Genomic DNA, 71,177 nt, shown 5'->3' with positions numbered 1-71,177 from the left:
TGGACGGGAGTTCACATGGAAAGGAGAGGTGGGGTATAGTGATATAGGGAAGGAGTGGGATTGCAGGGGGAGGGAAGAAATGGCGGTTGCAGGGGGAGGAGTACAGGGGAGAGAAGAGGTGGGGTTGCCGGGGGAGGAGGTACAAGGGGAGAGGATGTGGGGGTTGTGAATATAGGGAAGAGGGTATGGCGGAGGAATATGTGGGGGAGGGGGAAGTTGCAGGGGAAGGGAGAGGTGGGGTGGGGTATGGTGTTATGGGGATTGGTGGGAGTTGAGGGGAGAGGGGAGATGTGGGGTTGCTGGGGGAGGGGTACAAGGGGAGGGATGTGGGTGTTGGGGATATAGGGGAGAGGGTATGGAGGAGGGGATAAGGGGGAGGTTGTAGGGGAGGAGAATACACGGGGGGAGAGGTGGGGTATGGTGACATAGGGGAGGGGTGCAATTGCAGGGGGTGGGGAGGAGTGGGGGTTGCAGAGGGAAGGGTACAGGGGAGCGGGTACAAGGGGAGAGGATGTGAGGTTTGGGGATAAAGGGGAGAGAGTATGGGGGAGATGGTACAGGGGTAGGCTGAAAAGAGGTGGGAGAGAGAGTAGAGACAAAGGTACGGGGGAAGGGGGGTTAGAGGAGATAGAGAGGTTGCGGGAGGAGGGATAAGGAGGAGGGGGATGGGGAAGGGGCTAATGGAAATATAAGGAGGCAATGGCAAATCAAGGAGGAGAGATGGGTGGAGAGGGGGGAAATGGGGGAGGAGAAAGAAATCCTGTTCTGGGTCCGAGATGGACGAGCAGGGGGATGTGTTAGGATGGGACAGTCAGGACAGGAGCGCCCCAAAGCTCTCTGCTAAAATTTTGCCTCCAAACTGGAAGGAGAGCCGAGGCACTTTCCCTGCCTCTGATGGAGTCCATGGCTTTCCTCCTGCCCGCCCCCAAGCTCCCCGTAATGCTAAACCCTACCTGCCGGAGAGTATTTTATTCCTTTATTTATTGCCAAAGAGCAAATCCAAATGCTTTGCCTATGGAATGGACCAGATTGTACCAAAGGATGCAAATTTCCGGGTAACATTACCTGAGGGACGGAGATCAGGAGACACCCAGCCCTCCAAACTCCCCACACCTTCATATTGCATATGCTGACCCCTGTGTTATCGTCAGTCCACTCAGTGTATTTTTTCAGGAGCAAAGGATAAGCATTTCCAGCACCTTGCAGCTTAGGAGAAATGCATTTGCCCAGCAGCACTGCCTCCTTCTTCCGCTAAGGAATAATTTATTTGCCAAAAAGTTGCTTGTTTTGGGCAACTGAAACTATAGAATCATAGAATATTAGAGTTGGAAGGCACCTCAGGAGGTCATCTAGTCCAACCCCCTGCTCAAAGCAGGACCACTCCCCAGTTTCTGTCCTAGATCCCTAAATGGCCCCCTCAAGGATTGAGCTCATAACCCAGGGTTTAGCAGGCCAATGCACAAACCACTGAACTATCCTTCCCTGCAAATTCAGGTCAGATCTGGCAGATAAATGCCAGATGATAAAAAATGTGGTAAAAAAATGACATAGAACTTCATAGAATATCAGGGTTGGAAGGGACCTCAGGAGGTCATCTAGTCCAACCCCCTGCTCAAAGCAGGACCAATCCCCAATTTTTGCCCCAGATCCCTAAATGGCCCCCTCAAGAATTGAACTCACAACCCTGGGTTTAGCAGGCCAATGCTCAAACCACTTGTTGTGGCCTTTTATTTCAAAGTAATGTTTTGGTTTGCAGTTGATCTGGATTTCTTTTTAAAGAAAAATTTTAAAGGTTTAAAACCACCAGAAAAATGTAACTAAACAAAACCAACAACCAACCAAAAATAGTTTGGGTCAAACACAGTGTTTTGTTTGACCCAAAGCAAATAATTTTGTTGGTTGGTTGGTTGGTGTGTTTGTTGAGGTGAAAAACAGAAAAATTTCAATTTCAGTGTGACCCAAAAATATTGTTTGTTTATATGTTTGTTTGTTTGTTTGTTTAAATTTTTCAGTTCAGCCAACAATCCCCTCCCCCCAAAAAAAACAACTATTCACTCAGCTCTAATTGTAATTCAGATTCATACTCACAATTATTCGTTTAGAATCTGCACCATCTCATGTTAAAATTAATGGCCGTTGGCTTGAGCCTTGAGAAAAATCTAATGAAATATAGCTCCTCTGAATGCAGACATTGAGAGCAAAGTCTATTCTATGTAAACCACATGGCAACAAATTGTCTTTTTTAGAGATGTGAATCATAGAATGATAACTTATGAGTTTCTCTGATTCATGATGGTGTGGGGAATGGACCTATGCTCATGAAATCAAGAGAAAAACCATAAACTGATGTGTATGGGCCAGATGATTTTTATAATTTTGAAAACAGATTAATAGATTCTAAGGTCAGAAGGCACCACTTTGATCATAGAAACATTGAAATATAGGACTTGAAGTGACCTTGATAGGTCGCCTAGTCCAGTCCCCGGCACTGAGGCAGGACTTAAGTATCATCTAGCCCAGTGGTTCTTAAGCAGGGGTACACATACCCCTGAGGGTATGCAGTGGTCTTCCAGGGGGTACATCAACTTATCTAGATCTTTGCCTCGTTTTACAACAGGCGACATAAAAAGCACAAGCGAAGTCAGTACAAACTAAAATTTCTTACACACAATGACTTGTTTATATTCCTCTATATACTATACACTGAAATGTATGTACAATATTTATATTCCAATTAATTTATTTTATAATTATACGGTAAAAATAAGAAAGGAAGCAATTTTTCAGTAATAGTGTGCTGTGACACTTTTGTATTTGTACGTCTGATTTTGTAAACAAGTAGTTTTTAAGTGAGGTGAAACTTGGGGTCTGCAAAACAAACCAGACTCCTGAAAGGGATACAGTAGTCTACTGATCAAGACCATCCCTGAAAGGTGTTTCTCTAACCTGTTCTTTAAAAAACCTTCAGTGAGGGAGATTGCACAACCTCCCTAGGCAATTTGTTCCAAGTGCTTAATTACCCTGACAGGAAGTTTTTCCTAATGTTTAACCTAAATCTCCCTTGCTGCACTTTAAGCCCATTGCTTCTTGTCCTATCCTCAGTGAAAAAGAACAATTTATCTGTCTCCTCTTTATAGCAACCTTTTTACTTGCTTGAAGACTGTTATCATGTTCCCTTCAGTCTTCTCTTCTCCAGACTAAACAAACCCAATTTTGAGAGTCTTTCCATGTAGGTCATGTTTTCTAGCCATTTAATCATGATTTTTTTCTCTCCACTGGACTTGCTCCAATGTGTCCACACTTTTCCTGAAGTGTGGTGCCCAGAATTGGACACAGTACTCCAGATGAAGCTGTTTCAGTGCTGAGTAGAGTGAAAGAATAACATCTCGTGTCTTGCTTACAACACTCCTGCTAATACATCGCAGAATGATGTTTGCTTTTTTGCAACAGTGTTACACGGTTGACTGTCGCTTAATTGGTGATCCACTGTAACCCCAGATCCTTTTCTGCCCTACTGCTTCCTATGTGTTTAACAAAAAGAAAAGGAGTACTTGTGGCACCTTAGAGACTAACCAATTTATTTGAGCATAAGCTTTAATGAGCTACAGCTCACTTCATCGGATGCATACTGTGGAAAATACAGCAGCTGTTTTTATACACACACACCATGAAAAAATGGGTGTTTCTCACTACAAAAGGTTTTCTCTCTCCCCACCCCACTCTCCTGCTGGTAATAGCTTATCTAAAGTGATCACTCTCCTTACAATGTGTATGATAATCAAGGTGGGCCATTTCCAGCACAAATCCAGGTTTTCTCCCCCACCCCCTGCCCCACCCCCACCCCCACCCCACTCTCCTGTTGGTAATAGCTTATCTAAAGTGATCACTCTCCTTACAATGTGTATGATAATCAAGGTGGGCCATTTCCAGCACAAATCCAGGGTTTAACAAGAGCGTCTGTGGGGGGGGAGAGGAATAAACAAAGGGAAATAGGTTACCTTTTAGAATGAATCAACGTTTCCCAGTCTCTATTCAAGCCTAAGTTAATTGTATCCAATTTGCAAATTAATTCCAATTCAGCAGTCTCTCGTTGGAGTCTGTTTTCGAAGTTTTTTTGTTGAAGGATAGTCACTTTGAGGTCAGAAATCGAGTGACCAGAGAGATTGAAGTGTTCTCCGACTGGTTTATGAATGTTATAATTCTTCACATCTGATTTGTGTCCATTTATTCTTTTACGTAGAGACTGTCCAGTTTGCCCAATGTATGGAGTGGAAATCTATCAACTGCATGAAAAAACTTGTACAGATACAGACAGACATCATATTCCTTTCCAAATGCAAACAGATGGACATCGTACCAAAAGGACTGAAGGTAAAAAATCCATTACAATCTACATACCACACAGACTATGCTGACAGCTTGTGCCACATGCTCTCAAAGAAACTGCGGAACCACCTGATCAACATCCTCTACAGCAAACAGGGAAAGATAAAGAATGAGCTCTCAAAACTGGATATTCTCATAACAAACCAACCTTCCACACAAACTTCCTCGTGGCTGGATTTTACTAAAACTAGACAAGCCATTTACAATACACACTTTGCTTCTCTACAAAAGAAAAAGGACACTAAACTTTCTAAACTACTACATGCCACAAGGGGCCACAGCAATGGTTCCCTCACCCCACCCAGCAATATTGTTAACCTATCCAACTATACTCTTAGCCCAGCAGAAGCAGCTGTCCTATCTCGGGGCCTCTCCTTCTGCCCCTCCACCCCCACGAACATGATACAGTTCTGTGGTGACCTAGAATCCTATTTTCGACGTCTCCGACTCAAGGAATATTTCCAACCTCTGAACAACATACTAATCCACAGAGACCTCCCTACCAACACTACAAAAAGAAGGATTCTAGGTGGACTCCTCCTGAAGGTCGAGACAGCAGACTGGACTTCTACATAGAGTGCTTCTGCCGACGTGCACGGGCTGAAATTGTGGAAAAGCAGCATCACTTGCCCCACAACCTCAGCCGTGCAGAACACAATGCCATCCACAGCCTCAGAAACAACTCTGACATCATAATCAAAAAGGCTGACAAAGGAGGTGCTGTTGTCATCATGAATAGGTCGGAATATGAACAAGAGGCTGCTCGGCAGCTCTCCAACACCCCTTTCTACAAGCCATTACCCTCTGATCCCACTGAGAGTTACCAAAAGAAACTACAGCATTTGCTCAAGAAACTCCCTGAAAAAGCACAAGATCAAATCCGCACAGACACACCTCTGGAATCCTGACCTGGGATATTCTATCTACTACCCAAGATCCATAAACCTGGAAATCCTGGGCGCCCCATCATCTCAGGAACTGGCACCCTGACAGCAGGATTGTCTGGCTATGTAGACTCCCTCCTCTGGCCCTACGCTACCAGCACTCCCAGCTACCTTCGAGACACCACCGACTTCCTGAGGAAACTACAATCCATCGGTGATCTTCCTGATAACACCATCCTGGCCACTATGGATGTAGAAGCCCTCTACACCAACATTCCACACAAAGATGGACTACAAGCCGTCAAGAACACTATTCCCAATAATGTCACGGCTAACCTGGTGGCTGAACTTTGTGACTTTGTCCTTACCCATAACTATTTTACATTTGGGGACAATGTATACCTTCAAATCAGCAGCACTGCTATGGGTACCCGCATGGCCCCACAGTATGCCAACGTTTTTATGGCTGACTTAGAACAACGCTTCCTCAGCTCTCGTCCCGTAACGCTCCTATTCTACTTGCACTATATTGATGACATCTTCATCATCTGGACCCATAGAAAAGAAGCCCTTGAGAAATTCCACCATGATTTCAACAATTTTTAGCCAATGAGAATTCAGAGGCAGTCCGTATCTGATTGTTACTGCAAAATGAGCTTTTGTCTACACAAAACCAAGAGGGGAAATTTCCACTCTCAGTTATGGGCATAACACTCATTGACTGTAATGGATTTACCACAGATTGATACCAGTGTCACTAACAGAGAACAGACTTTGGCCCATATTTGGTCACCATAACTTTATAATGAGTCCCAGTTGCCCTGGTTCAGTTAATTTGTGGCAAAGACTCATGGAATATATTTATCAATTTTCCCCCCTCAGAAACAAAAATAAAATCATAAACCAGTGTTTAAATATGAGTAATATACACCAGCTATTAGGCAGTTACATTAGTACTTAGCCTTTGGCCTCTGAATGCACACAAGGTGTACTATTATGTTTGTGTCATTTAAGGCCTCTCATGTGTTATCCCTAAATTAACAAACTCCCAGCTGATATCAGGAATAGGTCTAAGACAGTGCCGTAATCAGGCATCATGCCTTTTCAGATGGATAGCAACTGTAGCAACCTGAAGGATTCATAGATTCTAAGACCAGACTTCGCCATTGTGATCATCTCTAGTCTGACCTCCTCCTCTATAACACAGGCCATAGATCTTCCCAAAAAGAATTCCTAGAGCATGTATATATAGGATATAATTCAGCCTACTGATTTGTATGAAAGCAGGAAAAAATGTTACTGTCATTAAAGGTTTGATCCTGCACTAGAAATCAATGGGTGGTTCTCCATGGACTTGAATGGGAGTCTAGGATCCACCCCTTAGGGAAGAAACTTAACTCAGATGGAATCTTAACAGATGCGATTATAATAAACAAAAAACAATTCTCCCCAACCCTGAGGGAATCTAGTCCCAGATGGAGCTCTGAGGAGCTACTTATTCTCCTTCTGTCTGCATTCTGCCACCCTCGCAAGCTTGGCAACCATCATTGGATTGAGGGGGACACAATTAAATACGTTTGATGGCCTTGGTCCATAGGACCTGATTTAGCCAAGACCTTAAACACATGTGCTTTGCTGAACAGCGATGGGATTACCCAATCACTTGAGGGCTTGACTGAATCAGGGCCATATTCAGCAAGAGATCCTTGTTCATGTCACCAAAAAACACCAGATGTTTGAGACGTGACTGCAGGAGTGGACTGGCCCAGGATGTTTGAGGTGCTGAAAGCATCCTAACTTATTAGTAAATAGTTACATTATTGTCTGATCCAAGTGACCAGTAGCCATTTCAAGGCACATCTTGTGAACCAACAAGGATATAAACCAGGTTGGTCAAAAATTTTCCTTTGAACTTTTTTTTACCGACAGAAAAATGGGCGTTTTGAGTGAACGAAAATGTTGCATAAAGTGTCTGCGCTCCTTGAACATTTTTGACTTTTTGTTGGCAAGCTGAGAAAACAAACATTTTCAGCCCCCAAAAAAGCCCAACTCTTTTGAGCCTTTTTCAGCTGAATTTTTTTCGTTTCTCATCAGAAAATTGGCAGAAAAATGAAAAACAAATTAAGTTTCACTTTGCTGCAGAAAAGTTGAAATCTTCCACTGCAAATTTCAATGTCAACTTTTTCTGGTTGATATTTTCTCTGTGTGTGTGGGGGGGGGGGAATAGCATTTTCTGGCCAGCTTTAACATAAATTATATGCTCCAGGAAAGCCGAGAATCTCACCTTCCCACTAAGACAAAGACCTGAGAAATGTATCCACAACAACATTCCCAGCTGGGTAGATGATTGCCAGGGAGCGGACATGCTCGTTTCTGAGGGCAACAGTATCCATAATAAATTCCGTAGTAAAAATAAAACCTTACGGGGGCTATTGCACATCCAATGCAGCGTCTGAACTTGCGAACATCAGCCAACACATGCTTATTCAGAAGTGACACCGCATCCATTTCAGTGAGCTCAACACAGCCCACTAGACTGAGATGTCACCTACTCCCTCTGCAGTTCAGACAAACATGCTGAATTGAAGGTTATTTACCGAGCAAAGGAATTGTCATGCCAGTGAAAAGCACTAGATTAAAAAAAAAGTTTTTATGTCAGTGTGGACCATCTGCCTAGTCGGGGTGACTAATGGCTCCTTACAACATGACATTTAAAAATGCAACAAAGCATGATCAAAAAGTAAAGCTAGTTTTTATGGCACTTGGAAGGGGGGTTCGGCTGTGACTCAGTTAGGCAGGTGAGCATATGACTCACTATAAACCTGTGAATAGTGCTGTTTAAGTCAATGAGGCTACTCACATGCTTAAAGTTAGGCACATGCTTAAGTAGCTTGCTGAATCAGAGACCCAGAAAGGAGAGAAATGTCCTGTTAGCACAGGGTCCAAAGATGCACTCAGTGCAATTACCCATGTGGTGCCACCCCTCGCCAGTGCAATGCAGCCCCACACAGACACACACACACAACACAAATGCTCCAAGCATGCCTCACTATTAGAGTATCATATACTATTACTTTATGTAAAAGAGATTGTCGATCAGCAATACACCGAAGACATGTTTAGTTCCTGAGAAAATCCATCTGTACTTCATTATTATTTTTAATAAAATTTGCTACTCTGGCTTTCAAAGCAGAAAAGACCTCGCCTTTTCCTTCTGGCAAACTCTCAGCTTCCCGATGCCAGCTAGAACTTCATGCCAACCCAAGGTATGGCCACTCTCCCTGTGCCGGCTTTCTGACACACGCCTTCCAGTAACTCAGCACTCGGGGAATATTCTCTGGACCCCAAAGGAGCATAGTTAAAAGCTGTCCTCTCGTTATGACCTGGAGTAGCCTAGCTGCAGAGTGAGTGAGTGGGTGTGTGTGTGTGTGCACCCATGCACACTTCAGGGTGGGGGTGTTGAAGCCATTTCTTCTGGTTGCGGTTATGAAGCGAACAGGAAGGGGGAAAATTATAAGACTTTTGTCCGAACGCTTATGAGTGAACACATGAGGCTTAGCAGAGTCCTAGGAACTGGACTATTCCTTGGCCTACAGCAAAATAATCAGTCTGATTCTCCTCTCACACAGCTGCGAAACATTAGTAACTCCACCGAAGTCAGAGGCCTCGCACCTGTATCAAGATGCAATGTTGTGATGTACGTTAAGAAGTTGTTGGTCTCTGCGTGGAGGAAGCTCCTGTGATCAATGGCTCACACCCAAAAAAAACCGAAACTGTCATTAATCTCCCCTAAGAAAAGCCTGTGTATTGTGATACATTATAAACATAACTTGGCATTTGTATAAGTCACAGTGACACTACTGTCACCCATCACCGTATACACCCACCTTCATCCAGAATCTCCGCTGCATTCACATTTGGTGCCAGATGTCAGAGCCTTAATGGCACCTCAGATCAGGAGGAAAGGTTAGACGCTTTATGTCCGACGAATGTTCGATTTAATTAGCGCCCCTTATATTGGTGACTTAGAAGTCCAGCTCAGTATAAGTTCTTCCTTTCTTTTTCTTTTTCTATTTTTTTTCTTTTGAAAGTTACAAGGGTGATTAAGAAGCTGGTTGCCACCAACACATGACAGAACGTGGCTTAGGAAAATTAACAAGCTCAGACATTGCTTTATTGGAGAGGCTACATTTCTGGGAGGAGAAGCAGATATTATTTTCTCTTTGCCAGCACAAAACCACAAAATTTTGCTGGAGAATGAACCCAGGCCTGGAACTATTGCAAGTTTTACCTCTGATTTCAGTAGGCCTAGGATCCAGGCCGATATGTAAATGATGCCAAATAACTTTAACCTGCTATTCTGCATACATATTGTGTCCCGGAACGATAGGGTAGGTGTGGGGTATTGAGGACTGTACTGGAATAGCAAGCTGTCACTTTACGAGTAGGCGAGGAAGGTTTTCCTGGTCTTGCTTTCAGGCTAAGGGCTCTACAGGGAAGTAGAGAGATGATCAGAGACAGTCAGCATCGAAAGAACCAGTCTAGAACAAGGCGGGGTGAGTTGTGCTGCTATGGCTTACTTTTAAGGGGTGTACCTCTTCCGCCCCACATATGTAACCTGACTTGGGAATGAAGCACGTTTCTCTGTGTTACCTCTACAACCATATTTCTGCCATCTATTTAGAACCCTGTCTAAGTTTTGTCAGCGTTCCTTGGAATTCCTCCCCAGGTCTTAATATGGCATCAGAATAACAGACAACACCATTTACCAGGGAACAGCATACTCTTAAAGTGATAGCTTGCAATTCCAACACAGTCCTCAAGACACCACAGTAGGATTTTCAGCAGAGCTCAGGGTTGGCTTAACTCTGCTCCCACTGAAGTCAGGCTGGATCTAACTCAGCGCCCATTAAACCCACCCATGGACTTCAGTAGGGGCAGTGCTGGTTGCTACAAAACTCCCACCCATTTGAGTAGGGGCTTACGATACTGAGCAGTCGCTGGGAATGATACATCATTCCCAGCGACTGCATTTGCCTCCTGTTTTTCTGAGACTCCATTTCCCGGTGCAACTGAGGGGGGGCTCTAGTGTCACTTATATTACAAAGTACCTTCCCCACATACGGAGGTGCAATACAGTCCATGTACTAAACAGGAGCACAAAAGAAGGACAATCTCTCCCTGGCCGGATTTGTGCGCATTGTTGTATTGCCAGCAGGCTGGGTGAACCCCTTGAGTGGATGATAACGTGGGACCATTGATGAAAGGACAAGTTTGGAGGCTGAACTTGAGATTTCTAAAGCTAGGAGGGGTGTTAGCCACATTAAAATTAATTGGAGTAGAGTGGCTAAATTCCGATATCTGAAGGAACCTGTTTTCCAGCTGGCAATATGGCCTAGCACATAATACACTGGACTGGGACTCTGCAGACCCGAGTTTGATTCCTGATTCTACTAATAGCCTGCTTTGGTGACCTTGGGAATGTCATTTACCCCCCTGTGCCTCAGTTTCCCAATCTGTAAAATAGAGATAATGATACTGATCTCCTCTGTAAATTGCTTTCAGACTGACTGATGATACAAGCTAGGTAATATTATTATTAGAGCTAGGGAGTATTATATTTTTAGGGCATCATGAATTACTCCCTTATAGTAGATTAATTGCCACTCTTAGTAAAGGTAGGAGCAAAGTGAAGATTAAAAGCTTGCAAATAGAACTAATCCATTACAAGCTGTGGCTCGGGAGCGTTTGCTCAAAGTTACACAGGAAGTCAGAGCCGAGAATAAAGTCCAGGCCTTCAGAGTCTTAGTCTAGTGCTTCACCCACTTGTTCCCACCGCCTCCCATTGGAAAGCAGCTCTTCCCAAGGGACTAAATAGAAAAACAGAATAATAACATGCCTGTCACATCTTTGAGCAGGAGGTATCTTCTGTTCACATCACCATTTTCTGCTTAACACTTCTCTAAATACACAGAAGGCCCCGGGAAAAGCTTGTGAAGATCAAGACTGTAACAGGGTCCAAAAAAGAACTAGATAAGTTCATGGAGGATAGGTCCATCAATGGCTATTAGCCAAGATGGGCAGGGATGGTGTCCCTAGCCTCTGCGAATGGGCGACAGGGGATGGATCACTTGATGATTCCCTGTTCTGTTCATTCCTTCTGGGGCATCTGGCACTGGCCACTGTTGGAAGACAGGATACTGGGTTAGATGGACCTTTGGTCTGACTCAGTCTGGCTGTTCTTTTATTGTTATCACCACTAGACGGTGCAGAACCTTGCTCATGCTCATTAGGGGATCGATTAAACAGGTGCCGATGAGGTTTTAAGGAAGAGTGAGAACTGGAGTAGCTTTTGCCATTCGTGATAAAGAGACTATTTAACAGGGGCTTATCTGTGTTAACTTTGTTTTTCATCTAAGTTAGAGAGACAGCATGGTCTAGGGAATTGGGAACTAGCATGGGACTCAGGTGATCTCAGCTCTTTCTTAATTCTGCCGTTACCCAGCTCTGGGACCTCAGGCAAATCATACCAACTCTTTGTGCCTCTGTTCTTCCTCCTGCCTTGTCTATTTACGGTACGCTTTTCAAAGCAGAGACCGTCTCCTACTATGGGTTTGTCAAGCACCTGGCACAATTGGACCCTGATCTTGGTTGAGGCCGCTAGTCCTTATATGAGAACAAATAATAATTCTCTACTTCCCTGCCCAGCACTTCCTTCCATCGATGTTCATTCATCGGGTTCTCTATGGCAAGATTTCGAGCTGAGTCAGAGGAAGAGCCGTGATATGAATAACTGTTCAGTGCCATGAGAAGGCACGGATCTTTTCCCCAGCCGTACTGCTGGGATAGTTTCTGCCCGAGTAAAATGCTTGGGATACCCAGCCATGGATAAGTCCACTTACCGCATCTGACCATGTACATATAAAAGCATGTGAGCTAATAAAACCATAACCGCCTCTCTCAGAGCCTACAGAACAGAAGCTGCTTTAATACCCCTGAAACCCACCAATCAAAGGCCACCAAGCTGATGCATTAGCCAATTGGGTCACAGGAACAACATTTCAACGTTCAGTTTAACATCTGAGCCACAACTGCCTGAGCTAAAAGATCCAACTCAAAGCCAACCAAGCTCAACAAACTTTTTTGTGTGACTCATTTCCGCTGCCGCCGCATGAAAAACCTGCAGATTTGGACGGAACAAAACAATTTGGGAGGGGAGGGATAGCTCAGTGGTTTGAGCATTGGTCTGCTAAACCCAGGGGTATGAGTTCAATCCTTGAGGGGGCTATTTGGGATCTGGGGCAAAAATTGGAACTGGGTCTTGCTTTGAGCAGGGGGTTGGATTAGATGACCTCCTGAGGTCCCTTCCAGCCCTGATATTCTATGAATTCACAAATTTGGGTCAATTTTCACAAATGGGTTTGGTCAAATATAAAAAAAATCAGAACTGTTGAAACAGTTCATTTTTATTATTTTTTTTCCATTTTCAAAATGAAACATTTCGTCTTAGAGTGTCACTTCATTTTCACAAATTGCTATTTGAAAAAGATTTAAAAAATAAAAACTCAGAAATTAAATAAAATGTTTCATTCCATTCAAAACAAATTCTTTTTTGACTTTTTGAGCTTTGCTGGAAACATTGAATCTTTTTTATTTCGGGTCAACCCAAACCAAAAATTCTTTTCACAACCTTTCAGTTCAGACACTGAGTCAAGACGTCACTTATTCCAACAACTCTACAGTAGGCTCATAAACAGAAAGCCATCCTTTGTAATCTGGGTTACGAGTACATGATGATACCAATCCTATTCGATATGAGCTATGAGATGCTTGTAATAGTCTCCTTGTGCTGTTTCCCCAGCTGCGAAAATGACTTGGCAAAAGTCACAGGTCTGTGTATGCAGAGTACCCTTGGAGTTCACAATCCCCGCTGTGACCAAGTGGACTGTCTTCTACTGCCCATCCTGGAGTCCAGGAAGTCTAGAAAATTATTAAAGGGAAAGAGTGATAACTGGGTTAACCAAGATAGGGGTATTATTTGTGTTTGGCTTTTAACTATGTTTATTTCCATGGGTCTTTAGTTCCCATGATCAATCTTGGCATCTTGTTTAAAAATAGGCACCGCTTTCAGGAAACTCTGCTTGACCAGTGGCTGGCCTCTGCTGCAGGGGCTATAAAAAGAGATCACGCTGGTCCCCGGGGAATTCCCCTATGCAGGACCACCCTAGAGCTATCCTCTATGCCCCTATGCTGCCCCCATTGTTCCACAGCGTATCAGGTGTGCTGGGGGCCAAGGCAGGAGGAGGGGTGACTGTAGTGCTTAGCAATACAGCTGTCCTTAACACAGAGCAGCCCCAGGACTGCTCTAACTTACTCCACAGCCACGCCAACCCTTGGAGCAGGCAGAAGGTGCAAATGTGGTTTAAAGCCGGCTTTTGCCCCTGCCCCTCCTCTAAGGTTGCACCTCCTGAGAGACCCAGCGCAGAATCTATCCAGCTGTGTCTCGGGCCATAGAGTCTGATATGTTCTTCGCAGCAGCCCCTCCGTTCGCACTTCAATTCCTTCAGAAGCACCTGGGTGATTCTCCCCCCCCCCCATCTTATTTATTTATGGCACTTGAGTGTCTCAAGTTGCCCATCGCTTCCTCCTTGGAGACTCCAATCTCTGCCAAAGCCACAATGTGATCAAAGGGCTTTTGTGAAAGGTCAGTTGGAAAGCTCTGTAATTTCCTTTTTGTTGCTTTATTATTAAGTGCTGATAAGGCACATTTGGATTTTACAAGACACGTCCATTTTTTTCCTTCTTAAAAAAAACAACAACCCTTGATTCAGTGCTGACCATCCTTAGCAGTTACTATTAATAGTGTAATTATAACGAGATCCCCATTTTTGGAAAAGTGAAAAGAAATTATGCAAAAACATAAACTCCCCCCCAACAACAACAACCTGTATATTTCATCTATCTGTTGTGTCTTGCCATTATTATTTATTTGTACTCCCACTGCACCTACGAGCCCGACTCATGTACCAGGATCCTATTGCACGAGCCGCTGTACAAATACAGAACAAGGTGACGGTGCCTGCCTGCAAAGAGTTACAATCTGACAAGAGACATACGGACAGAAGGAGGAGCAAAAGGAAGCAATCAGACGGAGGGATTTAAAGGAGGCTAATGAGGTGCGGTCTTATTTTTCTACTATGGACTTGAACAGTGCCTTGCACAATGGAGCTGCGACAGCACGTGAGTACCCTAAGGTGGACTCCTCGATCTGTGCACCTCTGCCAGCATCCCCACATGGGCCAAAGAAAGGTGATCAGTGGTTAAGGACTGGATGGCTAAACACCTGTCAAAATGATTTAGCTTATCAGCAGGGGACAGTTAAAAAGAGAGACAGAGAGGAGATGGCTGGACCAGAGAGGCCTAGGAGAGATCTTGCCTCGCACACCATTTTTTAATTTTTCTACAAGATCTGCTCTAGGAAGTATTATGGGGAAGTTCTCTGGTCTGCATTATCCAGGAAGTCAGACTAGATGATCACAATGGTCCCTTCTGGCCTCTATGAATCTATGAAGGGGAAAATGTTGCCTCTAACTTATTAGGGGTCTGTAACAGAGCTGCCCCTTTTAGGGCCCAGGGGGACTGGGGAGCAGCCAGCCCTGTTCTTGAGAAGAACACAGAAAGCATGTGCTGGGAATCATCTGACCCAGCTGACAGCATCAAGGGATTGGGTCTGATGAGTCCCAGCTCTGGGATATAAATGATGGTCCCGGCTCCGTGAGGGAGCCTGGGACCAGGAGAGGACTGGGAATTGTATTCTCTTGGGGCTCTAGCAGAGAACCGCGAGAGGGCAAGCCGATCCTGCGGACTACCCTAGACTGGGAAATATATAGGGCATTAAGCTGCTGGAGCCCAGCTTGAGAACAGGGCTAAGGCTATGTCTACACTTAGAATGCTATAGCAGCAGAGTCAGTGTAGACACTCACAAAAGCGACTGGAAGGGTTCTCCAGTCACTGCAGTTAACCCACCCACCACGAGCGGTGGTAGCTAGAATTCTTCCATCAACCTAGCGCTGTCTATACCGGAGGTTAAGTTGTCTTAACTGTATCACTCAGGAGTGTGGATTTTTCACACCCCTGAGGAATGTAGCTGGGTCAATCTAGCTTTTTTGGTGTGGACCTGGCCTAGTATTTTGTGGCGGTCTGGTGTTCCATGTTTCTTTTTGACTGTGTGTGTGCACTGAAGGATAAACGGGGCCCTGAGGTAAGGGCTATAACTGGACGTGGCAGAGTGTTGTACCAGGCTGGTGATAGGGTGTCCAGGCCTTTGAAAAAGATTAGTGGGGATATTACACGCATTTGCAGCGTGCCCAACAGAGCAGTGGCCGAGCACTTACCCTAGATGGACCAAATCATCTATTTTTCAAAAGGCTTTGGATGAAGTCCTTTGGACGAGGCTGTGAAGGAAAATATCAATATGGGGTAAGCAGCAAAGCCTTGCCAATGAATTAAATATGGCTTAGTTATAAGCAACACGGAGTTAGAGTGCAAGGTTGGTCCCTCTGAGGTGCAGAAATGCATGGCAGGGTCTCTCAGTATTTGTTGGGGTTTGGACGATATTCTAGACTATTCAGAGAAGGAGGCGGACAGTAGCTGAGAGTGAAATGGCCCAGAGAAGGGCAATGAAGGTGATTAGACCCTCCAAGAGTACTTGCAAATGGGCTGTCGCCTAAATAGGGCTTGGTAAATTTATGAGCAAAGACAACATATATGGTGATGTGTTACAGCAAGGTTATCAGATCTCATGCTCAGGGCATCAACTGGCTGCCCCAAGGCTCAGGAAAGAATTGCTCCCCATGTGTACAGAGTTAAAAAACTGGCTAGGTACAGTATGGGGGGGAGTGTTAATTTTTTTCTGGTGATGAATCCAGCACTTCCCCCTTGAAAACATGATGCTAGAGCGGATGGGCGAATGGTCAGATCCCGCAGGGCAGCGTTTCCCAAATTATGGGTCACGACCCCAAACGGGGTTGCGCCATTCGCAGACGGTGTCATGGATCCCTAGCATGTGGAGGACACCATTTTGCTCCACGCAGCATGTCCTCGCACCCAGTACTTAATTTGTAATGAAAGAGGTCCCGGGGCTCCAGCAATGAGGAGCTGGGGCTCAAGCAATTTTTTTACATTCATAACTGACGCAGCAAGCTCAGAAATGCCGGGGCTATGAACTGCCAAGCCAAGAGGTGCCGGGGCTCAGCCCTGGCAAGCCCTGGCACAAATTAAGCAGTGTGCTACAGTGGATGCTCAGCACCCACCAGCCAGAGCTGTTCAGGGGCATTGCCACCGATCAGCTGTTTGGCGGCACTGCCAATCAGCTGATCGGCGGCTCAGTAAGGGGATTGGGAGAGGGTGGAGAGCAGCAAGCAGGTGGGGGCCTTGAGGAGGAGGTGGAGCAGGAGTGGGAAGAGGCGGAGCGAGGGCGGGGTCTCGGGGAAGGGGGCAGAGCAGGGGCAGAAAGAGGCAGAGCAGGGGTGGGGCCTTGGGGGAATGGGTAGAGTCGGGGCGGGGCCTCGGGGCAGAGCAGGGGTGGAGCACCTCCGGGGAAAAGTAAAACTCGGTGTCTATAGTCCCGGAAGGAAAAAAATCATTAAAATTGGATCGTGCTGGCAAAAAGTTTGGGGAACCACTGCTGTATGGCAAATCCTACAATCTATTGGAGAAAGAGGATAGCCCCATGATTAGGGAGCTAGCCTGGGACTTGACAGACCTGGGTTTATGTCTTTGCTCTCCACAGACTTTGGGGCATGCCACTGAGCTTTTCTGTCCCCATCTGTAAGGTGGGATTGGTAATAATTCCCTCTTTCACCAGGCTGTGGTGGGGATAGCTATGCTGGAAACTGTTAGGTGCTCAGATACTACAGTAAAGGGAGCAATAAAAGTACCTAAGCAGTCTTTTTGTTCTATATTTGTACTGCACCTTGCACAATGGGGTTTGGTCCAGGGCTATAGTAATACAAATAGTAGATACTGTTATGTAACCATATACTGTACCTGCGTGGGTCCTCGTATTTCTATAGGAACTTTAATTTCTGCAGCTGGAAGGGAAGTACTTTCCATCTGTAAATCCTGTGGTGCTTCATAAAGATCCAAGAAACTGGGAAAGGAGCCTACATCCTCTGGATTTAGGGTAGCAAGCTCTGGAGGTATGGGAGGGGCTGTGGATTTTTCCTTGTCCGCTTTCAAGGCAGGAAACGTCGTATAATTTTTCAACAGCGTGTCACAAGCCGCCTTCTTGCCCACGTGCGGTTTGTGATGGTTCTGGCTGGAAAGTGCTATTGCGAAATCTGCCTTCCCCTTGGTGCCGCTTGACAAGCCGTTGTTTGCTGCACTAAGGGGGTACTTAATAGCAAAATGAGAAACCGTGTCTGCATCTTGTGGCTGGTCCCGAAGAACTGCAGCGTTGGGCCATGTAGGAACTGTTGGGTTGGAAAGCATAGAGCTGGGAACCTTTGGTAACTGCTGTTTGAAGAAGAGTCTCTCTGATTGTGCTAACCCCCCGTCGTCTGTGCACTGGATTGGCATCGAAATTGGCATGTCTTTAAAAGAAAACAGTGGGGCCACTTACTCATGGGACTGAAAGAAGGTTATTGCTTTTGTTTGCATCTCCCCCCAATGGTATCATTCTCCTTTTGTGAATCATAGCCCTGGCAGACAAACACTGGTGACTGGGCATTGTCTTCACAGCAGATATGGCTACCCCCTCATCTCAGTGGGCTTCTCCTGAGCAGGAAGGTAAAGGCAATTCCATCTACCATTCCTCACCTTGCTTAATTATATGACGATGGTAAGTGCTCTATACCAGCACACAAATGCAAATGAGCCTGCCTGGTAGCTAACATCACAGGCGAAGATAGCCTTGAATCTTAGTAAATCCCTTCTTGCTTTGAATTCAGGAAAAATGACAAAACTCTACTAAGTGAATGTGGGTTTTTTTTCTTTTTTGCATCTTGTGGAACAAATGATGTCAGTGATGTCACAGGTTGATGCATTCTGGGATTTCTCTAGCAAACCAGGAAGTGTCAGAGAGGGAAGAAAAGAATGTTTAGATAGGTGCGTTCTAGTCTACGCTGTCTAGATTCTTATACCACACTCATCACTGTAGTAATAAAAATAACAGCCTAGCCCTTTCATCAGCAGATCTCAAAGCAGTTTACAAAGGAGGACAAAATCACTAGCCTCTCTGCATCTCAGCTTGCCCACCAGTAAAATGGGGAAGGGGCTGTGTGCTAAGCCACATTGCTCTGAGTAGCTGAGCACCTTCCAGTATTGCATTAAGCAATCTGACTAACTTCTCTCATGGGTGTGTTCTCTCGTCTTCTCCCCAGAGGGAGAAGTGTGTGTGGTGCAGTGACTTGTTTTGGATATTTTTTTTATCTAATACATAGAGACACATATTGCTATATGCTTATGTTAGAGAAAGCATGGTCAAAGACATGTGCATTGCATTCTGTGGCGATGCTTATTTATTTGGTGTATTAGGGTAGCACCTGGGGGCCGTAGTCACAGACTAGGAACCCAGTGCTGGACAAACAAGGAACAAAAGGACAGATCCTGCCCCCAAAGAGCTTTCAACCTGGCTAGCGGGGTAATCCAGAAAGTATTTCTGATCTTCAATCCGCTTTCCTGGTAACTTTGCATCTTTTAAAAATGTATGATCATAAGCTCTCTGGTGCTCTGGCTTTGATTGAGCCCCTCTCTAATACCAATAACAATGGATGGAATTTTGGTTACAAAACTGTTTGAAAAAGCCGGATTTTCACTTGGGGGAAGGCAGGGGGGGAAATTGCAAAAAGAGGAAATTTGCTCAGTTCTATTGCTAGTTTCCCTTGGTGAATTTTTTGCTTCATAAATGAATCTCGTAGGACACGTCTACGCTAGAGGTATAATTTCCAAACCTCGGGTGGATAGACCCACGCTCGCTCGGACTGAGCAAGCACGCTACCAGTCGCGGTGCAGCTGCAGTGATATCATTGGCAGTCAAACGGGACAAATGCCCAGTGTGGCCAAAAAAAGTCAGGACGGCTGGGACAGGGCTTAAAAAAGGGACCGTCCCAGCCAAAAGGAGACGTATGGTCATCCTATGTGGACGTATGGTCCATAGACTATTAGGGTTGGAAGAGACCTCAGGAGGTCATCTAGTCCAACCCCCTGCTCAAAGCAGGACCAACACCCACTAAATCATCCCAGCCAGGGCTTTGTCAAGCCGGGCCTTAAAAACCTCTAAGGAAGGAGATTCCACCACCTCCCTAGGGAACCCATTCCAGTGCTTCACCACCCTCCTAGTGTTTCCTAATATCCAACCTAGACCTCCCCCACTGCAACTTGAGACCACTGCCAGCTCCAGAGTACGCATACTCTAAAAGACGCTGCATCTGCCATGAGTCCTCCGAAGAGTCCAAGCATGATTCTTACCTTGTCTGTCTGCTTGGTATTCAACATCCTTATTACGATGTATAGGGTAGTTCCCATCCAACACAGCATAAGCAACTGCCACAACAAAGTGTGCCCCCTCGGACCAGCTACATGCCGAATCCAATTCTAAGGTATGTGAATTCACGTTTGCCTGAGCTTCACACCTTCTTTAGGGGGCCAGAAATTGTAACCAACACAAACCGAAGCATGGAGTTAGCAGTGTCCCTTACCAGTCATTGGTTCCTTCTTCACGGTCAACTTCTGTAGCAGCTCAGCCTGCTTTGCACATAAATCTTGCAGGTGTGTGAATTCTTGGTAAAGCTGGAAAAACGCTTCTTCCATTTCTCCAGTGCCTGGCTAACGGAAACCAAAAACTAGTATAAAATGATTAGCTCTGAATGTTACTAAAGAAGAAACACTAGCAAGGAGCCAGGCAGGCACTGTGATGCAGTTTTTTTTAGGAGGAGCTGTTGCAACTGATATGATTATTATTTATTTGAATTGCAACAGTGCCAACAGAGATCAGGACCCCATTATATTGGACACTGTATAAACACATAATAAGAAGCAGTTTCTTCCCCCAGTGCATTTGCAATCTACCAGGAAAAGACAAAGAGTGGGTGGGGGAAGAAAGGGGAAGTGATTTGCTCAAAGTCACAAGGTCAGTGAGTGACAGCAGTGGGACTAGAATTGAGGTCTTCTGACTCTTAGCCCAGCAGTCTAGCCACTAGGCCATGCTGCTTCTCAGTAATTAAAAGTGGGAAGTTTGTAATTACCCTTACTAAAGACAAACCTGCCAGGCCTGAGTTTCCTCACTGATTTGAAGAGGGCGCAGAATAAAGCCGTCATTCAGATATATTTAGGGCTGCTTCCTCTGTGGGGGGAAGGTTTGCTTTTGCATCACCCATGAACCATTACCATCAACCCGTGGGGAGTCATGAATTTCATCCCACCTGTGACCACTAATGCCATGCAGTAGCATAGCAGCAAACTGACTCCAGGGAGACAGACATGAAAGGGGAAGATTGCCAAAGGCATATGTGGGAACTAGGAAATGATTTATTCTTTTCTTCAGCCGCAATTGGGACACAAACTGCCTTTGTGCCTTTTGAAAATCTCCTCCTAAAATACCATGCAAGTGGAAATCTAGTTCATGGCCCACGGGTTACTCCATATCAAAACAGTTTTGCCACAAAGAAAAATATCTTTGTCTTATATTTAGCACATTCTTCCTTGCCTTACCTGCCATATTGTGGATTTGACTTTGCTGTTTGCACCAATTACTGCGGGGCGGGGGAGAAGGAAAGGAAATAAAACCAATGCTCAGAGGAGTTTCCCTTCAATTTCAATTGTCGTTTGAAGGCCTCATGCATCTCCATTAGCATAACTACGCAAATCAGCTTTGCTTCTTGTCATAATTTCCAGTTTTTTTCAGCAGCTCAGTTCTGAAAGTTTAAACTCTAGCTCCATAATTAGGGGCTCGGTTAATCCGTCTGATGAAACATCCCCTGCCTGTTAGGAAGATAGGGATGATTCTTTATGGGCTATTGCTGCAATCATTAGCAAACAAGGAGCAATACGCACGGCACAAAGAGAACTTTTGACAGAACTGTAAAGGAAATTACAGTGCGGGATGTTTACATATCTGTCACACCATGAACACAGCTAGAAAAATATTTAGATCCTATTTTCTGCTGTCTGGTTCCCAGTGATTCCTTTCACTTTTACAGAATATACCAAAGCTATTTTGGGCTCTTCATTAATTTTACAAGCCTAAGATGCACTAGCCAGCGCCTGATCTAATGTCCCGGGGAATCAAAAGGAGCCTTTCCATTGATTTATTGTTATTTATGTGCACCTAGCAAGCCCAGTTATGGCCCAGGGTTGCATTATGCTGGGCATTGTATAATTATAAACACATAACAAAATACTTCAGTGAACACTGCATTGGGCCATAGAAGCATAAGCCAATCTCGGATGTACCATGCTACAAAGCAGTCACTGTAGAAATCTTGTGGGAAGCAAACACCAGGAATGTGTTACAGAGCCTTAATACACATTTCATACAAGAGTTATAAATTAATATACCAGTGAATTATTAAAAAGTGCATGACTTGGGGGTTTAATTACTGAGTTTGCCTTCATTACATTGATTGCATTCAATAAATGCTTTAGTAGTTTATTGCTATTTAATTTCCAACAATTACTGTAGTGAAGATGAGATCACTGTAGAGTTAGGAATTTTAATCTGATATGCAACCTGCCAGTTATTCACAGTTTAAGATCAAAGTAGTGATCCCAAAATGGTAAACCTTCCTGAACCTTGATTGTTTGGCTGACGACTTCTGCTTCAACCTTTTACTCTGGTTCTGAACCCAAAGGAGCATGCTCGTATGACTTCTGAGACTTCAGTAGAATGGCATTGGTACAACTCAGAGAAGCATGCGACCCTGAATCTTTCGCCTATTCCCCAGTATGTTAGCCAGGTGAAGCTCTGTTGCTTTCGATGTGAAGCTCATAACAATAAGTGGGGCTGTGGTGACCCCCCCCACACACACTTTGCTCTTGTAGCTAGTTAAAAGATGTAGGCCACATAGCTGCAGGCTGCAATCATCAGCAATGGCTGCCTCGTTCTCTCCGGGGCTTGTACAATGCCCTTCCCTTAAACAGTCAAATCAAGCGAGTTACTCTATGGAGCTGCAGTCTCACTATACACCTGATGAACACAAAGGACTAAATTTCCAGCGACAACTTACTCGTGCCGGGTCTCCTCCTTACATTGCCTCTCTGCTGTTGTGTGGCATTTGGGTCTGTGAGTTTCAACCGAAAAAATTCATGGGGAGCACTTTGGGGGCAGGGAATTTCCCTTCAATTTTGATGTTAATAGTGAAACCTCAGAACAGCGGCAGAACAGGAAATAGAGTAGCCGTGAATTAAAGCTGCAGTCTGTGCAGACTGCAGAGCAAGTCTTCAAAATTAGGTTCTGCAGGATGCGTTGTATCCCTGAAGGACGACATCAGAGGGGAACTGGTATTCAAGGTAGTGTTGCCCAGGGGTTAGCACAACTCTTCTGAGCCCCATACATATGGCTCTTCCACTAACTGCTGTGTGACCTCTGACAAGTTATTTCATCTGTCTCTGTTTCCCCTCCCACACTGTTTCTGTCTCCTCTGTTTATTGGGTGAGGTCTTTAAGAGAGGGGCTGTCTTTTTACTGGACGTTTGTGGGATGGCCACCCTCTTGGTCAACACACGGGGGCTGAACCTCCGAGCTAAAACTAGGGGTTTGAACCCCTCCAATCTTCTGTGGATTGGCACAGAGGGGAGAAACCTGTAACATGCTCTCATCGGTGGGTTACATTTGTACACTACCTAGCACAGGGTAGCTCATCTCTTGGCCAAGGCCTTTAGGTGCCACGCTGATATGTGTAATAATATGATTTACTCTTTCATACAGAAAGACGTTCCTCGTGGTCAGGTCATCCTTGTCCATTGGCCCCTGTTCAATGCAAGATCCAGGCCAAAACTGTCTGCCTTTTTTTAAAACCTCTCCTTGGACTTATTCCTGATGATTTTAAGAACCTTGCGTGTGGCTAGTTGGTTTCTCACGCCTGCTGATGCAGCGTCTTTCTGCTCTCTCCCACCATCTCATCAGACCATTCCTGGGGTGTGGGTGCAAGGTTCCAATTCCTCAGCCCTTTCGCTGCAGAAATCAGAATTTCCTCAAGCAATCTAAAACAGATGGCTGTCCCAATAGGTTAGTGTTTCCTAGCACTGTGGTTTTTGTGTGTGATGTCCCAACGTAGCCGCTTGCATGCCACAGCTCCTTCTTGTGTTGCAAATATTAAAACTAGCCTTTGACAACACCTGCCATGGCAATTGCAAAAAAGTTCCATTCCTCTGATGGTGCCCTTTCAAAGTTTTGTCCCCAGCCACAAGCAGCTGTTCGCCACCATTGATCTCCTACCGTACTTCAGACGTCTTTTACCTGGAGAGCAATCCCAGCAGTACTTCTGGATTTCTAGAAGCCACGGCTTTCTTGCAGTAATGGAAGCTGTAGTAACTGCATCTCCCTGGATCTGAGATTTGTGAAGCTATCACCATCTAGTGTTAAAAATAGGTCTTCATGAAAAGGAAACCATTGCATTGCATTCAAGTTGAAATATTGGGGCTGAATCTTCAGATGCTGTAAATCAGCCCCACTTAACATAGTTTCTTAGCTTTGGTGAAGCCAGGCCACTTTACACCAGCTGAGGATTTGACGCTTGCTTTTAGCTGTAGATCAGAACAATCAGGATTGTATTAGGCACTCTGTAAAATACACGGGGTAAAACAATTCCTGCCCCCAAGAGTTTGTGTTAAAATTTAAGATAAAATGCAACAAGCTGGTGCAATAAGCATTCAGAGAGGATGAAAGAGGAAGGAAAGTAGTCACACAGTTGCAAGGCCTAGCAGGTTTCGACTCAGGAAGTTTAAAGGTATAAACCCACTAAACAAGAATTATTAATGTTCTCGGTTAACCCTGTGATCAACTTGCCTAGCCACTATAAATTGACAGCTGACTGTTATGTTGAAAATGGACCTTGGAAAGGGATCTGAAGGAAGACAGGGGCTTCAAAGATTAGTTTGGGGAAGGCATTCCAAGAAGGCGTGGATGTGCCAGAGAAAGAAGTGGAGAATTAGGTTCTTGTCCAGCCCATGTTGCACCAGAGCACATTGATCCACTGCAAAAGAAAACAAACATTTTCTGTGAATACTTAAATGCTTTTAGATAAATGGGAAACAACAACCCTGTGTCCTTAGCGATGAACCAGTGCCCTTAAGCAGTGAAGATCAAGGGGCTTTTTTTGTCTCTGCTGCAGTAAATATTTATGGGCAATTAAAACTTTGAAAGGGTTCAAATTCCTCCTAATTTCCATGCTAACTCTTCAGGCCAAATCCTGTGTTCCTTATTCAGGTCTTATTCCAGCAAAACTCTACCTGGAGTTGGACACTAGGGAGCAGATGGCCAGCTGATGTAAATTGCCAGAGCTCCATTGATTTCAATGGCGCTGTGACAATTTCCATCCACTCAGGCTCTGACCTTGGAGATGCGTTTTTCAAAAGCGCTCTCTGCGTTGGCTTAGCTCTGCTCCCAGTGGAAGGCAAATGATGGTAAAACTGCCATTGATTTCAACAGCAGCAGCATCAGGCCAGCGTTAAGTGCTTTTGAAAATCTGGTGGCAACGTTGTCATTTATCTGACTGGGGCTTGGTCCCTATACCAACCTAAACCTCAGTGTAGACATTTACTGTAAAAGTCAGAGTGAAAAAACTTCAGCAATAACAATGATAAGCCTATGTCATAGAAATGTAGGGCTGGAAGGAACACTGAGAAGTCATCAGGTCCAGCCCTCTATGCCGAGGCAGGACCAAATAAACCTAGACCATCTCTGACAAGTGTTTGTCCAAATCATAGGTGCCGACTCCGTGGGTGCTCCAGAACTGGAGCACCCATGTGAAAAATATAGTGGGTACTCAGAAGCCACAGCCGATCAGCTGTTCGGTGGCCCCTGCCAATCAGCTGTTTGGCAGCAGGTGGGAGGAGCTGTGGGGAGGGGGTGGAGCAGCGGTAGGCAGAGTGAGGGCAGGGCACTCAGGGTTGGGGAGGGGCAGGGAGAGGTGGAGCAAGGGTGGGACCTTGGGGAAGGGGCGGGGCCTCAGGGCACAGCAGGGGTGGAGCACCCACCCAGAAAAATGACCGTCAGCACCTGTGGTCCAACCTGTTCTTAAAACCTCCAGTGATAGGGAGCCCCTTGGAAACCTATCCCAGAGCTTAAATGCTCTTAGAATTAGAAAGGTTTTCCTAATATCTGACCTTAATTTCCCTTGTTGCAGATTAAGTTCATTACTTCTTGTCCTACTTTCAGGGGATATGGAGAAGAACTGATTACAGTCCTCTCTGTAACAGCCATTAACAGATTTGAAGACAACACTCAGGTTCCCCCTCTGTCTTCTTTTCTCAAGATTAACCTTGCCCAGTTTTTTTAACCTTTCATCACAGGTCAAGTTTTCTAAACCTTTTATCATTCTGTTGCTCTCCTTTGGACTCTCTCCAATTTGTCCACATCTTTCTATAGCAGTGGTTCTCAAACTTCTGTACTGGTGACCCCTTTCACATAGCAAGTCTCTGAGTGTGACCCCACCCCTTTATAAATTGAAAACACTTTTTAATATATTTAACACGCTTATAAATGCTGGAGGCAAAGCGGGGTTCGGGGTGCAGGCTGACAGCTCACGACTCCGCATGTAATAGCCTCGCAACCCCGCAGTTTGAGAACCCCTGTTCGATCGTGTGTGCATGTGTGTCTTGAGAGGCTAGCAGAGAATATTTGACCTTGACGGGTAAGGATGTCGGAGTGAGATTTTCTTTGCTTTAGATTGTAGTAACATTTTCAATGACTTGTGCCCGACAGTTGCTTTTCATTACCCCCCTGGGGGCCACAACCCACTAAATGAGAAATGCTGACTAGAGCAGCTCCATTGATTTCAATGCAGAATCCAAAGAACAGTTTACCAGGCGAACTAGGAAAGAGTGGAGGACAGACAGGGAGAAGCTGCCAAGGCAAATTTGCCACGACATCTCTCCATATCCCTCCACCAGCATCTTTACTGTTTACAGCCATCACACCTTCAGCTGCGAGCCTACCAGCTCTCACATAATAAATCATTTTAGCTCAGGAAAGTAGTTGAATAGGAGACCTCCAGGGAAATACCTTGATGCTTCAAGGAGGAGTTGATAATTCAGCTGTGACATTCTTCCCTCTGAATTATTATGAAGATAAGACTGTCATATAGTGCTGTAGGGTGCTAGAGAAATGGAGGGGCCTGGGCCCTTGTGCTTTGGGATCCTCTGACCCTTTTCACGAGAGTCTGAATGTTAAACCTGGCACGTTGAAGGAGCACATTCCCTGACCTCCCTCAGCAGTACCCACGGGCAGTGACACTCCCTGAAGGCCCAGTCAGGAACTCTTAAGCACTAGGAAACTATAGGCACTCGGGACCCTGTAGCACCTTGCAGCAGCCCCCTCAGTAGGACCCCACCAGAGCCCCCGACACTAGGACCCAGCAGCAGTCCCAGCATTAGGAACCCCAGACATTAGGACCCTATAGCACCCTGCATCAAACCCAGAATCAGGAACCTCTAGGAGCCCCGGGCATTAGGGCCCCTATAGCACCTTGCACCAGCCCCAGCATTGGGACCCTATGGGAGCTACTGACACCAGAACCTCCAGGAGCATGTGGCAGCCCCAGCATTAGGAGCCTATAGGATCCCCGGAGCTTCTAGCACCCTGCAGCAGCCAGCCCCCAGCATTAGGAGCTTATAGGAAGGAGCCTCAGGTCCCAGGACCCTATAGCAATCTGCCACACAGCCCCAGTATTAGGAGCCTAAAGGAGCCCCTGGACCCTATAGCACCCTGCAGCAGCCGGGAGCATTAGGAACCTGTAGGAGCCCCTACACCCTGCAGCATCCGAGGCTTTTGGAGCCTACAGGCGCCGGGATCTTATAGAGCCCTGCAGCAGCCCCGGCAGTAGGAGCCTGACACGCGGCAGGCGCTAGGACCCCGCGGCGGCCGGCAGGGCGGAAGCCGGCGGCGCTAGGACCCCGCGGCGGCCGGGGCGCGGCGGCCGGGATACACCTGTGCCCGGCGGCGGCGGCGTTTCCCTGCCGCCCTCCCCGGAGCCCGCGCCCGGGCAGGTGAAGGGCTTGGCCCCGCCCCCGAGCCGCGGCCGGGCCACCTGACGTGTCCCGGCTGCTGCAGCCGCGTCCCGGGGCTCGGAACCTCCCCACCCAGGTGAGTCCGGCTCCTGGGGGGGTCTCCGGTGGGGGCGGGATCCCCCATGGGTGGGGGGGCCGGCTCCCTGGCGGGGGGGGTCGGGTGTTGGATGGGTGGGGGGCTCGGCTCCCTGGCCGGGGGGGCTCGGGTGTTGGATGGGTGGGGGGGTCGGCTCCCTGGGGGAAAGGGGTGGGGGGGTCTCTGGTAGGGGTGGGATGCCCCATGGGTGCGGGGGTCGGCTCCCTGGAGGGGGGGGGTCTCGGGTGGGGGGGGTGTTGGAGGGGGGATGGTATCCCCTATGGGTGGGGGTGTCGGCTCCTTGGAGGAAAGGGGCGGGGGCGTTTCTGAGGGGCGGTATCCCCCTGCTGTGGGGGTGTCAGTGCTCTAGAGGAAGGGGGGGCTCTGGCTGGGGTGGGGGGCGCTGGAGGGGCTTGTTGCGAGAGTGGGTAGGGATCTGGGTGGAAGTATCCCCCTGGCTGTGGAGTGTGGTACCCCCCCCAACTAGGCATGGGTGTGTATCCCTGGAGGAAAGGGGGGGGCGCTCTGGCTGCGGTGGGGGGGCTGGAGGGACTTGCTGGGGGCTCTATATGGTGGTAGCCCACTGGCTGTGGGGAGCCGTATCCTCCCAGCTAGAGATTAGGGGTGGTTCTTGAAGAAGGGGGTTGCTGGGAGGAGGGAGACCGGCAGGTCCCTGGCTGGGGTAGAGAGTAATGAAGATTTTGCTGAGGGACAGACAGGACTTGGGGTGATGTCCCCTTGTTTGTGGGGTGTGGTATCCCCCTAGCTATGGGTGGAGGTGAATCACTGGAGGGAAGGGAGGGAGGTGTTGGGGGGGCAAATAGGTTTGCGGCAGGAATGAGCACCTCCGTTGGGGACAGATCTGTGGCTGGGGGAGCAGATGGCTCTGGCTGGGGTAGAGGGCACTGGAGGGTCTCTCTTGGGAGCAGACAGGGCTCTGGGTGGAGGTATTCTCTTGGTTGAGCGGAAGGGTTTCCCCCTTCAGTTAGGGGTGGCTATGATACCCTGGAGAGAAGAGGGGCATTGGGGGGGCAGCAAGTCTCACGTTGGTGGCAGAGGGGGGTCTGGCTCTGGGAAGGATTGGGGACAGGAAAGTCTCTGGCTGGACGGGGTGTTGTGTGTGCCTCTGATTGTCCTGTATGATGAATTCGGTTCCATATCCCAGTAGAAGTTGCGAGCAGAAGAGGGCCAAGTGAGGTAGGGGCCGCACTGAGTAGTGTGCAGTGAGGCTAGACCTCCCTATTCCGGCGGGTCAAGGACTCTCTTCATGGGGGGGCTTTAGGCTGCTTCTCCCCAGCCTGGCCTGCTTTTCTCCCTGAACATTCAGTTTCTGCCAACAGCTTCTCCCAGGTGGAGCCTCTGGAGGAGTGTGCTGGGTTCCCATGACTGCACCCTCCCTGCTCCTAACCAGGGTGCTGCTGGTGCCCCAGGGGATGTGGATGTGCATTTGGAGCCGGGAGCTGGAATGGCACCAAGCACACTTGTGAATGCTGGCTGGATTTGGGGAGTACTCAGTGCTAACGTCTGACGTATCATTATACTCCTGATGTTGCCAACCTCATATTTAAAAATCACGATTGGCTTAAAAATCATGAGATTTTTTTTAATTAAACAATATTTCTTGGGTTCTTTTATTTGGTTTCTGAGCTCTTCGGGTGCACTCTGGTTACCTTCCCAGGCTTTCTCTTCAAGTTGGAGGGCTATTTTTTAATTCCTTTCTATTATTTTAATGAAAACAGCCGTGTTAGTCTGTATTCGCAAAAAGAAACATTTCTTTTTACTAAATGTTGTGACACTTGCAATATAATCACGAGGTGTAGCAATGCAGAACTCACAATATATGAAATATTTGGAGTATCTGTAGAATAACAAAATAACTATTGTATGCAATAGTCCCACAAGCTCACCTTTGTTTATCATCTTAAAATTATAGTTAGAGCATGCAAAAGGGGCAGAATAGACTTGATGTAAAGGGGGTAGGCTAACAAACTAATTACTAAATAACTGTATCTGACTGCGTTGTACAGCGAGGGACAAACCTAGCTTTTAAAGTCACAGGGGAAAGGCTTGGTTCCCTCCTAAAAGTAGCCAAGTACATTGTGGTTCTGCAATCAATCCCTGAGCTGGTGTGAGCATCATGGCAGTTATGAATGACCCCTGTCTAGGTCTGCTGAGTTTCTTTGTGAAGTTTCTTGAATGCTGTCTTCTAAAGGGGCACAGAATAAGCTTGTCCATGCCTAGACTTGGAAAGCTAGAAAGTACAGCTATGATTAGCTAGTCTGCCTTTGAACGTCAGCCAGTGATTTCTGCCGTGGAGGAAATTATTCTTTGCCTATTAATGTAAGTGACTGCTATTGAGCCCAATAATTTGTGATTGAGCTTGAGCATATATTTAGACCAATACCCAGTCTTGATTTTTAAAGACTCCAAGTGATGACTAATTTGTTATTTCCCTTAATAACTGTCCCAGTGGCTAATTAACCCTAGCTATTACATGTTGCCTCTCACCCAGGCATCTTCAGCTCTAGTTTTTTTATATCAACACTCAGTGCAGGATCAGTTTTTCTGCTGCAAATGGGCACCTGGATCTGTACTCACATAGTCTTTGGCCTGTCATATCCATCCAGGGCATGACCGCTTCATGGCTCTCTAGGCCAATATCACACCCTCATCAGGAAGTTAAATGAAACCCAGTATTAGTGCAATGTAAGGGGGAAGACTTTAAAACGTGCACACATTCAGGAAATCCATAATGAAGTGTCAAATGCAGACTGGGTGGAAGCAGTTGCAATTTAGTTCTGAGTTCAAACAAAGTTGCACCTGCTTACACCTAGCTTGAAGTTGGTTGAAGATTCCTAGAGCTTGATTTTGGTCTTCGCGGCAGTGGCCAACAGATGTTTTTAGTTCCTTGACAGGATTTTTTTTTTGTTTTAGTCCTCTCTTCCTAGTCCTCCGTGATTACTAACAACACTGTACTGTCAGAAGACTTCAAATTCCTAATCTTGGTGGAAGTTGACTGACCTTCTAATTAATTTTACAGTATTGTTAGTTTTTTTGTCCTGAATCAAAATGGTGATACCAATACAATAGTAGTAATATATTTATTCTTAGTCTTTCTGATTGTGTTTTTATTCAGCACCAAGCATGCTATCAGCACTTAAATAATAAATAATGCACCGTGGGCTTTTCCAGGTACTTGTTTCCCATCAAATACAAAGCCAAATGGAAATTCTGCTGCTGAGTTAAATCTACGTTAATTTAGCTTGTGAGCATAATGGGAAGCGTGTGGGGAGAAAGTCTTTCTCTTGAAAAATATGTGGCTATTCTTTCACTCCCTGTGTGTAGCCAAACCCAGGCTAATCTGATGTCACTTTCTTTTATGCAACAATGTGTGGTTAGTGAGTTAAACCAAAGGACGCTTGAACACCTGAGCTGAGGAATGTGACCTTTCCTCAAGGAGACTGAGTGGAATAAGAGTTACATACAAAACTGCTGTCCAGGAAAAGAACTGAGAGGAGATGGCCTATAGAATAGGGCAGGGTACAAAGGAAAGTGATGCTGCTAAATAAAGGTATAATGGTGTTCAGGATGAGATGCAATGGCGGATTTGCTTTCTAGGGGCTAGTATTTGTGTCCTTGATGACAGAGGCATCCCGTGCACCTGTCCAATCTCAGTTACCTATATGGATTGTCTAGTCTGCTTCCTGCAGTAACTGGAAGTGCTTGTGGATGGCTAGTACATCCCTGAGCCTTTTCAACCTGCCTTGGTGTCATTAATGGAACTCAGTGTTTTCTCCAGTGCTTTGGAATTGCCAGAATGAAAGACTCTTGTTTGATCTATGGGAATTCCATTGAAAAGCATCAAGACATACGGAATGGAAATACTTGAAATTAGCAACTGATGATCATGGCTTAGTTGGGCTGAATGACCAATATCTGCAGGTCTCTAGTTTTCCTTTAAAAAATTATATATAATTAAAAACTACAGTTCAACCCTTTGTGGTTGTGTGAAGCCTTCCAAATGTAACCCCAATACAGTGTGGGTTTTCCCCCCCATCATCTACGTCCAAATAACTCCAGTGCGTCTGCTTCTGTTCATAGCACCGTATTCAATAAAGCACTTCAGCACATGCTTAGCTTTAAGCACACGTGTAATCCAATCCCTGCTCAGCAAAACACTTAAATCCCCATTGACTTCCGTGGGATTTAAGCATGTGCTTAACATTACAAACATGCTCAAGTGTCCTGTTCAATAGAGATTGAATTATACTCCTGTGCTTTGCTGAATTGGGGCCATAGAGAGAGAGAGAGGATGGTGAAAGACTCACCTGGAAGTCAGCTGACTTTTGGGGTCTGTTCTTGGCATGGCACATGGCTAATAAAACTTCCTTTTCTTAAGGGTTGTTGTGAGTGGATTGACCTTTGAGCTCAGATGCTGCAGTGGCAAATGCTCTAGGAAAGCCAATACATGAGAATAAACAACTTTCTCAAGCTGTGGGAGAGTGAAATTGAAACTAGTCCTTCTTTGACATCAGCCTCCAGCTAGTAGATGGGAAAACTTATTTTTGAGCCCTCTAATGCATTTGGTAACAATACACCATGGCAAATGGGAAAATCTCTTGGGTCTAAACAACGCTGCCCAGTCTTGGCTTATCTAAAGAACCTCAAGGGGTAGGAAAGAAGGATCTCCTGTACTTAGTAATACAAAACCTGTTCCAGCTCAACTTAGGAGAGAGGCAAAATTAACTCACACAGGAGTATCTTGGTATTAAAGTGACCACACACTTTGCATTGTAGAGCTGTCCTGTGGCATGTTTCCCCAAGTGAATGTTGTAGTTATGTGTGCTGCTAATCTCTGCACTACTGTGCAAATATGTAAGTGGATAAAACTGGCTGCTTCCTGCATGCCACGTAGAATAGAAAGAAGGCTGTGGTGGTTGCTTTTTGGAGGGGTGGGGGTGTCCTATCTGGGAAAGTAGGGAGATCCTGAGAACCATTTTCTTTTCTTGCAAGGTGTCTAGTGCATCTTTGATTCAGCTGGTTCGGAAATGTTGCAAGAATAGGCTATCTCATACTGTTTCCACCTCCTGCTTCAATGAGGAAGTGTAGATACACTGTATGTGAGAGACACTAGCATGTGTGTATGTGTAATGTCTCACTGGATGCCTCAGCTTCAGAAGATAATGTTCTGGTCAGTCTTTATTTGATCTGAATCTCGTTGCCTGTCCCTAGCATAGTAGCTTCTGAAATGCAATGGAGACATAAAGAACATTTTGGGTTTAAAAAATTTTGTATGACGAATGCGAAGTGCTCAATACGTGGGTCTTGGGAAATTCCATGGTCTGTGTTATACAGAAGGTCAGATCACTAAATCATCACTTGGTCCTCTCAGGCCTTCATCTATATTAGTCCAGTTTACCCGACACATGAAACCGGACGAGCGAAGAGGGTGGGGTGTTTTTTTGTGGAGGGTGTGGGAAGTAAGTGCTTGGTGCTGAAAGTATGAATTGAAGTAATAGCTGTAAAATCCACCCTGGCAAATCAATCTCTCTCTGCTCCAGGTTTAGACGTAATGACTCAGCTCTCGTAGAGCATTTAAGATGTCATTTTATTTCAGACAGGATATGAGCTGTCTGTTACTCTGCCACTAGTAGTAACTGGCTTCTTTTTCAGGCTGAAATGTCTCTAACAGGTTGGTTGTGTGTGTCTTTTGTTGGATTATAAAATCAACAAGCCACTGCACTAACTAATACTCAGGTTATGATCCATCTGAAACCGAGAAAAAGAGCTTCCTGTTTGACATGGGTGGAGCAGGTATTTCATTTTGACCAAATATCAGTGTGGGGGGTTTTTGTTGCTTAGACAAGATCTCACTGCTAAGGTAAGATGAGGAGTATCTAATTCCTTCTCATGTCCTGAGAAGTGTGGTCTTTTGGGGGTGGGGGGGAGGATTTCATGATACTTTGCAAAAATTAACTAGTAAAAGTTCATGTTACATAGGCACTTTTGAAAATGTTATTCATGGTCTAAATCTAATTTGAGGGTATTTAGGAGCCTAAATCCCATTAACTTTCAATGTAATTTTAGGCTCCTAAGGACCAGATTTTTAAAGGTACATAGGTGCCTAAAGATGCAGATAAGCACCTAAAGGGATTTTCCAGGGCACTTAGGCTCCTAAATCCCCAAATTCCACTAGGTACCTATAGACCTTGTACAAAAATCTGGCCCTAAGTGCTTAAGTCACTTAAACACTTCTGAAAATGTTACCCTATAGCAACAATATTCAGGATTTTAAATGGGAAGTGAATTTTTTAAGTATTTTTTTAAATAATTCCTCAAAGTAAAAGTAAGTTTGGGCCAATAATGTCCTTTTCCCCCAGGGAATCTGGCCATAAGACTTTTGTTGGAAAAATCAATCTTGTAATCTTCTGGTAGAAGAGTTTCTCTGATTACACAGCCCTCTTGTTTCTCTCAGCGAAAACAATCTTATTTTCATAGCAGTAGGAAGGATTCATTACGGAATGTATCTTAAGTCTTCATTATTGCAAGACTTAATTTACCTGTTCAGTGTTCCTGGGAGTAATGCTTCTGCCAACAACTTGGTCTTTTAGCGGCAAACTCTTCCTGACCATGTATAGGCTTTGTAAGGTGCAGGTTATAAGGAGAAAATAACTACGGCATGAGGCAAAGCTCTGAGCTGCTGTGGAGCTCATTGAGCTTTATGAAAGCCAACACTTCTGATTACGTTTCTAGTGGAGTCCCAAGTGTGTGAACTGGAAACTGTGTTAAAATACCTCTGCTTCTTAGCATAGTGACTGCAGAGGCTCTTTTGTTTGCATCAGGTGAAGTTTGCTGAAGAATCCAGTTCACGCAGTTTGCTGACGTGGCTGCTGAGGCAAACCCTTCCGCGGATGGAGTTTCAGGGTGGCAAGAAATCTCTTTAATCCTGGTTTCTTTTGTCAGCTTCTTGGGCTAACAGGAAGAAACTACTGGTGTGTGCTGTCAAAGTGGGGACTCTGCTGTGGGTTACAGTGAAGACAGGTAGTATAAACAGTGTCCATTCAGTAGGTGCAGGAAAGGCGCAAGGGATGGAACCCTGGTCTCCCAAGTCGTAGGCTAGTATCCAAACCACTGGACCATCCTTTCTCGCTAGTCCTGACTCGCCTGGATCTGCCCTTCAGATCATTCCACAAGGCTCTTATTTATTGAGCGCTTTGGAGGGGAAGGTGTTTGATCAGAGCTGAGGTTCAGATAGGGACATGGAGAATTGTTGAAGGATGGGATTTTTGGAGAAGGGGGAGTTAGCAGCTGTATTTTTGCTTGATTGCCTGTCTCAGAATTATATCAGGCTGCTACAGCCTTGGGTGCCCTTTTAAAAATTTTTTGGGCATTTTCTCAAAGTCCCACAAAAGTGACCAAAACAGACACCCCTGCTGAACCTTGCTGCCTCATATGTGACCTATGGGCCATGTTCATAGAACCATAGAAATGTAGACCTGGAAGGGACCTCGATAGGTCATCTAATCCAGTCCCTTACACTGAGGCAGGACTAAGCATTATCTAGACCATCCCTGACAGGTGTTTGTCTAACCTGTTCTTAAACACCTCCAATGACTGAGATTCCACATCATCCCTAGGGAACTTGTTCTAGTGCATTACAGCTGAGAAGTTTTTCCTAATGTTTAACCTAAATCTCCCTTGCTGCAATTTCAGCCCATCGCTTCTTGTCCTGTCCTAAGTAGATATGGAAACCAATTTCTCACCCTCCTCTTTATAACAACCTTTTATGAACTTGAAGAGTTATAATTTCCCCCCTCCACTCTTCTCTTCTCCAGACTAAAAAAAACTCAATTTTTTCAATCTTTCCTCGTAGGTTGTGTTTTCTAGACCTTTAATCATTTTTGTTGCTTTTCTCCAGTTTGTCCACATCTTTCCTGAAATGTGGTACCCAGAACTGGATACAATACTCCAGTGGAGGCCTCATCAGCACTGAGTAGAGCGGAAGAATTACCTCTCAGGTCTTGCTTACAACACTCCTGCTAGTACATCCCAGAATGATGGTTGGGGGTTTGGTTTGGTTTGGTTTTGTTTTGTTTTTTGCAACGGTATTTCATTGTTGGCTTATATTTAGTTTGTGATCTGCTATATCCCCCAGATCCTTTTCTGCAGTACTCTTTCCTAAGTAGTCACTTCCCATTTTGTATTTGTGCAGTTGGTTATTCCTTCCTAAGTGTAGTGCTTTGCATTTGTCAGGGTTGATTTCATTCTGTTTAATTCAGACCATTTCTCCAGTTTGTCAAGATCATTCTGAATTCTAATCCTGTCCTCCAAAGCACTTGCAATCCTCCTAGCTCGGTATCACCCAAAAACGTTATAAGTGTACTCTGTATGCCATTATCACTTTGAGCATTACAGTAACACAGATTATTTTGATTCGATGAGGCCATGGAATTGGAGAAATGGCTTGGAAATGGCTTATCAGTAGAGAAGAAAAGCTTCCCATTGATATTTTAGCAAGAAGGAGAGAATTCCTTGAAACTGCCTAATGTCACTCATTAGTGGAGGCAGTACCCATCTAGGGGCATATTCAGCATCAATTTTATTATTTATTTGCATTATTGTAGCACCTACGAGCCCCAGTGGTGCTAGGCACTATACAAACATAGGACAGAAAGACTGTCTCTGTCCCCAAAGAACTTACAATCAGACTCAAGAATCCAAGCCTGTCTGAGACTTGACAGACTCTTGAACATGCTCCATCCACCATGACAGGCCAAAATAATCCAAATTAAGTGACCTTTCGGGCACGCTGCAAAAGATCTCTGCTTTGAGAGGGCTTCTGAAAAGGGCTGAGGATTTGCTATAACAATGAAGAGGCTCAAAGGAGTTTTTATTGGTGGCTGGTTGACCTGAGTTCCTGTTGGAATGATTGTTTTAATGCTGCTGGTACTTAATTCTATTATCTAGCGAATGTCTTAGGGGACCTAGAGCCCTGGAGAGGAGTCTTGTATCATTTTAAATCTAAATAAAATCAGTAGGGAGATTAACATAAAGCTGATTTCTTTGCATTAACATAAATGGGTATTTGCCAGCTTTAAATCTGTCACGGCTCATAGTGCCAGATTTCAGTCCCCAGATTGTTTTCTGCACAGTGCACGCTCTTGAAAGTCAACGCTTGCTTGCTTACAGCTCTCCTGCTAAGGTGTCCTTGATCCCACAGTCCTCTTTCTAGGATGTAGTCCTCTTTCTAGGATGACCTCTACATCCCTGGGACAGTGATTTGAATTTTCCCTTGCCTTTAGAGATGCAGCCACTTCTCTCTTGGCACATAAAACCTCACGCAGCCAAGAAAGAACAAGAAAGCTAGAGATGATCTTATTCAGCCCTCTGAGCTAATAGCAGGTGTCCAGTTCCACTTCAGGACATTAACCGCCTGCGTCTGTGTGATTACACAAGCTAAAAAAAGGCTAAAATATCTGGAAAGCTAAGGTGAGTAGAAAGTGGTAGAATCTGGTGAATGATGCTCTCAAAGTGTACAGGTTCCTGTTTATCTTAAGTACTTATCAGGGCCCCATTTCCATAGTATGTAAGCACCTCATAATCTTTAATGTTTATCCTCATCATATCCCCGTGAGGCAGGACTGTAGACCTCTTTGTACAGATGGGAAAACAGAGGCACATAAATTAAGTGACATGCCCAAGGTTACAAAGGATGCCTATGGCAGAGCCTGGAATTGACTCTGAGTCTCCAGAGTCCTAGGTTAGTGTTCTAACCATTGAACCATCTTGCCAGTGCCAGAAATATACTCATATCTAAATGGTGTGTGTGTAAGTTTGACACTTACTCCCTTCTGGATTGAAGTAAAGCACATATCACATTCCTATGAATGCCCATCACTCCTAACCTGCAGATACACCTGTCTCTCTTAAAAGTCCAAATGAATCCTTGGTGCAAATAGACCCAACTCCTGGTGAAAGCACCAGGAATCCTGTGCATTCAGGCTGAGGTTGAATTTCGTCCTACCGGTTGTGTAGGAATGAGTTCTACTGAGACCTCCAAACTAATATAGCCAGCCTTATGTCCCATGGTAGGTAATGATCTGATGCAATTAATCGAACTACGACTACTTACCTATTTAACCAACCTGGAATTTAAGGTGTGTGTCAGCTAGCCTCCATACATGTAACTTTATTCCAGTCTCCATAGTGTCTTTCAATCCTCCCTCATCTTTGTTGTAGTGGGAAATAAATATCAGGGTTCTGTAGTACATAATAAAACTGTGTGTGTATTATATAGTATTATACATCTTCAGTAAATGGGTCTGAAAATATAAAGTCTTTCAGTTGCCTTGAGGCCAGCTTGAAATTAGTTTTGATCTTTATCCATGACTCTTAGATCTGGGGAAAACTGAGAGGGGATGTAACAATTTTCAAGTATGTAGAAGGTTGTTACAAGGAGAAGAAAGAAAAACATTTTTTCTTAACCTCTGAGGATAGGACAAGAAGCAATGGGCTTAAATTGTAGCAAGGGTGGTTTAGGTTGGACATCAGGAAAAACTTTCTAACTGTCAAGGTGGTTAAGCACTGTAATAAATTGCCTAGGGAAGCTGTGGAATCTCCATCATTGGAGATTTTTAGGAGCAGATTAGACAACCACCTGTCAGGGATGGTCTAGATAATTAGTCCTGCCACGAGCGCAGGCGACTGGACTAGATGACCTCTCGGAGTCCCTTCCAGTTCTGTGATTCTATGATCAAGCAAAATAGTCTGCTTTGGAATTCTGTCATTAAATTAGGGAGTGGATCTTCAAACCTGGTGGTGAGATTCAAAAAAGTTTGGATAATGTTTTTTGTTTCCGTTTTTAATATTTACTGAAGCTGCTGTTTTAAGTACAGGACTGGACAAGAAATTGCTAAAATACTCCGAGATGGGCTGCTGTCATGGTCTGTCCAGCATGATCCGAAGCAGAAAATACTGGAAAATCTCATAAGAACAAGCTTGTGAGATTACAGCCCAGCTTTGCAGACCCAAGAGATTTGGATAGTCCAGAGAACAACCAAAATCTCCACATGTAGAATGTGTCCAAGATATTGGAACTAATATTCCACACTGGAGCTGACTGAATGTTTTGCAACAGAACATTTTCCCGTTTGGAAAATGCCAATTAGTGAAAAGCGAAACATTCTGTGAGAACATGTTGATTTTGTGTGGTTTTAAAAAAAAAAAAAATCAAAACAAAGCATTTTGATAACATTTTGATTTTTTACTTTAAAACTACTTTTCATTTCAAAATGTATGTTATGTTCTAAATTACAATATCACTTTTCCAAAAGTCAAAGTTGAAACAAAATATTTCAATTGACCTGAAGCTCTTTTGTCCCCCCAAAATTTCATTTGGCTGGAAATTTCTAAATTCATGGTTTTGTTCTGATTGGAATGAAAACACATTTGAAAATTAGTAGAATTTCCCAGGAAATGGAAGGCCCTGTTCCCCCAGTGACTACCCCACACACACACACTGCCAGTGGATCACAACAATTCCAAGGGGTCATGGCTTCTCTCTTACATCTCAAATGAAATGATCTATTCACATTGTACCAAGAATAAATTCCATCTGCTAGGTTCTTTATCAGTGGCATGTTAGTGAGGTGATCATGAGTTTATAGTATAGAGTTCATACATATTTCTTTGTTTTCCTCCAGGTTTGGAAAAGGCCATGGAATAGCCAAAGAACTTAAGACCCTGAAATGCACATAACTCTAACTTAGTGGGGACTTTGGAAACATCCCTGAAGATGAGGTTATTCCGGCGAAATTATGGCCCATTGAAGCTGGCTTTGGTGGGTGTGGTCTTTGTGATCTTCCTCTTCATAATACAGAAGGATGTTGGGAATGGGGACCACACCGAGGAGCCCTGGCTGAAAAACATTGTCGAGAAGAAAGACCAAGTAATTGACATGATGATGGGGGCAGTAAATAACATTCGCGACTCGATGCCAAAGCTACAGATCCGGGCACCGGCTCAGCAAGAGGTGCCTTTGCAGAGCGGCAAGTCCTGCCTTCCAGGCTACTATACCCCAGCTGAACTGAAACCACTGATGGAACGACCGTCCCAAGACCCCAATAGCCCAGGAGCTGAGGGCAAAGCTTTTAAAAAGGACCAGTGGACACAGCAAGAGACCAAGGAGAAGGAGCGCGGCTATGAGAAACACTGCTTTAATGCCTTTGCCAGCGACCAGATCTCTCTCCAAAGGGCGTTGGGACCTGACAGCCGACCTCCAGAGTAAGAACTCCCCTTTCCTCCTCTTATGCCTGCTGTAAAAAGCAGCACAAAAATCAGTACCGCAGGAGAGATGGGATCTGTAAACCAAGTCTTGGACTGAGGCCACATCTACACACACAAGCTGCACCAATATAACTTAAATCTGCTTTTTAAACCCATGTAAACTTTAATTTGTGTTCATCATTAATCTGTTCCTAACTGATTTAAGTTAAACTAAAATAAGAATGGCCATGTGGCCCTTTGCACCTGCTTAACTAAATCGCTTTAAAGTAACACCTGAAAGTTGCACTGGTTTCAACTGATGGAGACCAGCTCTAGATCCAGTGGAGAGGGGAAGTCTTTCTGATGGCTATCCTCTCCAGAGCCTGATTCTTCGCTGCCTTGCATTTTATCATTTATATTTATGCACAATCAATGTGAAAAATGTTACACCCATTTCGCCCAGGTGTAAATGATGACACGAGTGCAAGGCAAGAGAGAGTTATAGTTTAGGTTTCTTTTTTCAAAGCAAGCCAGAGGAATTAACCTCACATCTTCCAATTTAAGAGCATGGAAGATGTGTGGACTGCATTAAAAAAATCTCACCCCCATCTCTGCAGTCTGAGTGTTCTCTGCATTACAGCAGTGACACAATAGGGTTTTTTTAAGTTCTCTAAGCTTCAGAAAACTCACGCTTTATCTAGCATCTTTCCTTTCTTAGGCCATCGCTAGGGTTTTTACTGTAGCTATTACAGGGTCCGGGCAGCTAGTTTGAGTCTCATTGACATTTCATTTGCGTTTCAGTTTTGATTTTAGGTGTAGCCTGGCATTCCCTTCCTTCTTAGATAATCAATCACAAACGCCACCAAAATGTTTTTCTGAAAAGGGTTTTTTTTATGTTCAACCAATGTATATAGAACTTGCGCCGTTCCTTTCACAGACAGCTGCATCTCTACCACTCATTTGAATGCTAAAGTTGCTACTGCAAGCCGTAAATATTGGCCAGGGTAGATGAGGTTCTGAACGGACACACGCCCTAACTCATGGCATTGCTTCAGAAAAGTTCTATTGTGCATGAGGTGAATTTAGTTACTGAAACAAACTCCCCTAGATGCAGAGTCATTGCAACTCCCAGATCTGCAGCTGAGTTCCACACTCAGACATCCAGCATCCTCCCATTGACCTCTGGCAGTTGTGCACACACACACTGGAGGGCAGAGTTCAGCCCGTAGGCACCAGTCCGGCTTGGTATATGTGGGTAGAGCCAGGTGTGTGAGAGATTTCCAGGGGCCTGTCTCGATTACAGAAGTTACACTTGTGCAACTGAATCAACTGTACCTGAATTTGAATGAATCGAAAGCGGTTTAATCTAGGTTTAAATCAGTTTAAGTGCTTCTATATAAGTGGCTTGCACTAGTATATCTAGATTGGTCTTTTTTTCTTTTTTCCATTTGTTACCCCAGTGCAACTTTTGCAGCGTAGACTAGGTCTATGCCCGACAAGGATTAAAGTCAGGGAGAACGCTGATTTAGCTAACTGCCTTATCTAGGACTGGCCAGTTACTGATATGAAATAGTCCCTATCCACATGATTGCTTGACTGAGTTTTATGGAGGGGTTTTTTTTATAACAAGACTCTGGGGTTTTTATTCGGTCTTTTAGTTGTGCATCGTACATTCATTTGCCTTTCCAGGCCTTGATCTTCCTCTGATAGAATTCTAGTTCCTTGCCTTCCAGAATATAGCCGTCTGCTCGGCCACACTGTCCAGGTCTGGAGGCGAGGCAAGCAAGCAGCTTTCCCTGCTGGAATTGCTCCTCCAGGATTGCTGCTGATCTTGGCATTGTTCTTCTGCTTGTCATATTTCTTCTGGATCATCTTTGAACACTTCTTGTTTAAGATTTCCTCCTCTTCAGGAGTCAGTTTAGCACCCTTCTTGCGTCCGAGGGGTAAGGCATAGTGGGCTTCATACCACTGTGGTATGGGGTACTGTCAATGAGAACGATGCAGTTCTTCACCAGGGTCTTTGTCCGCACCAGGTCATTGTTGGAACCATTGTAGACCACATCAATGATTCTGGTCTTATGGGTACAGCATTCAGAGCCCCAAGAGAAGTTGCCAACATCCAGGGAATACTGAGAGACTGTGGCCATAGTTTGACTACCAGCTCTGATTAGTAGACGCCATTGGGACAAAGGGAGATCACAAGAAATCTCCCTACAGCAGACTTAAAGTGAAAGCCTAGGGCACTAATTCTTTCCTTCCACCCTCCTCTTCTGTCTCCTTCCTCCTGCTGCCCTTTGTTAAAAACCAGCCAACATAAGTCTCCCAGTGCAGATATAGACCTCCCATTAAAGAAAAAGAAGTCTGCCTACTTCAAAAACATTTAATTCCCTGTTCTCAGACTGCCCTTGGCTTTGATCGATTTTTCCCTTTATTCCTAGGAAGCCCTGCCCTAATTTTTCTTTCTTAGCTGAGTGGAACAGCCCCCTACCTTCCTGCTATGGCTAAAGGAGTCAAATGTGCCAGACTTGGCTTGACCTTCCTGTGGTCTCAAGCCAGACACTCTGAGATTTCAGCCTGCCCCATTGCCGGGAGGTGGGTTAGGAAAGGCTTTATAGGGAGGGCATCCAAGAAAACAGCTTTGAATAGTGGTTCGAAGCCCAGACCCGGTTTGCAGACTGTGTTTCCCAGCAGGTAATTATCTTTGCCTAGCAGGTGTGGCTATGACAATGGAAGGTCGCTGAGTTCTGGAAGGGAAAAGCACAGGAACGGTATTCAGTCAACCGAAAAGGAATAAACCAATTTAAATGAATGTGAAAAGCACTCCAGAACCGAAACATAAATCGGCTAGCTAGAGAAATTGGCTCTGCTGCTCAGCTGGAAGGGGCCGTCATTGTTTGATTTCAAGGCCGACGCAGAGCCTGATCTGCCATGTGGAACGCTTCCCCTTTTGATGTGCAGCTGAAGTATGTAGGATGTAAGAGGGCTGTTCACACGCCCTCCAGAAAGTTCAGAACGGGGCTCGTATGCAGTTGAATCAAAAGAGGGGGTTGGGTTTTTGGTTTTTTGGGGTTTTTTTTCCCACGCTAGGCCCAAAGTATTTCAAGACTTGTTTTGGTGCCATCCTTAAGAGCAGCATATCCCAAATGTCATGGATATTGAACTGGCTGTAGCTAGGAGCTAACTATTTTCTTATTCTAAAAAGAGTACAATTCTATTTACATATTCTCCTATGTATACTATTTACATATGCATTGTATTGACTGAACAGTGAAAGATTTTCAGATGTATAGTATCTTTGGGATACCTGAAGTGGTACCTTAAAGGGACCAGATTCTTCCCACCCCCCTTCAAACAATGTTGAGCACTTGCTATCAGAAAATCAGGCCGCTTTAAAAGGTTTTCTCTTAGGCACCCAAAAGCACTAGACATGTGGCAGGAGGGGTGGTGAGGGCACTAGCCTAGGACTCAAGAGAGCTGGGTTCTAGTCCCTGCTTTGTCAGAGACTTCCTGTGTGACCTTGGGCAAGTCACTTAGTATGTCTGTACCTCAGTTCCAATCTGTACAGTGGAGTGTTGGCAGGCTAAACAGACTAAAAGACAGAGGTGCTCCAATGTTAAAGTAACAGAGGGCATGGAGGATGGACACTTTGGCAAAGCTTAAACCTTGGAGGTTGCAGCCTGGCTGTCTAACTGCTTTAGGAACCTGGTGTAAACACATTAACACACTTCACAGTGATTGTTAAGGGGGTTTGTAAACCTTTCCCACTGGAGGAGCGGGGTTGGAAACAGGATATAGAGCCAAGCCCACATTGAGAGCAGATACAAATGAAATGGGATGGCTATAAGACGGCCTACAGGAAGGGAAGGAGTCTCTGTCTGTTTGGCAAAAACCGCCACCATGTTTGTCACTGAACCTTCCCCTCTGGTTGGTTGTGTTGGAGAAGCTGTGAATTGAGTGAACCACTGAAAAATGAGGTCCCCTCTCAGTCCGGAGTGATTCTTCAGTGCAAGCTTCTCCTCCCACTGCACCTGTTACACACACACACGTTTTCAGAGCTCAACTCCCGTTGTGGCTGCTTAGTGGCCTTGCACATTAATGAGAAAAGATGCCCTTCTATTAATTACTTGCATTGCAGTCATTCCTGGGAGCCCCACTCATGGTTTCTGTCCCCAAAAGCTTGGCAATCTAAGTATAAGGCGTGATGAGGGCTGGATGTTGTCTCTGAACATTGGGGATTAAACATCTCGGTAAAGAAATATCAGGAGATGTTCAACTTGCCACTGGGGAGCATCACCCATGTTGGATTATGCATTGCAAATATGCATGTGAAGATGTCCTGACTGGGTCCGCTGCCGGGAGTGAGTGCGGGAATAGAATTGGTTGGGAATCTCTTTGACTAAACGATTTTTCGTCAGAAAATGCCAATGCATTGACACGCCTTTTTTTTGCAGAAATGCATGCATCTTGATGACCCTTTGGTTAGGGCACCCAGCTAGGGTTTGGGAGACCTAGCTTCAAATCCCTGCTCTGAATCAGGGACTTGGGCCTGCGGGAACATGGATCCCTGCTTTGCCTGGTTTAGAACAGTGATATGAATCTGGTTGTCCCATATCCCAGGGGAGCGCTAACCACTGGGCTGTCCTGAGGCAGGTCTCATCTTTTGAGAAACTTCGCAAAAGGTCTCTGTTTTCTCTGGTTGTAGAAGGAGAACTTTTTTGAACTCTTGAATCTTTGCAGGACAGGAAAACCTGCCCAGCTCTGTCTGGGTCCTCTGAATCTAACCACACAGGCTGCTTGAGCTAAAAGATCAGGCCTGCGAGCTTGTAGACAGTAGCAGACCCATAAAGCTATGAGGTCCAGGCTCTGGAGAGCGACTAAGCCAAGAGCAGCCAGGGCATTACAAACACACTCACTAACTAGGCTCAATTTCTCTCATAGGTGCATTGATCAGAAGTTCAAACGCTGCCCGCTGTTGCCCACCACCAGTGTCATCATCGTGTTTCATAACGAGGCCTGGTCCACCTTGCTCCGCACTGTGTACAGCGTCCTGCACTCCTCCCCTGCCATCTTACTAAAGGAGATCATTTTGGTGGACGACGCCAGCACAGATGGTGAGTTAGGGCCTTGGAACTAGTTGAGGGAAGCAGAGTCTGAAATGGGAAGAGTCTCTGGGGGTCTCCTGCTCCCTCAACCCAATACCGTTGTAATTTAGGTACCTCATCACCATATCTCATGGACATTAAAGGATTTAACCCTTGCAGTAGCCCTCTGAGAGATGGCACTGGGGTGCAGAATAGATTAAGTGACTTGCCCAAGGTCACGCGCACAATCTGTGTCTGAGCCCAGTATTGAAACCAGGTCTCTGGAGTCTCAGTGCAGTGCTCTGTCTACGAAGCCTCCTTCCTGAGCACTGGCCTGCTAAACCCAGGGTTGTAAGTTCAATCCTTGAGGGGGCCATTTAGGGATCGGGGGCAAAAATTGGGGATTGGTCCTGCTTTGAGCAGGGGGTTGGACTAGATGACCTCCTGAGGTCCCTTCCAATCCTGATATTCTGTGATTCTACACAGCAATCTCTTAGATCCCTGGCTGCTAAAAGGCCCCTTCTCTCCCACTGGAAGGCTGGGGCCTGGTTTCTCAGTTACTTTTCCTGCATGTGGAGCAGGGCTTAAATAGGATTGGCATGGGGGAAAACTCCCTTTATTCCAGGACTGTGCAGGAGCCAACCCAGTTCCTGGTGTAAGCTAGAGCAGCCCTGGGAAGTAGAGCATATAGAATAGCCATGGTGCATGCACTGTACATGTGCCCCTATACTGGGGGCTGGCAGCAGCATTGGTGTAGAGCTCTTATTAGCTCTATTGGCTAGAGAAGCTGCCTGTGCAAAGGATGCTCTTAGCGGGGCTGTTTTGCACCCACTTAAAAGCCATAGCTGCCCAAAAAGGGATTTACTTTATGGGCCTGATTCCAAGTTACATTAAGAGCTCTAATCTCTGATGCTGGCCTCTAGTTAGTCTCAAGTGGCTTCTCTTTCAGCTTCTGTGATGCACAGCTGGGTGTGAAAATGAGACAAGTCCACCTGCAGTAGGGTACTCAAGGAAACGTAACCATACAGCACCATCTATTGCACCAAACTCAAGTGAAACTGGTCATCAAAGGGCCAAAGAGAGCTCTGTCCCTAAAAGCCTTCCAGCACAATTGCAAATAATTCCCATTAAACTACAAGGACGTTCCCTCGGGGCGGTGAGGCTGGAATTTTTGATTGGCCAGCAAAAAGGGGGGAAAAAACCTCCGCGCATGCAGCTGACGGTATTAAAGAAATGGTGAGAGATGACTCCAATAATAGTGAGCTCATTTCCACCCAGCAGCAACAAAATTGTTCCCAAGGTGCCAGCTTTTTTCCAAGCTGGGCTGCAAAGAGTTGATTCCCAGACAAGACCCAGCCCACCAGAGGGGACTCAGCTAAAACAAGAGTGCAGGAGTTCCTAGTGGTTCAGCCAGGGAAAGCTTCCAATAAGGCTACCCCAGAAGAGCTGCTTCCCACTGTCCCTGGGGGTCCTGTTCTGCTTGTTACTGCAACATGCATGCACAGCAAGCCTCATTAAGGCATGCATCCCTGAGGGGGCAGGAAGGGAGAGGGGGCAGGCCTCCCGATTGTTCTCCAGTCTCGGCCCTTTAATTTTTTTTCTGTAGCTGTTTTCAGGGCTTTATTACAACCTAACTTAACCCATCTGTAACAGACGCAGTAGCATCTGCCTGAGATTGCAGAGAGCCTGAAACAATAACTCAGACGTGTGAACTGCCCCATTCGCTTCAGCAGGTGCGGACTTGGGTGATACTTGAAATATCAACACTGTTAAGTGTTTTGCTGCTCGCCAAAGCGTGAAAGGAGAGGAAGTATTCTATTCGGAAGAGCTACAGAATCTATTCTGACTGTCTATTTTGGGCCTTTAACAAGAAGTGCCAGATTTTGAAGGGGGTTAGTTCCACTTTCCTCAAAGGAAGCTTAGTTCCCAAATGTCTGTGGAATGCTGGGTTAATTATGGATGGGATATTCCACTGATGAAGTCTGCTCAGCAATTGGCAAATGAGCTAGGCTATGTAACGCTCCCTGGAAAGGAGACTTGCAAACTTCATTTTTCTTTTGGGCAGGTGAAATGAGTCACAGGTTCCTACCTATGATTGTGGAGGTGGGGGGTAGGGAGTGAAGGTCCTATTTTTGGCCTAGAAATCCTGACCAGGCCTTATTTTAGGTTAAATGCCGCTTTCAATTTCCACATGCAGGGGAGGTGCAATTCCAAAGAGTTGGTAACATTCAGATGATCCCCTTTGTATATGTGGCGAATTCCTTGATTCTTCCCCTTGGTTGCACTGAATTCTGGGTTTGTTTGTTTTTGTTTTTGTTTTTTGTTTTGTTTTTTTTTTTAAATCTGGTCTCTGCACATACCTGTCTGCAAGTAACAACCTGGGAACCCCTCCCACATCCTGTAAACAGAACACATTATGCTTTCCATCCTTGGCAATTACTCACTTGCAAGGCAAGCTGCCATTTAGTGATCTAAAGTAGTTGCAACCAAGGCAAACTAATCACATGGTTCAGCATCAGATCTGCCTGCAGCTTAGATCTCAGAGAAGATCAAGCTTTGACCAAGTGGTGGGGGTGAGGATAAACAAATATCTTCAGTTTGCTGCATGTGAATGGGCAGCCACAGAGACCTCCACACAGTGCAAAGCCAGTGTGGAAGCGAGGGTTGCCACCTTTCTAATTGCTAGTAACTGGATCCCTGAGGCCCTGCCCCTTGCTCTACCTCTTCTTAGAGGCACTGCCCCCATCACTTGCTCCTCTCTTTTCCCCCCTTGCTCACTGGATCATCTCTACTTCCCTCCCCACCCCTGGCTGGGCTCCCTCATCTCCCAGGCTGGGCCAGGAGCTACTGCAGGTAGGAGCTGGGCCCAGCTGAGCGAGGTGGATTAATGACACAGCGCCTCCCCAGCCCCGCGGTAACCGGACTTTTGGTGTCCAGGCAGTACATCTGACCAGACGCTGCCAGGTCCCCTTTTCGACTGGACTTTCCAGTTTAAAAAACAGGCACCTGGCAACCCTAAATGGCACCCAGACACAGAAGCCAAAAACAGGACTGTCGGCGTAAAACCCAGACAGGTGACAACCCTAACTCCCTTTTGAGCATCATATAGGGCCGAGGGGTCCTTAGTTTGCGGATCTGTGTTTATATGAACACCATGTGGGCATAGATAGAGAGGAGGTGAAGTTTATATTATGATTTGCTTTACTCTGTTTGTGGGGTGGCTTTATTGCATTGTTTTCATTTGTATTACGGTAGGACCTAGAAGCTCCAAGCCCCACTATGCTAAATGCTGTGTAGACAGACCCTGTGCATGTGGGGATGTGACTAGCACATATAAACATACCCGAGGTGGCTTTAATTGATCTACCTCGCATACCGATAATAGCGAAGCTGTGGCTGTACAAGCCTGCCTGGGATCCTGAGTGCATGCTTGGACTGCGGCCATTCGCTGCCGTTGGTACCAAGAGCGCTAAATTAAAGCTAGCACAAGTATGGATACACATGCTGCAATCACACCTCTGATTGCAGTGTAGCTAGATCCATAGTAAGACACAGACCCTTCCCCGAAGAGCTTATCGTCTAAAAGCATAAAACAAAGGGTGAGTGGGGAAACTGAGGTAGGAAGTGAATCACCCATGGCAGGGCCAGAAATAGAACCTAGGTCTACTGGATGACTCTGTCCAGTGTCCTAGCTGAACGTTACCACCCCCATGTCCACCGGCAGGCTGGTTAAAAAGTTTGGCGAGAGGACAGGTATGTGCCATGTGTGGTGATTCCCGCTCGGTGCTCAGAAGAAATTTAAATTTTGCGACATGGGATGCTCTTTTTGTTGTTACACTCTTCAGGGAAGTGTTCCAGCATGCACCAGTAATGGACCCCTCGTGCTGACAATGCAAACAAAATCAAGTCAGTTGGCTGATGCATGTCCCCTGCTAATCCAGAGATGTTTCCAGCCTCCAATGACCTCTCTACGCTCTTAATTTAATGGGTGAAAAACTGGATCTCCCTAAAGACAGACCTGGCATTTTACACTTTAGCACTTGGTTATAAAGCTTCCAACTCCTCTTTATCAGTGGATCTCATTTCCCGCTCACCACCCAGCCTGTTTAAAAGAGCGCTGTAGACTGTCCTGTGAAATATGTCTCGTGTGCAGTTTTTATGTGCTATCCAGTCGCCTTGCTAGCTCAATGGCCTCTATTGTGCTGGTGTCTTTTTATGCTGGGGAAAAGGATGTTGATAGGATGGCGAAGGCTTTATTTTCTTTCAGCGCCAAGTAGGACTACATTTCCCCCACCCCACCCCCAACTGCATCACGCACTTTACAGCCTAATTCTGTTGCGGATGGTTTTTACCAGCTGGGTTAGCTTCCTGCATTTTAGCAGCAATTGTTATTTATTACAGGAGCACCAAGCGGCTTCCCCATGGCACTAGGTGCTGTACAAACTGTGAAAAAGGCCCTGCCCCATAGAGCTTAGTCTAAATAGACTAGTAAAAGGACTGGAGGAGAAACAAAAAGGCGCAGAGCAGGGAAATGACTCTCCCAGCTGGCCACAAAAGCTGGAGAAGGAATCCTGACCGGCAGGCCAACAAACTCTGCAAAACCTGCTTGAACGTGGATTGTGCTTTCTGTTCTGCCACCGTTTCCTGTTGTGGCCCAGGCCCTGGAGCTGTGGACTTGGTCGTAACCAGTAACTTGAGTGCCTTTCCCACAGCTGCTTTGCTCTGACATTTACAGAAGAGCAAACGGTGCTTCACCACTTCCTGTCTAGCCTCGCAGCAGCAGACTCTCTTGTCGCCGCTCACGTGAGCTTGAATGTCCTTGGGGGAGCCAATGTGCCAAGGTCAGAAGTTAGAGTTGCTGGAAGAGTGTAATTCCCTGCTTTGTTCCATAATGTGACTGGATCTGAGATTCCATTTTCACTCTGCAAATGCCTAGATTCTATCTAATCATTTCCTTTCCGCAATCATTACGGAAGATGATCCAGCAGTAAGGTCTCTAGTCTGAGATTCTAGGATACCTGGGTTCAATTCCCTCCTCTGTCATAGGCTGCCTTGTGTGACCTTGGGCAAGTTCCTTATCCCTATTGTACAGATAGGGAACTGAGGCTAACAGCACTGCCTTGCCTCACACAGGTGTGGGAGAATAAATACATTACCGATTGCAACGCCATTTGAGATCTCCTGATGAAAAACACTATATAAAAGACAGGCATTGTTGTTATACTGGGATAATTAAATACATTAAAGGTTATGAGGTATCCAGATTCTTCAGGGATGGAGGCCATGTAAATATCTAAGGTAGATATTATTCCCTGAAATGTTAATTGGGGAATGTTTCCTGGCTGCATGTTGAAGAGGCTTGGGTGACCTGATCTTTCTTTCTTTTTCTTTCTTTCTGTTGGGGATGAGAGTAGCTTTGTGCACCTGCATTTCTTAGAGCTGCCTCTCACCGAGTAAGCCAAGATATTTCACAACGTTCCTCTTTCTCCTTAATCCCTTTCCTTTTCTTTGCTGAGCTCATCCTCTGGTGCCTTTTGTGTCATAGTAGCATCTGGCTGGAGGGAAAAACCTAATTCTTTCCCTTTTGTGCACTCGACTCTGAACCTGAGCCTGTTCTCTAAGCAAGTCACACTCCTCCCATCCCCAATCTGCTTGGTCATGATGAAGTTTTAACTACAGGTCAAGAGAATTTTTTAGTTGTATTGTTGAGTCCCAGACTAATCTCTTTGATGGGAGAAAGCTGGAGAGATTATAGCTGCAGGAAGAGCTCCATAGTTCAGATTGCAGAGTGCATTTCATTGCAAGGCCCGCTTTCATTTTAACAAATAAAAAATCCTTTTTTGGTGGAGGAATGTCTTTTTTTTCCATGTTTAGTCTCAAGCTAGTCATGAATCTTAGTGGGGAGGTGGGAGAAAATCAAGGAAATTTCTGCAGAGCCCACTGACCAGACAAAGATTTAATTTTTTTTTTTTTTTTTTTTCTTCCTGAGGAAGTGGGAAAGAGAGTCTCAGCTGTGGGGGAAACCAACTTTTAAGAAGTTGGTGTTTTGTCATGGATTTAGTCCTCTCTGTGAGGCTCAGATCTAGGATCAGCCTGGTCAATTAATACGTATTTTGGGGTTTTCAGAGCTTCAGGTTGTGTTGATGCAAGTGCTGTATGCGTCAATCCCAGTGTGTTCTGCGTATATCACTTGCTGCCTTTGCAAAGTGCTTTGAGATCTGCAGACCTTCTGAATTATGACCCCTGCTCACTTTCCGTGCATGCGATAAACTCTCCCTTTCAGACTATTTAAAAGACCAACTGGATCTCTACGTGAAGCAGCTGCAGATCGTGAGAGTTGTGCGGCAGCAGGAGAGGAAAGGGTTAATAACAGCACGACTACTCGGTGCTGGTGTCGCGAGCGGAGAGGTGCTTACTTTCCTGGATGCTCACTGTAAGTATAGCTGGGCCTTTCTGCCTTGAGTCAGCTTCAGGACCCCAGGTGTGGCTTTTAGCTGCTTTTGAAAATGTTACTTAGAAATTACATTTCTTTCCTAGAAAGAAACCATGCAACTTACATTCCCCCCGCTTTTTGGTTCTTTTCAGTCAGGCCCAGCCCGAGCCCAAATTGCACACCAGGCAAGGAGCATCTTTGGCACGTGCCCCCCTCCCCCATTTGTTAAACTTTTGAATGCCTTATTTTTTTATCGTATTTGTGGCTCGTTTCAGTTCCGCAGTCTTAGAAAGTCATCAAACATCCCATGTTAAGTATGGGAAAAGAAGTGTGTTGCATAGATAGGGGTTCCGTTAATACCTCTGGCATCTCATTAAATATGTCCATTATTCGTTGCTACTGACACTCTCTCCGCGTTTTAAAACACAGGTATGCTTTCACAATTACACAATAAAACAAAGTTCGCAATATCACAGCTGGGCTCTTGCTTCACTTCCCTTCGTTCTGTATCTCACTGACTGGTGACACCCTGCCCCTTATATAGGCGCACGGGCGTGGCTGACATTTTAGGAGGTTCAAGGAAAATGTAGTTCTCAGAAAGTCTGGAAGATTGTACGAAGGTACACATACAGAATACCTGAAACATCTTACTTCAAACATTCTATTTTCCCCTTTGTCACTAACAAGAAAAACAGAACCCCAAGCCCAGCACCAGGCGACCGCCTGGATCACCTGTCCCTAAATCCAGCCCTGTTTTCAGTCATGCCAGTTGGATAGTTAGTTACATCAAAACTGGAGGTTTGTGTTTTTTCTGGGTTTTTTCTTTTCTCCTTGTAACAAGGCATTTGTGTTTGGAAGTGGCCTGGGTTACTGGGTGGGGGCGGAGGGGGTTGATTGTTTTTGCCTGTTTTCCTGTAGATAATCGATAGTCACACAGGGCCTCACGCAGACTGAGCAGTGCTTTATTCTACCAGACAGCCAGTCAGTTGCAATGCAAGCCGAAACCAAAAGCTGTTCCTACGTTAACCCTTTTTTTCAATTGTATTTGAATGGGATTTTTTGCAGCATAAAGTGCTGTTCTCTGCACGTAAGGCTAGCTGTGTCTGGACCACCATGAAATGACAGCATTTTCCTGAAAATACAGTGTGTTCTGGCTGTTTTCTGCCCCCTTTTTAAGAGGCTTGAGAATCTTATTTCTCTCCAACCAGGGTGAGACAGGTCTCACCAGAAGATTTCATTCATCATTTGTATTACATTGGTGTCTAGATGCCCCACCAGAAATATGGAGACATTGTGTCGAGAGCTAGGTAAACACCGTAGGTCATTCCTATTAAGCTCATGCTTCATTCTTTCGTTGAATCTGGGACCATAGGGAGAGACGGGGCCTGCCTTAAGAGCTTGCAATCTAACCAGTAATGATGAAATCCCACCTTTATGGTCCTCTTCCTCGCTGCTTCTTAGGCGAGTGTTTCCATGGCTGGCTGGAGCCTCTCTTATCCCGGATTGCAGAGGAACCCACGGCCGTGGTGAGTCCAGACATCACCACCATCGACCTGAATACCTTTGAGTTTTCCAAGCCAATCCAATATGGGAAGCAACACAGTCGGGGAAATTTTGACTGGAGTTTGACCTTTGGGTGGGAGGCCATTCCTCCTAAGGAGAAGCAGAGAAGAAAAGATGAGACCTCCCCTATCAAGTAAGTGCAAAATGAATATGCCTGTGGTATATTGCTGTCTTCTGAGACCACTGCTTATCGTGCTGGCCAATATTGTCTCACTGGTTCTATATGCTCCCCCGTCTGTCAGCAGCCATCTGTTGTCTCTTGTCTTAGTCTGTAAACTCCTCCGGGCAAGGACTTTTGTTCTGTGTTTATACAGCGCCTGACACAACGAGGCCCTGTCCGTGACTGGAGCTTCTGGGTGTTATGCTAACACACTATTTTTCTTTGTGGGTACACGATACAGTACCGCACGCAATAGCTAGGGTGACCAGATAGCAACCGTAAAAAAAAAAACGGGACGGGGTGGGGGGTAAGAGGCGCCTATATAAGAAAAAGTCCCCCAAAACAGGACTGTCCCTTTAAAAACAGGACACCTGGTCACCCTAGCAATAGGCAGTCATGGAAAGGAGTGTTTGGTCCTACTTGTCAGTCTAAGGGTGTACTTAACAAATACTAGAATAATTCTATGTGTGGAGCAGTTTTGTTTTGTTTTCTTCAGGCTGCAAAGTTTTCTTCTTAGGGCTGGTCTAAGCACAGATATATCCGTCCAGTCAGGGATGTGATTTTTGATTTATCACTTAGAGTTATCCTTAGGCTTGGAAGGGTTAGTTTTTTGTCGGTAAATGTCAATTTCACCATACATACGGAAAAAATTTTTCCCTCAATAATAACTGAAATTTACAGAAATAAAAAACCAAAATGCTGCTTGAGAACTTACTAAAGTTTGATTTAAGGATATTGAGTGTGTATTTTTGACATGTGGTGGTGACACTGTGTGTGTTACTGTTACAAAGCTTTAACTTTCTGAATCTCGGCATCTACTGTCATTAAATAATCGTGTGACACGCACCCCCATGGTTCCGCTCCCCGGAATTTTGCAGAACTGTGAAAATTTAAATTGATAAAAATCGGAGGGGATGCGTAGCAATAAACATCTATATTATCCATAGAATTATTTTTTAAAAATCTAATAACTAGGTTTGGCAGGCTACAGGTACAACCCCTAATGGAGACAGTAATGTTGACACAAAGTTGCTTATATACCAGTACAGATTATTCCCTTTCCCCTGTAGGAATAAGCTATACACTGGTATAAAGGTGCTTATATCTCAGTAACAGCATCCACACTCGAGGGGTTATACCGCTTGGTCCAGTGATGACGGCGGTACCCTAAGAGATGCGTGACCTAGTTTCAATTCCCTGCTCCTCCACGGGTTTCCTGTGTGACCTTGGGCAAGTCACTTAGCCTCTCTGTGTCTCAGTTCTCCATCTGTGCAATAGGGATAATGGTATTGCCCTACCTCACAGGAGTGTTGTGAGAATCAGTATATTAAAGTTTGTGAAGGACGTTGAGATCTACTGGTGAAAAGAGCTAGGTGGTATTATACTGGGATAGTGAAAGTGGTGCAACTTTCTAGTGCAGACAAGCCCTCAGGTCTGTCTGAGGTTCATTCAGTGGTGTGGCCTGTTTTGTTAAGAGAGGGCAAATTTGACCTGCAAATATTGTCCTCGATATTGGTGGGTATTGGAGTGGACCAAACTCTTTTTTTGACAGATAACGTGTGGTGGTGGCTTTTTGCGGGGCTTTGGGGGTTTGTTTTTTCTCTCTTGGTTTTTTGTCAGCCTTTTTCTGAATTTGGAAAATCTTTGTTTAAAAAAAAAATACCCATTAAAATTTATTCACGATTTTTAAAATATTTGTGGGGTTATTTTCATTTTTTGATTTCTCCTTTCTTTTTTCCAGTCAATTTTTAAGATCAGGGGCCCCCCACCCCGTTAAAAAAAAAAAAAGGCAGGGAAGGAGAAAACAACCAATTAAAAATTACGGGAGGGTTGCACCCTGCAAAATGAAATTTTAATTAAGAAGCTTTTTTTACCAAATTGTTTGGGTTTTTTGATCTTTTTACCCAACTAGCTCTAGATGGTATTTGTCCTTTTTCTTGGGGAGAAAAGAGGCAAAGACAAACACCGTCTACCATGCAACATGTATCTTTGTGGGAAGGGGTAGCCCCTCGACCCCACCCTTCCTAATATGCCCTACAGCCAAGTTCTCATAGAGGGCTGCTGAGTTTGGGCATGTCATGTTTTGAATGTGTCAGATGCTGAGTGCCTAGCTCAAGGTACCTCAGGGCTGACTTTGAGAGGTGCCAGCAAAGCTAGCCAGGAGTTTTTCAATGAAACACTTTTGTGTCTGAGAAATCTGATCTGTCAAAACCAAAACTTCTAATGGAAACATAGTAGTTTTGATGAAACATTAGTCAGGAAGGTGTCTAATATCCAATATGGAATTTTTTTGAGGGGTTGGGGGGGCTCCTACCCCAGAACAGCCAATAGCCTGATTCAGAGCAGTGACTTAAACCTGGATCTCCCACATCCCAGGTAAGTGACCTAACCACAGAGCTGTTAGCTCATGTTTTTTGATGGAAAATTTCAAAGAGCTTCATCGTTCCAATGCAAAACTAAAGCACATTTCAGAACCTCAGATTTTCACAAAACAGAATTCTTGTTTTCTAGCTCAGATCTAATGCTGAGATGCTTCAGACTGGCTTGGCCCTGCAGGCCCTTGAATTATCTGAAAATCAGGCCTGAAAACAAACCTCCAAAGCCAGTGGCAGCTCCTGGCAGCTTGGCTTTTTGTTCATATACCATGTACAGCCTCTTAACTGAGTGTCAGGATGTCCCCTTAGGGTGCTTGGCTGTTAGGCCTTGAATAGCTTCCCCTTCCCAGTGTAAGGCAGCTACATCAGACACTGTTGTGTGTTCTGTTTGGGTTAGCTGAAAGGAGTGGGGTGGCTGGTTAGGAGGATATCTCTAGTTGGGTTTGAATGAGAGAGAGCCATTATGAACTTAATTTCTACGAATGAAAGTGTCACCCACACACCTCCTGGGTGGGGTGTTCTGTCCCATCGGCAGGGAGGGGGAGAGGAAAAGTTTGCTCCTGCTCTACACCCTTAGCTAAGCCAGTTGGCTTTTAGCTCATGTGGTAGAGGCTCATGCATTAAGCTCTGGAGGTCCCCGATTCGATCCTGCCCACCGACGACCAGGGTCTGTCAGCGTTTTACAAAAGGAGCTCTTAATCACCTCAGGCTCCAGACAGACCTTGCTTTCTGGCAAAGTCTCTCATTAAGAGCGTAATTGCTGTGTCTTTTTATCTTTCCACTTACCTCAAAAAACCCTGTCATCTGAACGCACTGTCAGTACCTGAGTTGGGAAAAGGGGGCGATCTGCCCGTTCAGTCTTATGAAAAGGCCCTTTTCCTGTTTGAACAGAGGGAGCATTAAAGATTAGTAGGAATTGCTGTCCCACCCAAAACAGGAGAACCTGCTTATTGTGATACGGAGACTTGACTTAAAACTTATTGTGTTTTATTTCTTTGCCAGTGAGATGGTATTGGTCAATTTCCAATTAATTCTAGTAGGCTGGAGGCAGCATGGTCTAGTGGCTAGAGCACAGGTCTAGGAGACTTGGGTTCAAATCCTTGCTCCGCCACTGACTACCTGTGCGATCTTGGACAAACCACTTAGGCCTTGTTTACACTAGAGAAGATTTGCCTGTAAAAGATCTAGCAGAGAAGTAGCTTATACAGGCAGAAGAGGTATTTTACCAGTATAGTTGCTGTCATTCAGAGAGGAGATTTAAGTATACCGCAGAAGATCTCCTTTGGCCAGCGTAGCCTGCGTCTAGGCTAGGACGGTTTGCAGCATAACTATACAAGCAAAAACGACGAGGAGTCCTTGTGGCACCTTAAAGACTAACAAATTTATTTGGGCAGAAGCTTTCGGGGGCTAGAACTCACTTCATCAGATGCATGGAGTGGAAAATTCACTCCTTGCACCTGATGAAGTGGGTTCTAGCCCATAAAAGCTTCTGCCCAAATAAATTTGTTAGTCTCTAAGGTGCCACAAGGACTCCTTGTTGTTTTTGCTGATACAGACTAACGCAGCTACCATTCTGAAACCTATACCAGCAAACCTTTTCTAATATAAACTAGTATCAGTTCTACACCTTAAACTTATGCTGGCATAGCTGTTTCAGTCTGGGACGTGAGGAAGTGTGATTTGCGACTGTTGTACTGGTAAAATCACAGTGTTGCTGATATAACTCATTTTGTTCAGAAGGGCTGGAATCGTCTATCTTGCCCAAAGCACAGTTTTGCCAGCATGAAGTCCGTCCACGGTGCTAGCGTAGGATACCGGCAAACCTTGTCTCATGTAGACCTGTCCTCTGCCTCTGTTCCCCATTTGTAAAATGGAGGGGAGCAGCACTGAAGTGCTGCAAGGATAAATACAATAAAGATACAACAGCGACAGGGGCCAGATAAGTTCCTGAGATTGGGTTTTTTCTTTGTTTTTGGTAACTTACCTTTGACATTTTAAAGTGCATTGCTCCTGAAGCTCCATAGAAAAGAGTCTTTTGTCTCCTTCAAACCCAGCCAGCCTGCTGCCCAGTTGGTGCAAGCAACTGTAGACGATAGTCACCTGTCTCTGCCCCTTCCGAAACAGAATAACCTTGAATTCCCAAGTGAAGACATTCAATGCCTGCTCTTGGCCCTTTCCGCGATAGCGAGACAAAGCCTGGCCTCTGGCCTGGAGTACGGCTCCGCTTTGTGGAAAGGTCAGACGGGAGAAGTTTCTTTCTTTCTCAATAAAGGTCCCTTTTTTTCCTGTGGACTGGTAACTTGGCTTCCAGCTGCCTCTAATCTCCGCTGGCTCCTCTTGGCGAGAACACAGCAGTTCAGTAAGTTTTTTATAAAAGCCAGTTTCGGTTCCACCCCACCCCCCATTTAAAGTTGAGATGTAACAGATTATAAAGGGAGACAAAAGGAGATGCTTAGTCCTGAGTACCTGGATTTCCTTTCTGCTCTGACATTCAGTAATGATACTCAAGGCTTCTTCTCTTCCTCCTGAATCAGATCAGCCCCTGGGTCCTGCATCCACTCGGTGTCGCAGCTACTAGCTGCTCCCTTGACTTCTCTCTGTCTTAGGTACTTACATGATCCTCATTACCGGACGATCTGAGCGCCTCACAGTCCCGTGTATTTTTCCCTCCCAACACACCTGTGAGGCAGTGTAGCACCATTATCCTCATTTGTGGATGGGGAACTGAGGCGCAAAGATCAAGTGACTTGCCTAAGGTCAGATAGGGAGACAGTGGCAGGGTGGGGAATTGAACCCAGGTCTTCAGAGTCTCCAGGTTAGTATGCTATCCACTGGATCCTCCTCCTTGTCTGGACGATAATCCCTTATCTGAAGTATTTTGCAAGAGGCTTCTGACGGTCTGTTCTAAGGGTTTCTTTGTTATCCTAATGTCTCCACGCTTGTGACTGGCCTGCTCAAGACGTTTTTCCTGATCGCAGGAGGACACCACAATACCAGGGCTCAGAGTTGTGAATGTGAAGATTATTTAACATCTCAGTGTAGCTATCCCCATCTGCAAACTGGGGATATTTGCATCATCATGGCAAATCCCGAGGGTCCCTGGAACGGGGTTGGGGGCCAGGAGGTCATGGCCCCATCACTTTTTACCAGCTGTAAGGGCGAGTGACTGGGGGGCGGGGCCTTGTGGGGCAGGGGCAGCACAGGGGCGGGACCATGTTTCAGGCACCAGTGGGGGGCGGGGGGGGGGGCCCACACTTCAGTCACCCCTGGCCTCCCTACAGATTTGAGTGCCACTTGTATTGATCTCTAGCCAGATCCCTAAGACAGTCTGGCTGTGTGTTCAGTTTGTCCATCCTTGGTGACCTTATTGCCCTACTGAAGCTTTTGGGATGCTGGCTGTATAGCAGCCTTCCTTGGTAAACGTGTTCCTTGGTCTTCTGTCCTAATATGTCCATACCAAGAAAGGTGCCCATGCCAATACCAAACCAATGCCGATGGAGGTAGTTGCTGGGTTCAGCTTTGAATAGCCTCATTTCTGATCTTGTCCTGCCACTTCCTATGGATATTTGTCTTGCAGCAGGATGAATGGTGGGGTTTGCCCAGATTGCTACATTAACGTTTGTGATGCACCAAGTATGTTCTCTTGACTCTGCTTCTGACTCCCCTCAGGTCTCCCACTTTTGCTGGCGGCCTCTTTGCGATCTCCAAGTCCTATTTTGAACACATTGGTTCCTATGATGACCAGATGGAGATCTGGGGCGGGGAGAATGTGGAAATGTCCTTTAGGGTAAGAGCCAAGTGAAACAGTGTGGTGGGGGGGGGGGGGAACAGTTAACTTCTAGCAGGATTAAAACTAGGGGGCCCACGCACTTTGTTGTTCTGTAGGCCCATCGTATTGTAAGAGTTATACCAAGAGTTCCCCCACAAACACATATGGTCCCTGTGTGTTTCCTATTTTTCCCCTCTTCTGATTTTCTGAAATTCTTTCCTCCCCCCACCCCCCCCAATCAATAGGATTGTGCCCACTGATGCCTAAAACATTCCCTGAAATTCTGGCATTGATCAGATGTAGCATTCAAAAGTTATCACGTTACGGAGAAATGCCAGTGAGTTGAGTATAAGGCCTCATAACCTTGGCCAACAAAATCCCTTAACTGTGGGCTTTGGACTACTGCAATACAAATAACGAAGCTCAAAGTACATTATGCCAGATCTCAACCCAGTCCAGTTCTGAACTTCAAACTATGGAAGAAAGCACTTTGGACATAGGAAACATTCTTTTTCCCCTTTGATTGATGTGTCCGGGTTTGTCTGACTAAAGCTCCCTTTGAAATCCACTGGATGGGCTGCTTCCCCCTTGTGTAGGTTTGGCAGTGTGGTGGTCAGCTGGAGATCATCCCTTGCTCGGTGGTTGGGCACGTGTTCCGCTCCAAAAGTCCACACACCTTCCCGAAAGGAACTCAGGTCATCTCCAGGAACCAAGTGCGCCTGGCAGAGGTCTGGATGGACGACTATAAGGAAATCTTCTACAGAAGAAACCAGCAGGCCTCGAAGATGGCCAGAGAGGTACCAACCCCAGTTCCATAAAGCATCTCACAAGTAATCAAAGCATCTTTGATGTGTTTCTGTATGCAGGGAAACTAGTTGGTTGATTCCTCTTGGCAGTGCCAGGCTTCTTGTAGTGTCATGCTTAAGGCGCTGGTCCTATGAAGAGAACCACATGGATGGACCCATCTGCCTGTGCAGAACTCCATAGAAGTCAACTAGACTCTGTGCAGAGTCAGTGGCCAACCCATGTGGGATCTGGATCAGTAGCAGAGCTAGGTTATAGAGCTGGGGGGGCGATGGGTTATTGGTGGTACAACCTTCAACTAGATCTATTGGCTTGAAAAGGTGCCACAAGTACATGTAAAGGCCACCGGGGGGCGCACACACACACCCCCCTCCCTATTAGCTCTGCCACTGTTCAGAACCCAAAGTGAGGATGGCTCCCAAATGCCTTGTGCTGTCTGAGATGAGCCTTCCGATTAGAACCAGTCGGAGAATATTTCAACATAAGGTTTTTCGTCAAAAAATACTGATTAATTGAAATTTGTTTGCAAAACAGGGTAGGTTTGGACAAACCTCCTGACTCCCCAAAAAAACCCACCGTGGAAAAGCTTCAGAACTATCCATATTTCATTTTGCCGTTTTTCTGAACAAAAAAATTCAGGTTTTCTGGGTCAAAACATCATTAGTTTAAATTTCTAATTAGATTTTAAAAACAGAGCTTTAAAAGAAAACCATTCGATTAACCCAAGCTGAACTTTCTGGGTTTTTTTTTTTAAGTCAAACATTTTTGAGATTTCCACTTTGTCCTGATTCAGGATGGGGGGGGAGGGGGGATTTCAAACTCTCAAAGATTCACTGGAGGGAAAAACAGGTTTTCTCTCTCTCTTCCTCCCTCCCTCCCTCCCTCCTTCCAGTGACAAGCATCCTGGGAAACATCCTCCTACCTGTGATAAGAAGGGAAGGTGTGTCGTAACTTAATCCCATAAGGTTCTAAAATGAATTACAAATGGAAACTGCCTCTCTGTGATGCTTTAAGGCAAACCTATTAAAGGGAATGCCGGGTTCTGGATTCTGTTGCTGCCCCGTTGAGGCTAGTTTAATTTTTCTTGCATGATTTTGATAGAAAACGTACGGCGACATTACAGAACGGCTCAAACTGAAGGAGCAACTGCACTGTAAAAACTTCACCTGGTATCTACAAACTATCTACCCAGAGATCTTCATCCCAGACTTGACTCCAACCTTCTATGGAGCAGTAAGTGCAGGAGTGCGTCTGTGTTGTCCTGTTTTCTTTTGGTTAACCACCCCCGCAATTCCCTCCTTCTCTAGAAACAAATGGAGACGGTAGCAGCGGTTCGTATGGTATAGAGGCTCCAACGAAGATCAGGTTGCCATTGCACTGAGCAGGCTCCCGACGTGACAGTCCCTGCCCCAAACAGCTTACAGTCTAAATGTCCAAGACAAAACTTGGAGATGAGAAACGCAGACACCGAAAAGGGAAATGACTTTGCCCCAGACCTAGACGTTTTTCTAAAAGATCCGCTGTAGAAATTATTTTGGGGGAGTTCTGTGGTCTGTGCTATACAGAAGGTCCGATCACGCTGGGTCCCTTTTGAGTTTGAAACCTACAAATGAAGGCGTCCCAGCAGGAGCCAGGAATACCTTTCATATGCTTATCGGCACTGCTGCAGTAACAACACTGCTAATTATAGTCACAGCTGGCTCAGTGAGCATGTGTACACGAGCAGGGGAATTGCACCCCTACCTCATAGTATAGACATAGCCTTAAACAGTGCCCTGGCACTTGGAATCCTCCCTGTTGTTCATGAGCATCTCTGTCAGACTTGGGAAACTTCTGTTCAGTCCCCTGCTATTTCTTCTCCTGCCCCCATCCCATTCCCCTTTGTCTCAGGGCTTGTCTACACTAGCTGGTTGTGAGATAGAGAACCCATTTTCCCTTTATTTACACACAGAACCTCCCCTCTTCTCTCCCCCTCTCCCCCCCCCCGTGGAAAAGGCATTTGGTTTTTTTGTTTTTTTTTTTAAAGTGGGCTTTTATTCCTACTGGAACAATCTTACACCAGGACTAAAAGCTTCATAGAAAATGTTAAAATGGAAAGGAGCGAATTTTTTTCTAAGACTTCTCCCCATATCTTCCTCCCCAACTAGCTACGTGATTGGCAGCTTATGCTCAAGAATGGAACAGTGGAGGTTAAGCGGTGGGGGGGGGGGGGGCTGTCAGCGCTGAGGAAGGTTGGTTTGTGATTTAGCAGGTTTTGCTCTTTCACCCAGGCCAGCCGGGAAGGGGAGTGCAGCAAAGATGACTCACTGCCTGAGGGCTGGGCACACCTCATATTGCTGAAGAACTGTACTGCTGGCCAAGTAATAGGCTTCTAAGTGGCCAATCCAGTTCTTGCCTGAAAGGATACTAGTATCCGTGCAGGGTTCTGAGAGTTGGGGAGTTTAAAGTGGGGCTGAAATATAGTGAAGCCAGCAACGGACAAAGGAGTTTGACTCCCACCTTCCCAGTGAGTCAAGAAAAATAGCATCTCTTAGATATTTGTCTGGCTTGTGTTACCATAATATCTGAGTGCCTCACAATCTTAAATGTCAGAGGGGTTGCCGCGTTAGTCTGGATCTGTAAAAGCGGCAGAGAGTCCTGGGTCACCTTATGGACTAACAGATGTATTGGAGCATAAGCATTCATGGGTGAATACTCACTTCTTCAAATGCATGTCGTGGAAATTTCCAGAGGCGGGAATAAATATGCAAGCAAACTTAAATATATAATTCCCATGCACCCCTGTGAGACACAGCAGTGCTGTCAGCTCCAAACAGAAAAATCAGTTCTGTGCAGAGCACTGTTTATCTCTTATGGCCACTAAAGATTGTTGCTGGCTTCTCCAGCGATTCAAGGTCAGGTGCCTCAAGGAAAATACACACTTTGGGTTTGTCCTGGGAAGTCAGATCACGCAGCTGAGCTCATTCCAATTCAGAGAAATGGAGTCAAATGCCAACTGCAGAAAGGATGTTGCTTTGCATAGTTAAAAACTTGCAGCTCCAAGTCTCTGATCCAGTTATCTAGTGATACGTGGGCAGCAGAAGAGTGACCAGATATAAGCCGATCGTGCATAGGATCCTAATCCTGGTTGAACCCTCCTGCTCACCCCGCCCTTGCTTGCATTCCAGAAGGTGCAGCCAGAAGTCAGCATGGCAGATTTATTAATTTGCAGGGCTGCTCCCTGAAGTTGTTGTATCAAAGGCAGTTTTACAGCTATCTGTCCATAGCCGATTACTCAACGCCTGCTCTGGGTAGTTTTCAGTTTGTGGAGTTCTCATTATTTCCCCAGAATGCTTTGTCTTCCCATCTCCAAAAAATAATCATCCCTGGAAAGTTAGTGCCTTACGAAAGGTCCCAGCCTCTTAAGACTTAGAGCTCCAAGGCAGAGATTGTGAGGCAATTTGGATGTCCAATACTCATTAATTTTAATGTGAATTGGTTGCTACAATCATAGACTTTAAGGCCAGAAGGGACCATCTTGGTCATCTAGTCTGACCTCCTGCACATCACAGCCGCAGAACCTCCTCTACCTCATCCCCTAACCTCTGGCTGAGTTACTGAAGTCCTCGAATTATGATTGAAAGACTTCAATTACAGAGAATCCACCATGTGCTCTTGTTCAGACCAACAAGTGTCCCACGCCCCACGCTGCAAATGAAAGGAGGGGAAAAACCCTCAAGGTCTTTGCCAATCTGACGTGGGGGAAAATTCCTTCCAGACCCCAAACAGTGATCAGACCCTGTGCATGTTAGAGAAACCCACCAACTGGACACCTGAGGTAAGAATTCACTATAGAAACTCAGAGCCTTCTCTGTCTAGTGTTCCGTCTCCAATGGCTTTGAAAATTTCAGCTCAAATATACTGAGTATTAAATGAAATGCTGCTGAAAGAATAGAAATAGGTAGGATCCCAACCCCCAAACCACAGCAAAGCCCTGATTTAAAAAAAAAAAAAAAAAAACTGGCCAAGGATCCCAACAGGATGTAATAGGATTTGCTGGGCTGTGTTTTCAGCTGAAAAGTGGATCCTGAATCCCTGGCCAAGCACACAGGGTTGGGTCGGGTCTGTGTCTGAGCACCCAACCGCGGCAAAGTCCCCTCCAACCTGAGCTGCTTGCTTGCTTTGTTTTGTTCTTTGCTTTCAGATTAAAAATGAAGGGTCAAAGAATTGCCTGGATGTTGGCGAGAACAATCACGGAGGGAAGCCGCTGATCATGTACCCTTGCCATGGAATGGGAGGCAATCAGGTATGCAATCTGTGCAAATGTGTCCCACCTGCTTTCACCCTATCCCACCCCCCACTGAAATAGGAAAGCCCAGAGCTGGGAGAAGGAAGAAAACCCAGCCTTTCCATATTCACAGTTAAGATTTGAATCATGCACGGAACATGGGCAATTCTCCCTCCTTCATACCTCTTCTTATTTAAACAAGTTATTTTATTTCAGTAAGGACAATAACCTCCATTCAAGCCCTGAGCCTGAATGGTCTCCGCCCCAAACAGCTGAAGTCCATGGTGCTTCAGCGACACACTGTGCCTCTCTGCCTTTCATCTGAGGATTTCTAAACACTTTACAGTGTGAATTAAAGCCCCCTTTCAGAACTGTCCCAATTTTCTGTTTGTTTCCAGGCTGAATCAAACCACTGAAGAAAAAAAGATTGTTTTGGATCAAACAAACCAATTCATTCAAACCGAAACAAAATGTTATGTTTGACTTTTAGCAGTTTTAATGTAAAATTCTATCCCAAAAGCATATTAGAAGTGTTGAAACAAACATTAAGATTTTTTCCTGATTCTCTGTTTTGTTTTTTACCGAAAGAATTTGGTGAATTCGTGAAATATTTTGGTCTGTCTGAATCTTCATTGTTGGCAGTAAAAATGTCATCCAAAAAATTCACCTTAGCTCTACTCCCTTTTTCCATCATGAAGTAGGTTGTTATCCCTAGCGATGGTAGAGGATGGGGAACATAAGAATGGCCATACTGGGTCAGACCAAAGGTCCACTTAGCCCAGTATCCTGTCTACCGACAGTGGCCAATGCCAGGTGCCCCAGAGGGAGTGAACCTAACAGGTAATGATCTAGTGATCTCTCTCCTGCTATCCATCTTCACCCTCTGACAAACAGAGGCTAGAGACACCATTCCTTACCTATCCTGGCTAATAGCCATTAATGGACTTAACCTCCATGAATTTATCCAGTTCTCTTTTAAACCCTGTTATAGTCCTAGCCTTCACAACCTCCTCAGGCAAGGAGTTCCACAGGTTGACTGTGGGCTGAGTGAAGACAAACTTCCTTTTATTTGTTTTAAACCTGCTACCCATTAATTTCATTTGGTGGCCCCTAGCTCTTACATTGTGGGAACAAGTAAATAACTTTTCCTTGTTCACTTTCTCCACACCACTCATGATTTTATATACTTCTATCATATCCCCCCTTAGTCTCCTCTTGTCCAAGCTGAAAAGTCCTAGCCTCTGTAATCTCTCCTCATAAGGGAGCTGTTCCAAACCCCTAATCATTTTAGTTGCCCTTCTCTGAACCTTTTCTAATGCCAGTATATCTTTTTTGAGATGAGAGGACCATATCTGTACGCAGTATTCAAGATGTGGGCATACCATGGATTTATATATGGGCAATAAGATATTCTCCGTCTTATTCTTTATCCCTTTTTTAATGATTCCTAACATCCCGATTGCTTTTTTGACTGCTGCTGCACACTGCGTGGATATCTTCAGAGAACCATCCATGATGACTCCAAGATCTTTCTTCTGATTAGTTGTAGCTAAATTAGCCCCCATCATATTGTATGTATAGTTGGGGTTATTTTTTCCAATGTGCATTACTTTACATTTATCCACATTAAATTTCATTTGCCATTTTGTTGCCCAATCACTAAGTTTTGTGAGATCTTTTTGAAGTTCTTCACAGTCTGCTTTGGTCTTAACTATCTTGATGGTAGAGGATGGGGAAGGAGTGAGACAGGGAAAATAATTCTGGCCCAGTTCACACAGCCCAGCAGTGGCTGATCTAAGCTCAGGAGACCTGATTTCTAGTCTTCTGCTCCAACCACTAAATCTGTCACCCCACTCTGCCAGCTCCATTGGGTGCCTGACCGTTTTGCTTTCAAATATGCTTCACTAAATTGCACTTTTTTTTTTTTGGTGTCCCCTGGCAGCTCAACTTGGTGCGGCCCTCTGTCCCTCTCTGGTGGTGGCTAGACTGCCCAGAAATCAATGAGCCTGCCTCAGCCTTGTCCAACAGCTGGATCTTTCGGGTTGAGTGCTAGAAGCTCTTGCATTAAGATTCAGAGGTCTCCATTTCAGTCCCGACTGCTGAAGACAATGACAGGGCCGTCGGCATTACATCACAATTGGAGATGGGATTCACTCCACTGGTGGTGTGAGCGGGCTGCCCCTTGTCCATCCGGTATCCAAGCTGCTCACTGCGCAACTTATTGGGGGATTAGATATCTCATCAAGGGCAGGGGGTGGCTCCTTCAGACTTGTGGGGACCCACTGGCATTGGTGTGCGCTTGATTATCAACTGGCATAAGAGCGAATTCTCCTAGCACCTTGAGTTAATTTTGGTGCTGCCTTCATTAGTGAAGGAGGCAGGCTGTTTCCGTGTAGCATGAGTGACCGTTGGATAGCAGCAGCCTAATCTCCCCTGTCTGGTCTTGGTTCTCAGTATTTTGAATACACGTCCCAAAAGGACCTGCGGCACAACATCGGCAAGCAGCTCTGCCTCCGATCCGGCTTTGGGCCGGTGGAGCTGGGAGACTGTCACTTCACAGGAAAGAACTCGCGTGTTCCAGGAAATGAAGAATGGGAACTGACCCACGTAAGTAAAGAACACGGGCTCAATGCACTCAGAAGCAGCAGTGTCTTTCCCTCTTCCTCACCTCTGACGAGAGTTTCTTAGGTGCCTTGCAGAAGCCTGTCTTGTGCTTTGCTGTCAAACTGGGAGGGTTCCTTCGGGAGGCATTGGGACCTACTGGGGAGAGGACTGGACTGGGCCGCAGGAGTGGAGCCATGCAAGTAACCAACCTTATTTTGGATCTCTGGCAGTTCCAAAAAATCAAAAAATTTTGGTTTGGGTCACAGTTTTGTTGCAATTTGCAGCTTTTTAACAAAAAAAAAAAAATTTTCCTTCAATTTTAATTTTTTTAAGTGAAAAGTCATTTTGGATTGGAAAATTTAAACATTTTGTTCTGAAAATGTCAAAACAAAACTTTTGAATTTTTCCAACTGAAATAATTGAGCCAAAATTGACACAAATTTGTGAAGTGTTTCAGTCGATCCAAATCTGCATTTTTTTTTTTTTCCCCACCAAAAAAAGTCTTGGCTGAAAAATCTGGCCCAGATCTACTCCGGAGACCTGGTTTTTATTCCTCGGTTCGCTGGGTGACCTTGGGCAAGTCACGTCGCCTCCCTGTGCCTCAGTTTCCCCTTCTGTACAATGGGGATAACAATGGTCCTTTGTAAAGCACTTTGAGATCGGTGGATGATGTGAGCAAGGTATCTCTATTTGTTTTTTAGGATCGTCTGATTAAAAACATAGCCTCTAACATGTGTTTATCTGCAAGAGATGAGCATCCCTCTATGACTTCCTGTAACCCCTCGGATTCTTATCAACAGTGGTTCTTTACCCAAGCAACATAATGAAAACAAAACCAGTGTCAGCAAGAAATGTGCCAGCCCATCTCACTTTGAGACCTTGATTCCAAACTGCACTCAGGAAAACAGAAGCTAAGACTCTCTCCTTTTATTTAAAAGAAGTTAACGTCTTAAATATGCTGCATTTCACAGTTGCCTTTAATTCTACTCTGTGCCTTTGGGATAAGACTGTGTAATACGTGGAGATTGTTGTACCACTTTTTCTAAGAGACTAAGCAAACTTCTTGTTTGCAGCCTACATGAGTGTCATATTGTAACATGTCCAAAGATAAATAACATGGGACCAACTACATCGATAATTGCATGAATGATCAATCCCACTTCCTAAGCCCCGGAAAATTGGACCACAACCAGTCAGAATGCAAGGGATGAGACTGAATACAACTAAGAAGCGGTGCCAGCTGGCCTTTGAATATGTCTCATGCCAAAGATAGTACCCGGTGTCCTCTAGTTATCACATAGGTTTGCGTGCAAAGGCAGATCAGGATGCTGCAAGAAGAAATTGCAGTGTCACGGTCAGGAGAGCATCTCCATGCTCTCTTGCACAGGCTCTTGTTTAATGAGATTTTTAACCTTGAAGGAGGAGATAGGTGTGTGCATTTAAAACATAACACCAGGGTGCATTGTTGTGTGAAATCCCAGCCTGTTGCACCAAATGAAACCTGTGCGTTACCTTGGGAGCTCTTGCCAGCACAAGGAGATAGTAGTACTAATTGTGTTGCAAATAAAAAGGACTTTCTGTGCAGTTAATCCCCAAAGGAGAGATGATGAATCATTTACTTGGCCCATGCAGGGAAGTGGCCTGGTGATGGTGCTGCTAAGCATAGCCTAGCAGGGGAAAGCCTGATATGGTTGAGAGACGGGTACCATATGAGCCCGCGAGATCATGTTGGTGGCTGGACTGAAGGTTATGGAATAGTATGCAGGGTATGGGAGGAGGAGATTTTTTTCTTTTTTTTTTTTTTTGAATCAGTGGATCAGTGCACATGAAACACAGATCCTGAGATCCAGCAAGCTCATGGCTTTTGATTTCCTTGTGCAATGAAGCAATCCTACCATCTATAACTTACAGTGTGTGCCAGTCGGAGGAAATATGTAGTGACACTTTTATCCTGGGCTGTCTGCTTCAATTTCCTGCTTGGGTTTTGGTCCTTTATAAAAATCTGCATCCAAGGAACACCTCCGATGACTCATCCCCACCCATAGACCGTTTAAATTAGGACGTGCACAAGCAGAGCAACTGGTTTCTACGGGATACATTGATGCAAATCCCAGGACGCGCACACTCCAGAATCTGGGGCGTTCTTTACTGGAGGGCTTAGTTTAAACTCTGATTCTGTTCCCCCTGTTGGATCCCCCTGCCTCCCGAACTAAACGATGCAGCTAGTTTCTCTAAAATTTTAGCATCTTGTGGAAAGATGGCCTAGTAGGAGATTGAATGTAAGCCCTTTCTTTGAGACTTGAATACTGTAGTTTCCTTTAGTTTCTAATCGATTCCATTTCCATTTTAATTGAAAAATCTTCCTGGAAATGTGGGAGGAGACCTACCTTTGGACATATGACCTGAACCAAAAATAAAGAGATGTTCTATTTTACAAAAGAATCCAGTCTAGATTTGGTTCCTTTGGAGCAGATGTTCCCAGTTTGCTGCAACAGGCCCTAGAGGCACAAACACTTCACCCAGCTGTTTCTGAGTTGGCACACCTTTCAGTTCAGTTATTAACCACACGCATTATGATTCTGCCGGCACTGCACACAGTACTAGACCGTCCCTGCCCCAGAGAACTCCATCTAAATAGAAAAGACGGACACAGGGAACGGGGAGGAAGGGGATAGAACACACTAACAGAGTGAATAATGCAATGGTGGTAAATATCATATTAGTTCCACAATTTGTTTAATTTCTTTTAGGTTTGGGGTGGGGAAGGGTTAGATCTAAACGAGACTTTGTCGGCATGATACCCTAGACACGTGTTGCTAAAATAGTGCCGGGGGTGGGGAAGCAAACTCCCAGGCCCTGCTGGTCATGTCCACCCAGGAGGACAGGGCTACATGCTGCCCCCTTCTGAGGTTTGAGCTCCTGTGTCCATTTCCTCAACGCCGTCCCTTCCTGGATGCCAGGGGCAAGTCACAACGTCGCCCCATGGCGCAGCTTGTTTCTAGGCATAGCAAACTCCCAAAGCGTTCGTTCTGGTGCGCTCAGATGGTTTGCGAGGCGCTTGATGTGGACGGGCGGGGTCTGTTCCGGCACATTCAGGCTCCCTAGGCCCTTTGGAGCACCTTGTTGAGTTGGAGGGATCTTTCCCAGTTGGGAAGGAAAACCTCCCAGCTCTAAAAGCTGATGCTAGAGCTCTCACTCTGGTATGGCCCCTTTCGGTGGCACTCTTACCCCATCAGCCTCTTTAGCCCTTGATCTCAGACAAACTACAGAGTCGTGACTGCCTCCAAAGGACTCGGGTGTCCTCTTTGCTGCTCGATAGGTTCACTGTCCCGCAAGGAAAATAGGATCAGACACGAGCCCCTAACCCTTCATGTTGGGGAAGGCCTCCCCTCTGTCCCTGATGACTCCAGAACAGTCTCCTGGAAGCAGTCTTGCTTTGTAATTCCTAGAGGCTGCTGAGAGTATTAAAGGGCCTGAGTTCAGCATGAAAATGCCAGCCAATTCAATGTGTCCTAGAAAAACAGCCTGGATTGCTGACTCGACCACGCCAGCTCAGCTGTCCTCTGTTGGAGCCTCTTTATACTGTGGATGTATTTTAGTGGGGCACCAGTGCCCTGTCAGTTTCCCTTTGTCCCAAGTGTCTTCGGTGGGTGTTGCAAGTCCCCACGTCCTTGTCCTGTTTGAGTGGCCAACAGACTTAATTTGATGGATCTCTATCTTATGTACTTACATGGCACCCTTTCCCATAGTCTCTGAGCACTTCAGAATTTGTAAATGTACTTATCTTCCCAATACCTGTGGAGCTGGGCAGTGCTCTTTTTCCCCCATTGTACAGATGGGGAAGTTAGCTTTGTGGCTATTGCAGGCAACTGAGAGTAGAGAGAGTTAGGTTCTTGTCGGGACTCTGCCATTGACCAGCTTTGAGACCGTGGTCAACTCGCTTTGCAGCACTGTGGTTTAGATTCCCCCTCTGGAGAACGGGTCTTACACAGAGTAATAGAGCTCAACTAATGTTGGTCGAAAGCTTTGCTAGCCAGCGGTAGAAGATGCAAAGCATGATTATACCTGCCCTGAGCTATTTGATTTGGAGTTGGAGAGGGCGGCATCCTTGGATCGCATGAGTTTCGCACTGAAGCGGAGTCAGAGAAAACTTGCACGACTGAGACAATTTGCATAATCAGTGCACTATTTTCAGTTATTGCAGTCCTACCACATTCTGTTTCCCCTCCCAGGCGTACCCCAGACATACACTGGTTTGGCTTATCCCATCTCATCCCTGTTCATA

The 71,177-nt window shown here is 45.5% G+C and overlaps 1 protein-coding gene and 1 long non-coding RNA gene across 5 annotated transcripts; one reads left to right on the top strand and one right to left on the bottom strand.

Moving 5' to 3' along the window:
- Window positions 1-12,230: 12,230 nt before the first annotated feature.
- LOC144277679 (uncharacterized) lies at window positions 12,231-22,590 on the bottom strand. 3 transcript variants are annotated; one of them, XR_013348474.1, is made up of 6 exons: window positions 22,496-22,590; window positions 20,982-21,251; window positions 19,970-20,096; window positions 17,319-17,863; window positions 15,665-15,724; window positions 12,231-13,250 (listed from the first exon to the last, which is right to left on the bottom strand). It is a non-coding gene; the product is annotated as an uncharacterized LOC144277679 (long non-coding RNA). The 3 variants fall into 3 exon arrangements; XR_013348475.1 differs by lacking the exon at window positions 15,665-15,724; XR_013348476.1 differs by lacking the exon at window positions 20,982-21,251 and having other exon boundaries at window positions 22,496-22,541.
- Window positions 22,591-22,673: 83 nt separating this feature from the next.
- On the top strand, window positions 22,674-69,319 carry GALNT6 (polypeptide N-acetylgalactosaminyltransferase 6). Of its 2 annotated transcripts, none has more exons than XM_077838616.1 (11): window positions 22,674-22,778; window positions 39,275-39,854; window positions 44,775-44,947; window positions 51,201-51,350; window positions 52,812-53,046; window positions 59,118-59,235; window positions 59,814-60,014; window positions 61,123-61,254; window positions 64,205-64,306; window positions 66,743-66,895; window positions 67,594-69,319. In XM_077838616.1, exons 2-11 carry the CDS (start codon window positions 39,367-39,369, stop codon window positions 67,714-67,716), a joined length of 1,875 nt encoding a protein of 624 aa, XP_077694742.1. In that variant the 5' UTR covers window positions 22,674-22,778; window positions 39,275-39,366; the 3' UTR covers window positions 67,717-69,319. The 2 variants fall into 2 exon arrangements, with proteins under 2 accessions (XP_077694742.1, XP_077694743.1); XM_077838617.1 differs by lacking the exon at window positions 22,674-22,778 and adding an exon at window positions 27,456-27,572.
- The last annotated feature ends 1,858 nt before the right edge of the window (window positions 69,320-71,177 follow it).

The sequence above is a fragment of the Eretmochelys imbricata genome, chromosome 20, assembly GCF_965152235.1.
Source record: "Eretmochelys imbricata isolate rEreImb1 chromosome 20, rEreImb1.hap1, whole genome shotgun sequence".
NCBI classification, from domain to species: Eukaryota; Metazoa; Chordata; order Testudines; family Cheloniidae; genus Eretmochelys; species Eretmochelys imbricata.
Note: the sequence above shows the minus strand (reverse complement) of the source record. Positions and strands in the feature narration are given on the sequence as shown.

Excerpts from the sequence above, each read along its gene's own strand:
- GALNT6 (XM_077838616.1), top strand. The coding sequence starts at position 39,367 with ATGAGGTTATTCCGGCGAAATTATGGCCCATTGAAGCTGGCTTTGGTG. Across the intron at positions 61,255-64,204 it reads CTCCAACCTTCTATGGAGCA|ATTAAAAATGAAGGGTCAAA; the intron begins GTAAGTGCAGGA and ends CTTTGCTTTCAG. Across the intron at positions 64,307-66,742 it reads ATGGAATGGGAGGCAATCAG|TATTTTGAATACACGTCCCA; the intron begins GTATGCAATCTG and ends CTTGGTTCTCAG.